Genomic DNA, 54,584 nt, shown 5'->3' on the forward strand with positions numbered 1-54,584 from the left:
CCCTGAGCTGAGATCTGTTGCTAAGCCTCCTCTTTTTGCTGAGGAAGATTAGCCCTGGGATAACATTAGTGCCCATCCTCCTCCACTCTATATATGGGTTGCTGCCACAGCATGACTTGCTAAGTGGTGCGCAGGTCTGCACCTGGGATCTGAACCCGTGAACCCTGGGCCGCCGAAGTGGAGCACGTGAACTTAAACCACCACACCACCGGGGCCAGCCCCCTTAGTCTTCTTCTTAATATTTTATATTTCTTTGTCCCTGCAGTGAATGGAACAGATTTTCCATTTCTAGAAGTTCGTTATTAGAATAGAAAAAATGATTGATTATTCTATAATCATCTTCCTTGCCAATCACCAGATTATTTTATTAATGCCAGTAGTTTTTACTAGAGACTCTTAGATTGTCCGGTTATCCAAGCACAGCATCCTCTAGAAGAGGTGGCTTTGTCATTCTTCTTTCCAGGGTTTATGCTAATTCCCTCATGTTCATCTATATTCATAAGTGGGAGGGCTATCTTTTCTGTACCATCTGTTATCAGCTGGGGGCTCTGGCCTGTCCCTCTGGGTGAAATAGTGAGTATTCAGAACCGTCTGTTCTCCAAAGGCAAGCAGAGGTCTGCTCCCCTGCATTCTCCCAGCACCTCTGCTCTGGGGCCCTGCAGGACAGACCAGCTGCTCCCCGCCCACTCCAGGCCCGTCCTCTGCTCATCAGGGGATGTTTTGATGACCAGTCCCTGCCCGCCTGGAGCCAGGGGTCCTGTGGGACTGCCCAGGCCCTTCAGCTGATGGCTCCCCTCAGCCTGGAGTGCAAGTGTGAGCCCCCAACTTGTAGGCCGGGGGGCCGAGAAGCCCAGAGCCTGCCACCCAATGGGGATCCTGGAGGAGCCACACCAGCTCTGCTACTCAGTGCACTGTCACATCAGGGTCACAGAGACTTCCCGGCCCAGCCCATCTGCAGGGGAGGTAGTGTATTACATCCACATAAGGCCAGGGCTTCGCAGGCAGGCACACAGGTGCTCAGTCCTGGAAGTGCCCCTCCCACCTGCCTGGAGCAGAGCCACCTTCCTCCACCCAAGGCCCCTGGGTAGGGGGTGGGGGGGAAGTCCTAGTCCATGCTCCCTCTTCTCAGCATCTGTACCCTCTCCACCAACCAACAGGCCCTTCACCACAGGCCCCCCATCTGGAGAAACAAATGAAGTGAAGCGAAATCCTGCCCCTCTGCCGACCTTTTGTCCCCTCACCCCCCACGCCAGGGAAAAGCTCCGCCCCCATGCCTGGGCTGGCTCTGTGATCAGCAGATACACACTGTGGGATTCCAGAAAACCCCGTCTCTCTTGAGCACCTGGCTTCTGAAAAGCAAGAGCACGCTGGCTTTGAGACTAGGGTCTCGGCCGTGGACTCGGGAACTCAGAAGAAAAGAAGGTGATGGCGCTCCCCGGGGTCCCTCTGAGAGCGCAGGGTGCATCTCAAAATGCGGTTCTGTGACCCTTCTCTTGTAGGAAAAGATAGCGACATTTGAAAACCTTCTCAACTGTCCCCATGTCCTGGGGACAGATTTCTGCCCCTCGTCGCCCATGGAATCTGGTCTCCCAGCTCCCCTACGCTCTTGGGCCCCCAGCCCTGCAGCCACCAGGCAGGGGCTGCTTCCGCCCAGCCAGGCCACCCTTCCTCAGCCCAGGCCGGTGCCTGGTATGTGGTGCCAAGTGACAGCCTCCCTCCCACAGGCTCCGTGCCACCGGACAAGGCCACATTCAGTCTTGCTGACGGCAGGGTGAGGAAACCAAGTCACAGGGAGCCCACAGGACTGGCTTCAAATCACCGGCTGGCGGGTGGGGCCAGGAGTCCTGTTCTCCCTCTTCCCGGCCACAACGGGATTCTGTCTGCACAGCGTCACCATCTGGAAGTCCATGCCCACTTTCTTTGGGGTGGCCGTCCTCAAGGATGCCTCTCTATGCCCAAACTCACTCACTTCCGGGGAGACGTTTCTGGCAGCCAGTTTGTCCAGTGGAAAGGTCTCCGTTGTTCCTAGTTTGGGAACCAACTCAGAGCAGAGTGGGCACAGAGGGGACAGTCAGTCACTTGTGCCTGGGAAGGTGGAGGGGCTGACCCAGCCACAGTGGAGTCAGGGGCCTGGGAGAGCTCGGCCCACTGGCCTCATCACCTCCTCACCCAGCCACACCCACGATCGGGTTTTACCAGCTGGTACAATAAAGTGTGACAACTGCGTGACAGCAGGGCACGTCCAGGGGCCGCAGGAGCAAACAGCAGGGACAGATTGAGGAGTGGGGGTCAGCAAGGCCTCCCAGGGGAAGAGACATTTAAGCTGGCACAAAAGGGGGTGTGGGACACAGCCCTTGAAGGGACGGAACAGCTATGGAACAGCATGTGCAAAAGCTCAGAGTTGGGAGAGTGGTGGCCTGGGGCTTAAGGACAGGCGATGAGGCCGGAGGGGAGGGGACGGCTCAGGTAGGCCACTTGACCCCGAGGGCCACGGGGAGCCAGTTTGTGTTTGGGGGTGGCCACTCTCTGCTGGGCGGAGACAGGACCCAGAGCACAGGGTGGGGATAAGGGGTGAAGGAGGCCAGGCCCCCACCATCTGCTTCCCCAGGGTCCCAGGATCTGGGGGAATAAGCTGGTGTCCTCTGGAATGGTCTCAAGGGAGGTGGCGGGCTCTGCCCTCAGATGAGGGGAGGCAGTGGGGTGTTCTGGAGAAAGCAGGGGCTCCTCCTTCTCCACCCCAGAACCCCCTCCCTCGGGAGCCCCTCCACGAATCAGGCCTGCGCAGACCCTGCTGTTCTCACCTTGCCTGCAGCCCTGCTGTGGCCGACCCCCGCCCCCACCTCCCTAGAGTGAGGACTCCCTGACACTGGGGACACTCCACATCTGCAGGGTGTCCCAGCAGCAGACCCTGAGATGAGAAAGGGGGTGAGTGAGATGTGGATGGAAGGCAGCCACGGTGGGCAATCAGAGCCTCATCTCTAGGGCAATTCTAGGGAGGAGCTAGAAGTCACCCCTCCTGGGGAGCGAGGGCGCCAGGGCACGGGCGCAGTGGCTCCTTCCAGGGTCTGGCTGAGGGCTGCTCCTCCGGGTGTCTTCTGAGGCTAAGCAGCTATTTAGACTTACCTATCGAGGTCTCCATTTCAGTTACTTTATTTCCAATTCTAGAATTTCCATCTGATTTTTTTCATAGATTCCAGACCTCTGGTAAAATTCTGTCTTGTCATTTATTTCTTGAATGATTTCATCATAATTATTTAAAAATCCATGTCTGATAGCCTTCATATCTGGATCACCTGTGAGTCTGTTTCTTTTATTTTCTCTGTTTTTTTCCGTTTTTGTCTTTTGCTCCTGTCTCCTGGCACGCCTGGTGATTTCTGAAGGAATATTGGACATTGTGTATGAAACACTGTCCAGGGTGGGGATGGCGTTTGTTTCTGGTTTGCTGGAGAGTCACATCCAGGCACCTCATTTCCAGGGCGCCTGCTCCTTGATGCCAGAACTCCAACGTCTCTCTCCAGCATCATCAGGCTGCTAAACACTCTGCTTAGATTTTTAGGTTTTTAGCTGCCACTTTCAGCTTGGCTTCTTACCCCAAACAGCTTAGAAATGGGCAAATACCTTGAGGAGAAAAGAGGCACAGAAGGTTGGGTGGCAGCCCCCAACACCAACATTTGTCTCCCCAGGCCTGAGACAATACTGATGAGAGCTCTGACCTGCCCCATTCCGCTCGGCCTCCAGGCCCAGCACCATCCACAGATCAGCAGATTTCCCCCAGGAGGAAACTGGCTGAGGACACCGGGCTCATCTGTGTGACTTCCTCCAGTCAGGAGCTTGGCCCCTCAAGTCCTGGCTGCCTCGGTTGATCGCCGATGCCTCCAACAGCTGTGTGTCTTTAAATCTAGCTTTTAGAGTTGCTTTTGTGCAAAGTTTTGTCTGATATTGCTATCTGTCATAGCCAGAAGCAGAAGTATGTTTTTACTTTACTTTTGTGTGTATGGAGTTTCATGATTATGATTAAAAATTAAAGGTCTAATAACCTATAATGAGAGCTATAGATTCGCTTGGTAAATATAATCTACCGGATGATTTAATCGATGTAAGAAATTACTTGAATTATACATGTGTGTTTTAAATTTTATAACAGAATAATGAGAGAAATCTGGTTGCATTTATTATAGTAAGAACCATATTAAGAAAGAAAACATATCACGATGAAGTATTAGTATTTGTTTTTCTTTTCTTCTCCTCTTCATAAAATTTGACCTGAGAGAAAGTAAGACCCTTACTCGAGCCTGCCTGATTCCCCTGGTGTGTGGTTTCTGGGTGGGAATCCTACACTCAGCGCAGCCCGAGTCTTGTTCCAGAAGAGTCTGAAAACCTCGGTTTACTTACCGCGAAGGGAAGCAGCGAGCTAGCCACACGCCACACAGTTCGCGTTGTTCTAATACGTGGGAGCTGGTTCATCCGGCCTGCCCTACACTTATCTGTACTTGGAAGAATTCTGATTTCTGCTGATTTGATTTGGGTCTAGTTTGAGACCATAAGAGCTCGCTACGTTTTGTTTAATGCTTCCCCATTCGAGCCACAGGACTGACACCAGAGAATGGCAACAAACAGCCCTGGTATATGAGAACTCAGGTAGGAAAGCTCCACTGCTCACAGTTTGCAAACCGGGGTGCATACTTCCAGTTTGCTCCCTAAGACTACGTCTCCAGGTTTGCAAACTGTATGAGCAATAAAGCTTTCCTGACTAAATTCTTGTATTCCAGGGATTTCTGTTGACAAGCCACAGAACCAGGAGAAACCAATCTGCATTGCATACGTGTTTCGTGTGCCACTGGCAGGGAAGGGCACTGTGACACGTGCTGAAATTGTAAAGCAAGGTGCCATCTGGGAGCGGGCAGCAGGCAGGGCTGGCGGGGGCCGCCTGGACGGGGGATGGAGTGGCCGCCAGGGCCCGTGTGCGGTGGGGCTCCAAGGTCAGTTCTGCCTAACAAGACCTAAAACGCTGTTGTAACACATTTAAAAAGTATGTTGACTTTTAGCAAAATTTCAACACTATTCAAAGAGCACACGTGCATGAGTTAAAATACACAAAGGAAATAGTGTGGAGTGTTAAAAAATAAAAAATCAATCCGAGACGTGAAACAAAAACTTCCATTCTATGATTCAAAGTCAAAAGGCATTTCGTTGCATAAAAAGTGGTATTTCAATACACCAAGAAGCCTTTAGGTTCACAGGGCTGTAGGACTTCTCTGCCACTCTTCATTCAAAGACCAGCTGTAGTCTCACTGGCTACAGAAGGGACCAGAACATCACCATGGAGCCCCAGCAGGCTACCACACGTATGTGTGCACGGTGCCACGTCTGTGGGTAGAAACGAGTCAGTTCTTTATGAGCCATTGGACAGAGTCACCCGTGGGTGTCACCGCTTCACCTTCCACCGGGGCCCCCATCTGCAGCCGCGGCTTGCCTCCAGCAGCGCTCGGTGACGTGTAGCCAAAGCCGTGCCCACAGCTCCAGGGGTGGCTTTGCACGGTCCCGCTTCCCATGCAGGAGGAGAATCCAAGTGACCACCAGGAAGGCCCCCGGGCTGCACAGGTTCCACCCCCTCTCAGGCCCCCTGATCGCTGGGCGTCCACTCGCTACCTGAGGTGACACCAGAGACCCGTGAGCAGGTCTCAGTCCGGGTAGGGGTGGGTGATACACCCCCGGGAGAAGAGCTTCCAGACGGACACGCCTGCTGTCACAGGGGCAGTGGGCACCATCGCGTCCTACACTACCACCCACCATGCGGGGTGCACACGGCACGTGCAAGGATTAACACCTGCCGTGGAGACCTGCCAAACAGTCTATCAAAGTGAGGGGGTGGGGATGCCGCCCCCACTTTCCCTCGCTGTGCTCTCAACGTCTCCATCCACAACTACCTCGATCACCAGCGGGATGTTCCCCACTCGAGGTCAGAGGGGCCGGCGGAGAGGACCGCTTCTGATGTGGATGTGCCTTTCCTCGGCCTTCCCTCTGTGGACACGCTCCAGGCCGTGAAGTGCACGGGGCTGACAGAACAGACGTCGCACGAAGGTTCTCGGGAGCTCAGCCCCCAGCCCGTGTTCTCAGGTCTTCCAGCACGGGGTTCATCCCAGAGGAGCCCTCAAGGAGCTTCTTCCCAAGTCGCCCATCCCTCAAGAGCAGAGACCTCATCGGTGGCTCCCGGGCGGTCACTGGGAACAAAGGCTCAGTGCTCAGTGGTCATCCCCGAGGGGGGCAGGGATAACACATTTTTATTTTAAAAAAGTACATATATCACTAAAATTGACTTTTCTTTCATAGAAACATTTACTACTAATATTCTAAGGAATAGTTTGGAGAAAGCGGATGTAAACATACTACGCTACATAAATGTTTGGGCTGCAAGTAACAGACCATTCAACTCAAAGGAGCTTAAACAACAGTGAGGGCTTTTTGTTTGTTTGACTTAATAAGAATAAGGCATTTATCGGTGCTGGGTCCAGTTCAGCAATGGCAGGGATCTGAATTGGTCTCTGTGCTCTGCTCCTGGTCTTCTCCTCTTGGTCATATGATGGCTGCTGTAGCTCCAAGCATCACATCCTCACCCAGCAAAGGCAGTGAGTGGAGAGCAGTGTCTTACCTCACCTCATCTCCCTTAACGGGAGGAAGAGCATTCCCAGAAGTACCCCACCCCATCTCGCTGCGGACAGCACACTTCTCCTCACATCTTGGCTGAAAATTGGGCCCGGCCCATCCTCCTGGAGACCAAGAACTCTCCACTGGCGGCTGAAGGAACCGGGCTCTGCTGGAAGGAACGCGGGGGAGGGGCGCTGGGGCAGCGGCCTTCAGTGCCCGCTGTGGTGGGGAGCTGAGGCCGTGAGCTGCAGGTCTTCTCTGATGAGCCTGAGCAAGGACCCCAGTGAGGCCGGGGGAGGCGACTCCCCAAGTGCTTCTTCACCTGCCTGTCCACCGCGGGAGCCACAGGGTTATGGCGGGTGGGGGCGGATAATGAGCCTGGACCTGAGCAGAGTGGGCTCTGCGCTCCAGCCTGAGGGTGCCAGAGATGACAACCAGCTTCCTGACGCGGGCCCTCTCCTTCTAGCTCATCACTGTCCCACTCTGTCCCCAAACAGAGCAGTCCTCCACAGCCCACGGCCAGCAGCAGGGGCCCATGAGTTGGGGGGCATGAATGGGGGCGGGGGGGCATGAATGTGGGGCAGTGGGGGCATGAATGTGGGAGAGTGGGGGCATGAATGTGGGGCGGGGGGGCATGAATGTGGGGGAGTGGGGGCATGAATGTGGGAGAGTGGGGGCATGAATGTGGGAGAGTGGGGGCATTAATGAGGGGGAAGTGGGGGCATGAATGTGGGGGAGTGGGGGCATGAATGTGGGAGAGTGGGGGCATGAATGAGGGTGCAGTGGGGGCATGAATGAGGGGGCAGTGGGGGCATGAGTGTGGGGGGGCAGTGGGGGCATGAATGGGGGCACATGGCCCCTGCCCTCCCCCTCTTAGATTCCCTGTGTAGGGGTGACTTCTGCGAGGGGGCAGCAGACACCACGCCCTTCAGGAGGGAGGCTCAGAGGGATTAGGGGTCACAGCCTGGCAGCCCTGCCCCCTCCCCTGCCCCTGGGGTCCAGCGGTCCTGGGGCTAACGACTGTCCTGCCGCTGTGCAGCTGGGTCTCAGCCGGGGCGAATAATTAAACACGGACACAACGCTGTTCAGGCTGTACAGACCCAGCCCTCCCGCTGTCTGTGGATAAGTACCCTGGCCGTCAGGCTGCGTCCAGAAGACTGGGTCTCAGACAGGGAGGCCAGCAGGCCTGGGAGAGCGGCCAGGGGACCCTCCCCGGCTCTGATGAGGAGCAAGGCCTGAGGGGAGGGCCCTGGCTGGGCCACCTGCCTCCCATCCCTGAGTGTGGCCCCTGCCCCAGGTGGCAGACAAGCCCCATTGAGGACTCTCCCAGCTGGAGGCTGGTGGGGGCTGGCGGGGGCCCGGGCCTGCCGATGATTCTTGTCCCCTCCTGGGCTGGACAGGTCTGCACAGACCCAGGCAGCCATGCAGACGACATATAAAATGCGTGGCCCCCCATCCAGGAGGCCCAGATCCTGGCTACAGTTGACCTTTGGCTTCTGGTGACCAGCAGGGGCGTGCAGGGCCCAGACAGACCAGGGGAAGGGAAGAGCCGGCCTCTGGGCCTGACTCTTGGAACCCATGCGTTTTCTCCGCCATGGTCTGTGTCTGTCGCCTTCAGGTCCTAAGTTACCTGCCTGCGCTGAGGCTTCCTTGTCCCACGAGCAGCAAATGCAGCCAGCTCTTAGGGCTCTGCTGGTGGCTTCCAGCCACCAGCAGAGCTAGTTGCACGTGCAACTAGCGACTAAATGCAAAAGGGACAGCCAGGGCCCCACAGCCCCTGCCAGAGCAGGACAGGGTGGCTGGGCTGACAGAGGCTCGCTTTATGCGAGTTCCACCAGAGACGCCAGCCCGAATCCTGGAGAGTGGTGTATGGGGTTCAGGAGGAGGCTGGAGGGAACATGGGCCGATGTCCTGAGGGTGGTCCCAGCCTCAGCCCCCCCGGGAGGCTGCTGAGTCCAGGGGCTTCAAAAGACCCCAGGGCCTGGGGGTTGGCGACAGGCTGGGAGGGGTGGGGAGGCCTCTGCCCTCACAAAACTCCTGCTTTTGTCTCTTCTACTCATCCCCTGGCTCCACTCCCACCCCCTGAAGTGGGTGTCTGCACACTCCACCTCAATCCCTGGCACCAGCTCAGGCTCCTGCCTGGCCCTGAAGCCACGCGTCCTTGGCCGCAAGCCCACCAGACCTGCTGGGTGCTCTCCTGACTCTCTGCCACATTCCGAGGGGGACCCCCACCACCTCTTGACTCTCTCTCCCCTAAAGAATACAGCAAATTTTGTAATCCTTAACACAGCTTCCTGGTTTAAAAATTCAGGCCGAACCAAGGGCAAACGTGGAAACAGGGTTTCCCCTGCCCCCAGTTCCCAGGTGCAGAGGCCACCGCCCCACCCAGCTTGCGGAGGAGCAGGGGGCTGTGGGTTTGCTTAGAATATCGAGGCGATGGCTCTGTGCCACGGGCCCAGGGAGCTGCCACGTGGCGCCCAAGGCTGCGTGGCGTCCGCCCTCACTCGCCGTGCCCTCGGATGGACACGCGTTCGGCTGCCTCCAGCTTTGCTGGAGAGCATGTGCACACATGTGAACATTCCCACAGGATGGACCCGGGAAGCGGGAAGGCTGGCTGGACACGGCCTCTGTAAAGTTGACAGGCACTGTCTCCCCGCCCCAAACCTCAGACTCACCCTCGGGCCATACCTGGGGGTGCCTGTCTCCCCACCCCACCCCTCCTGGCCCCTTTCTAACTTCCAGTCCACAGGTGAAAACTACTTTCTCTGGGTAGTGTGCATTTACGTTTCTCTGATTATGGGGGAAGCTAAGCATCTTTTGGCAAACAGCCATTCGAGCTTCCTTTCGCACACGTCCAGGCTGCCTGACCGACTACCTCTGGAGCTATGGGCCCTTCCTTACTAGTTTATGGGAGCGCTTGTGGGGGAAGTCGGCCCTTTGTTGGCCATACGAGTTATACACAGTTTTTCCCAGTCTGTCGCACACCCTTTGACTTAAAAGGTTACATCTGTGCAAAATGTCACAATTTGTAATTTAGTTAAATTTATCAAAAAAATTATTTATGGCTTCCGCTTTTGTGTCACGCTGAGAAACGCCTTCCTCATCCTGAGACTATAAAGCCGTCTCCTGTGGTTTTTCGAATGCTTCTGTGGTTTCGTTCTTTTGCATTTATATTTTTGGTCCATATGGAATTTATTTTGGAGTGAGACCAATGTCACTTTTTTCCCCCAGACAGCCACCTAGTTGTCCCCATACCCTTTATTAAATAATGCCATTTTCCTCATGGATTTAAATGCCAAAGAGTCATACGTTAAATAGACCTCTGATCAGTGTCTAGTCAACTGCCGATAACAAAACATTCTGGTCGGTTCTATGACAGCTTCTACCCTTGGGCAGGACTACAGCCTTCTTTTTCAGAATTTTACAGGCAATTCATTTTTTTTTTTTTTACTTTTTTTATTGTGATAAAATGTACATAAAATTTACCATTTTAACCATTTTTATTTTTATTTATTTATTTTTTTTGTGAGGAAGATCAGCCCTGTGCTAACATCTGCCAATCCTCCTCTTGTTTTGCTGAGAAAAACTGGCCCTGGGCTAACATCCGTGCCCATTTTCCTCCACTTTATATGGGATGCCACCACAGCATGGCCTGCCAAGTGGTGTGTCGGTGCACGCTCGGGATCTGAACCAGCGAACCCTGGGCCACCGCAGTGGAGCGCGCGCACTTAACCGCTTGCGCCACCGGGCTGGCCCTTTAACCATTTTTAAGGGTACCGTTCAGTGGCATTAAGTACATTCACATCATTGTGCAGCCATAACCACCATGCATTTCTTAAACTTTTCATCTTCCCCAACTGAAACTCTGTCCCCATTAAACACTAACTCCCTATTCCCCTCCACCCCAGACCCACCATTCCACTTTCTGTCTCTAGGAATTTGACTGGTCTAGGGACCACACACGAGTGGAATCATAAAGAATTTGTCCTTTTGTGATTGGCTTATTCCACTAAGAATAATGTCCTCAAGTTCACCCATGTTGTAGTGTGTGACAGAATTTCCTTCGTTTTTAAGGCTGAATAATACTCCAGCATATGGATTTTTTTGCTTATCCATTCATCCATCAATGGACATGGGGGTTGCTGCCACCTTTTGGCCATTGTGAATAATGCTGCTATGAACATAGGTGTACAACATCTGTTCACATCCTTGCTTTCAATCCTTTTGGGCATATACTCAGAAGTGGAATTCCTGGACCATGTGGTAATTCTATTTTTAAGTTTTTGAGGAACCACCATCCTATTTTCCATAGTGGCTGCATCATTTTACACTCCCATCAACAGTGCACAAAGGGTTCCAATTTCTCCACATCCTTGCCAACACTTATTATTTTCTATTTTTGGATTTTTTTTTGATAGTAGCCATCCTAGTGGGCGTCAGGTGGGATCTCCCTGTGGTTTTGATTTGCATTTCCCCTATGACTAATGCTGGTGAGCGTCTTTCCATATGCTTGTTGGTCATTTGTGTATCTTCTTTGGAGACATGTCCATTCAAGTCCTTCCAAGCTCTTTATTCTTGCACCTTTATTTTCCTCGTGGACTTTACAATGGGTTTATGTAGTTATAAAAAACATCCTGTAGCCACTTTTACTGGGTTACATTCAATGGATGGGTCAGTTTGGGGGGACTGTGGCCACACCCCTCCTTGGCTTTCCTTCGCTGTCTCCTCTTCGGGCTCCTGGCTAGGTCCACCTTGTTCTTTCTACCCCTCCCTGTGGTTCTGAGCAGCGACCACAACTGACGATGCCGAGAGCGGCTCCCCCAGCTCTGTCCTGAACTCCCAGATGCTACTGGATGGCTCACTCGAGCGTCCTCAGGTCTCTCCACCCCGCTGGGTCAAACTCTCAACTGCTGACCCCTACACACCTGCTCACCTTTCCCCAGTGACAGCAGGGGCCCAGGTGACCACTGGGCACCATGCCCGGCTCCCCCTTCCTCACCTTGGAGGAAGCCAGGGTCCTGGCAGGAGAAAGACGCAAAAAGAGAAAAGGACTTTTAGGAAGGGCCATTTACCAAGGTGGGGACAGGGGTGGGTGAAGCCAGCAGGGTGGTAAGGGCCCCTGGCAGGGGCTGGGCCTAGAGCCCTGAGAGGGTAGGAAAGGCCACAGGGAGAGGACAGGTCTGTGCCCAGCAGGGAGGGAGCTGGGGAAATTCCCCAACCTCTGGGCAGGAGGCCAAACTCATCCGGAAGCCCGTGGGGGATGGGGCTGTCCAGGAGCACAGGGCAGGGTGTGGAGGGAGGAGGGCAGGTCTGGGCAGCAAACTGGGAATACCCAGCCCACCCCTTCCCTATCCTCTGCCCCCACCTCTTCCAGCTCAGGGCCTCTGGTTGGACACCTGACTATTCCCCCATCCCCCCCATCCTGTTCCCCCATCTACACCCTTTGGCACCTGGAGCTCTGTGGAACCCTCATCTGAGCAGGTCTCAGACGGCATCATCAAACTCTCTTTCGGCGCCACACTGTCCTTGGCATGTAGTCCAAGCTCCTTGATCACCTGGCCACAAGTCCCCGGCCTGCCCCTCCCCCCCACCTCAACTCCTCTGGTCCCCCTGCAGTCTGCTCCCACCACGGGTCCTTCCTGTGAGCTTGCGCAGGTGGCGCCGCCCCCGCCTGGCACCCTCAGGCCTCTCCTAGCCCTCCCCACTGCAGGTGGGTGTCCACCTGCATAGCTGGTGCGAGGCCTCCTCCGCGCTTCCACGCCGGGTCAGGGCCTGATGACTGTGATGGCGTTTTGTGGAGTCCGCCGCGGAGCGGCAGCAGGCCAAGGTGCAGGGCAGGGTGGGACTGTCGCAGCGCGCGAATGCTGCCCGTGCCATAAAGCCCAGACTCCCGGCAGGGCGCCCTCCTCAACCCCGTCTCCCAGGACTTCCCTCCACTCCCGCTGCTCACCTCCACGCCCCAGCTCAAGGCCTTCCCCCACCTGGAAGGCAGGAATGCCTGCAAGGCGATCCCTCCACAGGGCGTCTCCCACGCCGCCCCCGCCCCCAACGTTCATCCTTCCCCTTCCCCGCTCCCGGGACACCGGATACCTCTATTGTAGCGGCCAGCACGGAGGGAGTAGCCCGTGAGAACTTACCCAGGAACGGTGAGCACCTCCGGAGCCCACAGCCACCCCCGCCCCTCGGCAGATTCTAGCGCACGGTCGGTGTCCAGGCGGGCCGGCGTCCCCGCCCCCGCCCCCCAGCCCAGCCTAGGACGCCCGGGGTCCGAGCGCGGAGGGCGCAGGAGGAAGGGTCCCGGCCGGGCGAGGAGGGCCTGTGGGACTCACCGCACCTCCTCCGCCCTCCCCCCCTCGCTTGGGCGGGCGGAGCCAAAGGTTGGGGATGGGGACGCAGCTGGAGCCTGGGCTCCCGGACCGAGGTTAAGCGTTAACCCGCGGGCCCAGGGCCAGAACTCGGGGTTGCTTTGGGCACCGGGTTCCGCCCGGCACGCAGGGGCGGGTCCCCACGCCGAGGCGGGGGGCGGGACGGAGACGGGGAGGTGAGGGGTCGGGGGGCGAGTGGGGAGGCTGGCTGGGCCCGGGTGGCTGAGGCGTGGGCTCGGGGGGCGGAGCCGCTGCGCCGCTGGGGACGGGGGCCGCGCTCACCTGGCGCGCTGGGCCCGCCCTAACCTGGATTTCCGGGGACGGGGGCGGGGCGGGGCCGGACCGGGGCGGGGCGGGGGTGGGGCCGGACCGGACCGGGGCGGGGCGGGGGCCCGCAGACGTCAGGGACCCGCCGCGCGAGGCCGCGGGCCGCCGCTCTGCGCGTGGGTTCGGCCGGGGCTGCCGCGAGCTTGCGGGCCGCGCCGGGCATGTCCTAGGCGGCGGCCCCGCCCAGCGCTCGGCGGGCCGGGCGGGAGGGCCGGGGCCGAGCCGGGACCCAGCCGGGATCGAGCCGCAGGTAAGACGCACCGCCCTGCGCCCGTGGCGCGGGGGCCTCCCTCGCCCGCACCTGCGCGCCTGCGAGGAGGAGGCAAGGGACAGGGGGCAGGGGAGCGGGGACCCCGCGGGGCCAGACAAAGGCTCTGGGGTGGGGGACCGCCGGCGCACCTGGCCAGGCCAGTCCCCGCCGGCGCGGAGGCAGCCCAGGTCTGCGCCAGGCCGGGAGGGGCCGCCCGGCGCGCGTCGCCGAGGCCTGGAGATGGGGGCGCAGGCCCGGGCGCCGGGGTCCCCGCCCAGGCACCGGCTCGGCCATGGCCGCCCCCGGCGAGCGCTGATTCAGGAGAAGGCGCCGCTCCCTCCCCCTCCGGGCCCGGCGCTCCCGCCCGGCCGCCTCCCGGCCTGGTCTCTCCTCCCGCGGTCCCTCCCTCCGTCTTCCTCCTCCTCCTCCCTCTCTCCTCATTTCCCTTCGCCGCCGCCGTCCCTGCCTCCCAGCCTGTCCCCGGCCTCCGTTCCGTCTGCTCCTTGCGGCCGCCCGCCGCTCCCAGCCCCTCGGCGACTCCACCTCCTCCCCTTCTCACCTCCAGCCGGGTGGCTCTTCTGGCTGGGGCGGCCGAGGGGACAAGTTTGGGGTGTTTATTATTCTCCCTCCTAGCAACGATGGCCAGCCCAGCCCCGAACCGACCGCAGGCCTTTTTGGAGCGTCCACAGCTCCCAGGCCTGGGCCTTTTCAGGATGGCCTGCGATGGCACAGGCTCAGGGGGCTCGGCTTCCCTTTGCCGAACGCAGAGGCTGTGGCCTCTTCTGGGTGGGGTCTCCGTGCCTGCTGCCCATGGGGAGCTGGTAGCAGGTGAAGGCAGAGTGCGGGGTGCCGGGTCTGTGCTGGGTGCTGGGAAACGCAGTAATGGGGCGGGGCTCCCCAAGAGAGAGCCTTGTCATCTCCCCCAGCTGCCCCACTGAGGGGTTTTCTAGGAGGTTGGGGTTGTGGAGGCCTCCCCAAGGCCGCGGAAGTCCCCGCCCCCTTGGCCTCCAGGGCCTGCCCCTCTGGCTGGACCCTAAGGAAGGGCAGGGGGCCTGGGGTGAGCTGGCTCTGCCCAGCGGGAGCTGCCTTCTCCTGGGGCGGATTTTTCCACCTCTTCCCCCATGCTTGCCTGAGGTGATGTGAGGGTACAGTGACATGAGGGTATGCCATGGGATACGTGGTCACTTGGGCCTTTACAGATGGGTGGGGCCTGGTGGCCTTGCCCACTCCCCCTCCCCACGCCCCCAGAAGCTGAGCCCTGGGCAAAGAGCCTCATGGCTGAGGCCTCTGGGTGTGGGCATTGCAGGGACAGGGTCTGGGGACACCCCTCTTCCTCACTCCCACCAGGATGCCAGCACCATCATCTCTCCCTGGTTATTGTCTCACCTCCGACTAGTCTCCTGCTCAACCTCCCATCTGTTCTCCATGCTGTGAGTCAGATCATAGACTCAGGGCCTCCAGGGCCGGCCTCATAGGCGTGTGACCAACACACTCGCTCAGACCCTGTGTTTGGTTTGATGCTCTGCTCTTGTTGCTTTGGAACTCTTCTTAATTTTTGAACAAGGTATTGTTCCTTTTCCTTCTGCACTGAGCCCCACAATGATGCAGCATGTCCTGGGCCTCCAGGGACTCCCCTCTCTCACTCCAGGACAAGCCACAGGACTCCCAGGGGCGTACAACCCAGCGTCTTTGCACTGGCTGCTGCCTCTGCCTGGAACGCGGTCCCCTAGATGTTCACATGCCCACTTCGCTCGCTCCCCACCTTGCTCAGATGTCACCTTCCCAGCGCGCCTTCCCACCCCTGCCCCAGCCCGTTTTTCTCTGTGTCCCTCGCGCATTCTCACGAGCCGCCATTTGCCTGCTTTGCCCCCTGCCTCCCTGGCCGGAGGGAAGCCCTGGGTTGTGGGGACGCTGTGTGTCTTGGTCATGGCTGTCTCAGAGCCCAGGAGACCGCCTGGCGCGTGGCAGTGCTCAGGATGCACTTTACCCAGCATGTGTGTGTGTCAGCGGTGTGAGTGTGTGTGCAGAGAGTGGCCAGGGCACCTGTGGGCGGTGCTCTGGTACATGTGGAGGCCGTGTGCACGCATGTGGCACAGGCGTGTCTGCACATTTGGCGCCTATGCACCTCTCCTGGGGTAGTGACACGGCTCTGCTCGCGTGCGCTGGGCGAGCAGGGCATCTGTGCAAGAGCGTGCACACTGGCCCCATTGGGGCCTGCGCTGTCCTAGAGCAGCAGGGCCTCAGGCTGCCCAGGGCCCGGTCTTGGGACGACATCCGCCCTTGTCATCACTCGAGTTGCCCCCACTGTGCCCCTCAAGCCACCATGCACTCCCCTGCCCACCCTGAGCACCCCAGCCCCTCAGACTCTTGTCTCGCCAAGGCCCCCAGGACCTTGGGCACCAAGGCACCACCTCCCTCTTGGGCACCGAGGGGCTACCTGATGCCCTCCTCACCCGGTACTGTTCTGGTCTGGGGGCCTCTGCAGGAGCATGAGGGAGGAGCAGATGATCTTCACTGGGGAGGGGTCCATGGGGCAGACACACTCAGGGAGGCAGTGGCCTATGTGGCTGGAGCCCAGCGTGTCCAGAAGCGGCTGCTGGGGTGGTGCCGTGAAGGGGCTTGAACCTCAGGGGCAGGGTCTGTGCTGGGCCTTCCGTGTGTCAGGGGGCCTGGGCCCTGGCAGGGGAGCCCCACTCTGATGACTCCTTCCCCCCAGGGCCAGACGGGCCTCACCAGTGCCAAGATGAGCGTCACCTCCTGGTTCCTGGTGAGCAGCAGCGGCACCCGCCACCGGCTTCCTCGAGAGCTCATCTTCGTGGGGCGTGATGAGTGTGAGCTCATGCTGCAGGTGAGTGGGGGCACCCTGGGGCCGAGGGGGGGCAGGGCTGGAGGCCAGGAAGGTGCCACCCTCCTTGCTGCTGGTGGACACCTGGTGAGGAGGCCTCGACGCAGCCCAGGCCCGGGCGTCTCCACCTGAGCCCTGGACCCACGGTGGGCTCTGGGGCCTTGGGTGGGCATGTGCAGGTGGGGTATGTCCTCACAGGCATGGGTCCCTGCCTCTGCGTGTCAGACCTTTTTAGACAGGAGGGCACTTAGGCTGCTAATTCTCGAGGCATCAGGGGCCCACCTTTGGAAGGTGCTGGAAAGCAGATCTGTCTGTATCTTTGTAGTCTGGGGACCTCACCTGGGCCATGAGTTGGGTGGGGAACCACGGGCTAGCTCTGACCATCAGACTGTCCAGGGGAAGGCTGGTGCCCCTTTGAGGTGCCCTGGGGGGCAGGGGGCCTTTCTCGGGCACGTGAGGCTGACAGGGCACCAGGCGCTGGGCAGTCAGGAATTTCTCTCTGCCCCAGGTTTCAGAGTCCAAGTTTGGCTTCCGTGGGGCTCACACGTCTGGCTGTTTGGGAACAAGAAGGGGTGATGGACTGACCCTGTAAGGTCTACCCAGCTCGGATTCCTTGTCCCTGCTCCTCATGGGTGGACTGAGTCAGGCTCCCTGCAGCCCTGACCCCTCCTCAGTGTGGCACAGGGGCCCCTGTCCCCGAGCTCCACGCCCCCACTGTGGGGCTCTCAGAAGGGAGCGGGTTTCCCGTGTGGGCTGGTCTGGCCAAGGGGCCCACTCAGGTGTCAGGTGAGGCCTCGCCCAGACCCTGGTTCCCTTGTGCAGCCCCAGGATGCGTGGGGCTTGGACTGCAGTGGGGGTCCCAGCCGTGTGCACGTCCACTTGGACAGCAAATGTTTGTCTCCAGATGTCCTCTGATTTGCTTGACCCAGACCCAGCAAGGCCTTCTGTTGCCTCTGGTTGTTCATCTCCTCAGGGTCTTAACAGTCTCTCCCCTTTTCCCCTTCTCTTCATCCTTTGGACGTTGGAGACCGAGTTGGGGGCTCTGTAGGGCAGTGGGCGCATGTTTTCTCTGAAGGCCTGGGTACATGTTGAGGCCTCACGGGCCACACGCCTCCATCACAGCTACTCAGCTTTGCCGTTGTCACGAAGAACCGGTCTTGACAGTAGTAAAGCAACGGGCGCGGCTGCGCCAGTAAAACTGTATTTACAGACACAGAAATGCCAATTTCATGTCATCTTCACGTGTCATAGAACAGTCTTTTGATTTTTTTTAAACCATTTCAAAGTGTACAGTCCTCGTGGAGCAGCCGGGGTGAGGTCTAGATGTGGGCACTGCTCCCCTAGGGTGTCGTATGATGTGACCCGAGTTCTCTCTCGACAGGAGGGAGATCTAAGGGGTCACCACATGGGCCCTGACCCCTGGCAGGTGCTTATGTTCCATGCTGTGCCTGTGTGGCCTGTCGATGGCCACCTGGGGTGGCCAGGAGAGCCTCTTGGAGGAGGTGGCGCTTGATGGGAGCCTGCAGGTGCCTGTGGGTGCTGGGGGGCGGTGGATTTTGGGGGCCTCCAGGTGCCGGGGGCCTTGGGGAGCTGGGGGCCCAGCGTGGGTGCCCCTCCTGCCCCAGCCTGGCTCTGTCCCCCTGCACCAGGCCTCATTCTGCTTGGTTCCTTTTCCAGGTATGGGGGGAGAAGCTCCTGGTGGGGGTCAGGGTGCTCAGAGTGAGTTTGGTGTCCTATTCCTAACTTCTGGCTAATTAGTGGTGGGGCGCTGAGCAGGGCAGGAGCAGGGGTGCTTCTCAGCCCTGCATTCGGGGCCGGCCTCTGGCCTGAGTGCACCTGTGTTCCTGCCCCTTGCTGACCTGGGCGGTTTCCACCACATGGAGAGAGTGAGGCAGGTGTAGAGTGAGTGTGGGATTGCTGTCCCCCCCGCACCCCCCTGCAGTCGGCCTACCGCCCTCCTGCCCCAGCCCACCTACCCCTTGCTCAGGGTACCCTCTCATCCTCGCAGGGACTGTGCTTTCCTGCCGGCCTCCGTCACCCCTCACTCTAGTGAGGAGTCCCCACTAGGGAATCCTCACCTCCCACCACTGCAGCCCGGCCCCAAGTCCACACCACCGCCACACAGCCCAAAGTCCATACCACTGCTGCCTGGCCTCATGTCCACACCACGGTGCAGCCCTGTCTCCACTGCACACAGCCCCGCCTCCCCTCCTCCCAGGATGGCAGCTCCAGCCTTCCTCTGGCCTCTCAGCTCTCCCTCTCTGCCCACTCACCTCTCCCTGGAGGTCCTGTCCACACCCCCAGCCTCAGTTTCCTCCTCTGCTCAGATGATTCACACGTTGTCTCCCGCCTCCTACATTCATCAGAGCACTCCGGCCGTTAGGCCCCCGCTGGGCCCCAGCCTCTCCCCACACCTGCCCTGGCACTCCGGATCCCCCTCACCCCATTTCAGCCCCTCCACTCGGGCGCCCTTGCCCGCCCTGTGCTCAGCAGCCAGCTCCTCTGCACCTCTCCCTGCTGCGTGCTCCCGGAGCCCCCTCTGTGGTGTCCTTGCATTCATTCCCGCGTTTGTCACTCAGTAGTCGCCGTCAGCTGTGCCTGGCGCTGGGAGAGCCACGCAGGACCCTGCCCTCCCTGGGTCTCCACTCCAGGGTAGGGCCGGCCACAAATGTGTAAGCAGGAACCCGATGATTCCCCAGGGGAGAACCCGAAGAAGGTGGCACTAGCGATGGGACAGCAGGGAAGTCTGAGGGGCTGACTGGAACCTGTGACTGTGTTGATGTTTTGCTGAGAGCTGAGGAGGAGGAGCAGGGGGCGGGGCAGAGGTGCTGTGTGGGGAGGGGCCTCCATTCAGGGGAGAGGGAGGGGGCTGTGTGGCGAGGGGGAGACAGGCCAGGGAGCAGGGGGCCGTTTGGGAGGCTGTAGGCAAGAGTGGCTGTGGCTTGGCGCTGGGGGCAGGGGAGGTAGGGGAGAGTTGTGTTCTGGAGGCAGAGCCGGCCCGCCTGGCCACATGCCGCCCCTTCTCCCCAGTGGCCTGCGTTTGCTCACCACGGTGTCCTGGCTCCCAGCGCAAGCCTGGCACAGAGCTGGTGCCCAGCGAGCATGTGTTAAATAACACAAACGTGAGCAGGGTTGCTGCCCAGGGCTGCCTGGTGTCAGAGCTGAGACTGCTGCCGTGGCTCCTGCCCCCGGGCGGCCCAGGGCTCTGGCGCACGGCCTGTGTGCATGTACACACGCAGCTGTGTATGCGCACACACGTGAGTGCACGTGCACGTGCAGATGTGTGTGCATGTTCATGCGTGTATGCATATGTGTATACGTGCACATATCATGTGTACACGCACACATGGATGTGTTGCACATGTGTGTGCACGTACATGTGCATGTTCGTGGCGAGGTATCCTCTCTGTTTGCACTGGTTCACCCTGGGGGAGTGTGTGACAGCCAGAATTCGTCTGCTCACATCCTTACCTGGAAACCGTGGCCCTGAGGGGGCGAGCTCGGGAGCCCCCTGCACACACAGCAGGCCGAGCCCGGCCCTGTGGCCTCTGTGGCCTCACTGGGTGACGCTGGCTGTGAGCTGGCAGGAGGGCGTGCCCAGAGCCCCGGGCTTTGGCACTGCCAGAATCAGCATGGCCGGGGTGGGGCTTTCACTCACAGAGGGCATCAGACACGAATTTTGGAAGCACATCTTTATTCTGTTTTAAAGTGAGTACGAACAGTTAGACCCTTTTCCAAAAATCCGTGTGTTTGGAGCTTCTTAAGGCTGTTTTATGCATCTGTTCCACACCCGCTCCTCTTCCTGTGTAGCGGCCGCTCTCCATAGGACCTGGCTTGTGTCATTTTAAGTCTCGAGTCCCGGGCCGAAGGGCTACCTCCACCTCTCATAGGAGGCTTCCAGCCTCTGAGCACTGGGGCTCAGCAGGGTTGGGGTCTGCTTCTGGCCTGGGGCATCGGGGCGAGGAGGGAGGGTTCTGGAGATGGGGCTCCTCCCTGCCGTTCCTGTGAATTCTGGTGCTCTCTGCAGTCTAGCAAGGGGCTGACAGGAGCTGTGCCTAGTGACAGAGCCCCAGCTGGGAGCAGAGTGTCAGTCGGGGGAGTGGGCGGGGCAGCCCTGGCTCTGGATGCAAATGGGGGGCGGGGGGGGGGGGCTGTGAATCCTGGTGTGGAGCTGGCGAGCGGCCCAGTGGCATGCCCTTTCCAGACCCACAGGCCCCGTGGAGGTCTGATGTCTGGCCACATTGAATCCTGGTGTGGAGCTGGCGAGCGGCCCGGTGGCATGCCCTTTCCAGACCCACAGGCCCCCTGGAGGTCTGATGTCCGGCCACAAGGAGGGCAGAGTCTGGCCCCCCTGCCTTGGGGCTCGCTTTCTGGAGACCGAGGGTCCCTTTGAGTGTCAGGGCTGAGGTGGGCAGCTGGCCTGTTCTCGAGCCCTGGGTTGAGCACGGGAGGGGGCACAGGAGGCGGTGAGCCCCCAGCCCCATCAGTGAGCCCGCATCCTCCCAGCTGCCAGGCTAGACTCTAAGGCATCGTGGTGCATGAGTCGCGGGCCGCCAAGGGGGCAGTTCACTGACTGGTGGGCGAGCCTGAGCACCAGGCACCTGCAGAGAGCTGCTCATTCTTGTCAGCCCCACCCCCTGGGTGGGTTCTGGGGAAGCCCCTTCAACGCGGGAGGACCTGTGTGTGTGCCAAGAGACTGAGTCCCAGAGAAGGGAGTGCCAGTGTCCCCCAGTGAACCCCGGCCCCCCACCCCCTGCCTGTGCCAGGTGGGGGAGGCCCAGGCCAGGGCCAGTGGGAGGGGCTGCAGTGGAGGGTCACCAGGGCCAGCTTCCGGGGGAGGTGAGCACTGGGTGGCCTGGGTCGGGGACAGGCTGGGGAGTCTGAGGGAGGAGATGGTGCCCGCGGTCCAGGGCAGAGGCTGCGTCCAGGAGCTGTCCAGCTATGGAGATGGGGGCAGAGGTGGAGCCTGGGGGTGGGGCAGTAGGTCTCAAGGTCAGACTCACCTTGCCAGAGACCCATGGATTTGGGAGGCAGGTGAGTTGGCACCAGGAGCCCCGCCAGGATCGGTCCTGGGGGCCTCTCAGGGAGGGACACCTGGAGCAGGCCCAGGGGGCAGCACTGGGGCAGGTGCTCAGGGGTGGCCCTGGCTGGCCCCCGCAGACTCTGCTCTGCCCTGTAAATTGCCCCTGCACCCCTTCCGGAGGACCAAAGGTTGGTGGCAGGATGAGGTGTGGGCCCTCCCTCCTCCCTCTTCATCTTACCCCTCCCCCCAGATCCCCCACTGCAGCGTCATCGTTGTGGGTCAGGCCGTCCACCTTGGGGCCTCTGAGTCCAGGAGAGGCTGGAGCATGGAGGCTGGTGCTCAGGTCGAGGGCTGTGTCCCCCACCAGCCCCACCGGCTGCCATGTCCTTCAGGGCCTGCCCTGGCGTCTCTGCTGAGCTGAGTGACCTTGGATGGGGGCAGGGCTGCCCCCAAGCCTATGTCCACCCCACCCTGAGCCTGATGTGCCCTCCTGTCTCTGGATGAGGAAGGAGGCCCTGCCTTGGAACCCACTGGTCACTCCAGGATGGTGCGGAGGGACTGGGCACGGGGGAGCATCAGAGAGAGAGTGGGCTCCGGGTTGGTGGCTGGCTGCCTGGCAGAGGGGGAGTCCCGGCAGTCACCTGTGAGAACCGAGACGCCTGGTGGTGTGGTGATGTGGGGACTTGGATCCTGGGCCACCCTCTGTGGGCCGTGACCCCCTCATTCCCCCTGGTGTCCCGGAGGCAGGCCTGGGTGTCTTGTAGGGCACCGCCTGGCAGGACCACAGGGCCACATACTGTCATCTGGGCCAGCACTGGACAGCACCCCTGGGTTGGCCGCTTCTGCTGGCCTCTCCTGGGCTGGGCCCCAGGCCTGTGGCTCCTCCGTGGTGGGGGACCTGTGAGGGAGCTGGGTGACTGTCCTCAGGGAGGGGGTTCCAGGGGCCTGGGAAGAGTTAGAAGTGCTTAGGGCAGAAGTACCCATGTGTGTGAGTGTGTGCACGTGTGCGAAGGAGCTGGGTGGCAGGGTGTGCTCAGGGTGTATGTGAGCCCTGTGTGTATGAGCGGACAGCGGTAGAGTCTGAGAAGTATCACACGTGAGCATGTGTGCACGGGTCCATCACTCTGAGAGGTCGTGTGTGCCCCTGTGGGGCTGGCTGGGCAGGGAGTGGGGGAGGCCTCTCCCTAAAGCCCCCCCCATCCCTTGATCCTCCCTCTGGGCTCTGCTGGACTTGCCTGGCTGCCCTCGCCTGCCCTTGGGAGTGCACAGCATGTCCCAGATGATCAGAGGGTTCCCAGCCACTCCCACGGATAGGAGCGGCACCGGCCTGTTGGTACTGGGGAGGGCTGGTCACACAGGGAGGGGCCGGGTGGTAGCCATGGGGCGAGAGGAACCGGCCCTGGGATCTTGGCAAGTCCCTGTGGCCTACTCCCATGGCTGAGAGGGCTGGCTGGGGGAATTGTGGGTGGGGCCTCACTGGCTCCAAGGCCCAGGGGTCTGGTGTTGGTATCGTGGTGGGGTGGGAGAGGATGGGGGGCTCCTGCCGGGGATGCCTCTGCCTCCTGGGCCTCGCCCAGCCAGGAAGGGCACCTGAAGCCGCCTGTGTCTTCCCAGTCTCGCAGCGTGGACAAGCAGCATGCTGTCATCAACTACGACCAGGAGAGGGACGAGCACTGGGTAAAGGACCTGGGCAGCCTGAATGGAGTGAGTACGCTGGCCCCTCTGTGTGGGCCCTGCCCCTCCCCTCTCCATGTCGCTCCCTTTGTGCCAGCCCTGCCCCTCTCCATGACCCACCCTCCATGCCAGCCCAGCCCCTCTCCATGCCCCTCCTTCCATGCTGGCCCCGCTCCTCCATGACACCTCCCTCTGCTGGCCCCGCCCCCTCCACGCCCCTCCCTCTGCCCGCCCTGCTCCTCTCCATGCCCCTCCCTCCATGATGGCCCCACCCCTCTCTGCACCCCACCCTCCATGATGGCCTTACCCCTCTCCATGACCCACTCTCCATGAGGGCCACACCTCTCTCCATGCCCCTCCCTCCATGACGGCCCCGCCCCTCTCCATGCTCCAACCTCCCTTATGGCCTCGCCCCTCTCACACCCCACCCTCCTTGATGTCCCTGCCCCTCTCTATGCCCCTCCCTCCATGATGACCCCACCCCTATCATGCCCTTCCCTCCGTGCTGGTCCCGCCTCTCTCCATGCCCCTCCCTCCATGATGGCCCTGCCCGTCTCACACCCCACCCTCCATGATGGCCCCGCCCCTCTCTATACCCCTCCCTCCATGATGGCCCCACCCCTCTCATGCCCCTCCCTCTGTGCTGGCCCCGCCCATCTCTATGCCCCTCCCTCCATGATGGCCCCACCCCTCTCATGCCCCTCCCTCTGTGCTGGCCCCGCCCCTCTCCATGCTCCACCCTCCATGATGGCCCCACCCCTCTCATGCCCCTCCCTCCATGCTGGTCCCACCCCTCTCCATGCCCCACCCTCCATGATGGCCCCGCCTCTCTCACGCCCCACCCTCAACGATGGCCCCGCCCCTGTCATGCCCCTCCCTCCGTGCTGGCCCCGGCCCCTCCATGCCCGTCCCTCCCTGCCATACCCGCCCCTCTCCATGCTCCTCCCTCCATAGTGGCCTCGCCCCTCTCCATGCTCCTCCATGTCTGCCTGGGTGTCCTGTTTCTTTCTGTTTGGTGGACAGGGGCCTACCCTGGGACAGTGTTTCATTAAGAAAGCAAAACCACCAGCCTCCATTCCCTTGTGCCAAAGAAGGGCTCTTCCTCCTGCCCCCTCCAGCCTGTGCAGTCTGCCCCCCAATCCTGAGCGGGAGTCCCACAGCAGCCTCAGGCTGGCCCTGCCTCCGCCTGCAAGCGTTCCAGCAAGTGCTGGGCACCACTCGCTGGCTCCCATTTCAAGGTGCTCCCGGCTGGGGTCTCACGCTCTGCCCCTCAGCCCCCTCCTTCCTCCACCCTCCTGTCAGATGAAGCAGCCCTACCCAAATGGGGCTGCAGGAGGAGCAGGCCTGCCCTCTGCCCGCGTGGGCTGCACCAAGGCACTGGCCCAGACCTCATGGGCTTCCAGAAGGTTCTGGGGCAGCTGGCCGGATTCATGCTCCTGGATCCCGCAGGGGCGCATTTCTCAGAGGCCTGTGATGTCCACAGACCTGGGCCAACTCCTGCCTGCCCGCGTGACACGAAGCTCAGCCAAGGACGCAGGCTGGCAGGGCTGGTCTTCAGAGCCTCGCAGCTGTCCCCACGCCAGGCCTGCTGGCATCGGCTCCTTGCTCGGAGCCCAAGGCCTCTTACTTTACATACAGCGTATCCGAAACCGAGCTTGCACAGTTCCAGCCCGCGCCTGGGCCCAGTGTGCTCCACGGTTCTAGTCACGTTTGCTGCGCTCCCACCTCTGCAGGGGCAGACCCCCAGCCTGGGCCACCTCTTTGGGGAGCCACCCTCCTGCTCAGACCCTCAGACCCTCCCCATGTTTCTTGTTTCTTCTACTGGACTCTGGCACAGTTGCCATGCCTGAGCCACATCTGTCTTCCTGCTGTCACCCTGGCCTGCCCCAGAGGCCCTCCGAGTGCTAGGGTCTCTCGTTCATCCCACCACAGCATGGTGGCCCATGGCTGGCTGATTAGAAGCCCTTGTTGGAGGGAAGAGAGTTTCTAGGGACTGGCGCTTCCACGCCCTTTCAAGCAGGTGGCCTGCATGGGGGGGTGTCGTCAGACAGCCTTGCACCGCCTGACCCTCCTTGCCCTGGGGCCATCCTGTGGGCATGCCTCGGCCGCTCCAGGGGACATTGTGTGGTCTGGGTGGGGGACTGGGGCCAACACGAGCTCTGCGTGGATGAGAGAAATGGTCTGTTCACAAAGACATCCGAGGGTTTTGCTTGAAGGGCTCTGTCAGGGGCCCTGGGCACTGGGTGAGGCCTGGCGCCTTAGTCCCCCTTGGCCAGTCTTTTAGCAGCTGTCTGTCCTGTGGTCCCTTCGGGGTGCAGGGCTGGGCACACATGTGCTGGAGGGACAGTGCTGGGCCCAGAGCAGCATGGAGAGAGGGCCCGGGTTGTCCAGTTGCCAGGGACCCCGGAGTCGGTGCCCTGCCCACTGTTGGCTCAGCTCCACCACCCGTGTCCTCCCCAGACGTTCGTGAACGACGTGCGCATCCCGGACCAGAAGTACGTCACGCTGAAGCTCAATGACGTCATCCGATTCGGCTATGATATCCTTTCCCAGCCGCTCCCCCTCTTCTCGGCCTCTCCCTCGGTCCCCCAGCCACAGTGCTGTTATCCTGGAAGTGGATGGTGGCCTTGGAGGTCACCACTGGGCCCGCGGGGGTCGGAGGGCGGTGAGGGTGAGCCCGGGGCTGGGCTCCAGCCTGAGCCCCAGCCCCTGCCGCCCTTCTGCTAAGTTGAGGTCTCAGCCACTGGCGCCTACTGCCTGCCTGGCCTGAGCTCCCACAGGGCCCAAGGAACAAGTGACCGCTCCCTGGGACCCAGAGTCCCGGCCCAGAAGATAGTGGGTGGGGGCCATGGCTCCGTCCTGGAGCCCAGGGGCCCATACGCACAGCAGGAGCGCATCCTCTCCTCCTCCACCTCGGCGCCACTCCCGTTGGCACACCCACCCATGGGCCCTCCCCACCCCTGTAACCTTGGGAGGCCAGGGACTGAGGGGTGGTCTGGGGTGGGAACCGAGAGCTAGATGTGTAGCATGGCCTCTTGGGCCCCACCTGGCTCCTGGGCACATTGCCTGCCGTGTTTTGGGCCATGAGTAGGGGGGTGGAGGGCGTGCTGGTGGCCTGAGCGCATGTGCACGCTGTGACCTGGAGTGGCCTCTGTCCTGCCGCTCTGAGTGGGGGCAGCATGACCTGCAGGCCACTCCTGCAGTCTGGACACTTGCCTGGCGCTCAGAGACCCAGGGCCTGCAGGGGGCAGGTGGTGGCGTGGGTGTGGAGGGTTGTGCTTGCAGGTGTCCACACTGGGGGGCAGCACAGCCCCCTCCCCCGTTCCCCCTTGATCCGCCTCCCTGGGAGTGGTCCTTTCGTCTCCTTGGCCAAGGATGCCTGCACTGCGAGGCCTGAGGCCCCGCCCGGCTCTCCCTGCTCCCTGTTCTCCTTAACGCGCTGCCACATTCCAACATGTACGTGCTGGAACGCGTGCAGCACCGCGTCCCCGAGGAGGCGCTCAGGGTCAGTGCTGGCCCCTGGCCCCGGGGCCCCACATGCCCGCAGCCCTCCACTTCCCACGGGCCCATGCCATCCCGCCCTGGCCCACACTCCGGGCCTCTTGGCTGCCCTAGCCAGGCTGTGGCTGCGGTGCCGTAAGTCGGCCTGGCCCAGCCTGCTCTGCCGGACGGCCCGGTCTGGCAGGTGGGGAAGTAGTCATTCCCGCCCCCCAGGAGGATACACCCACGCATGGTGGGCATGGCTGCAGCCCCAGCAGAGGCTGCTGTACCCAGCAGGATGGGGTGGCCGAGAGGGCCCACCCCGTGTCTTGGGTACTGGGGAAGACCCCGGTCAGGCCACCTGGATGGGATGGCCAGGAGCAGGCAGGAGGTGGTATCTGGAGGCTGGTGGGGGCAGCCTTTGGGGACAGGCTCGTGGGAGGTCCTCAGTGATGGACGCCCCTGCGTACTCTTCCCCCTTGGGTCCTGGGTGGGGTATCTTCCCTTGCTCATTTGGGGGTGTCATGGAGCACAGATTTGGGGGACCCTGCCTAGAGCTTTACCCAGGAGCCCCATGTCAGATGGACTGGCCTTAGCCCCATTTTACAAATGAACCTCGGGCAGCACAGGGAGTGTGGGTGGCCTGCCCAGAGTCACACGGCCGGTCAGGGGCAGGGCCAGTGTGAGCCAGACTCTGATGACTGCAGCGCTTGGCCAGCTAGGGCCCACAGCTGTTGCTGTGCCCGGCACACATGCACACATACATACACACGTACCCACATGTGCACACACACATACATGCATGAATGCACACACACACATAGGGGCACTCTGCTCAGACAGGCTGCTGCTCCCCACCCCCCAGCCCCTGAGCCGCTGACCTCCTCTCTCTGGGGGCCTGGGATGGCAGTCTTCCCTCTGATGATTGCTGCCCACTCCCTCTGCCCCCAAACAAGCCCCAGCTCCCTCCTGGAGGCTTCGTGGTCCTGAGGATCCCCCAGGCTTGGGCGTAGACCCCTAGCTTTGAGCTGCTGACCTGGGCAGGTGTCCGCCTGTCCGCTCTGTGGGTGTCCTGAGGGGCCAGCGCTGGGCCCACTCTGGATGGAGAGGAGAGGTGGTCACCTGTCCCTCACCCCCACTCCATGCCCGCAGCACGAGAAGTACACCAGCCAGCTGCAGGTGAGCGTCAAGGGCCCGGCGCCCAAGAGGGGCGAGGCGCTGCCGGAGCACACGCCATACTGCGAGTCCTCTACCCCCAGGCCGGAGAGGGGCGACCGGAGACCAGGACCAGGTAGGACAGCATTCCAGGTGGGCTGGGAGGGAGCGGGCAGGGAGTGTGCATGCAGGCCTGCTCCCCACCCCTCTCCCCACTTCTCAGGGTCTCCTGGGCTCACACCCCCCACAGCAGCCTGAGCACAAACCTGCTCGTGTGTGAGCTCAGGGACCCGTGCACGCCTGTACCTCCACACCCCTGTGGACACACTCACCTGTGCACCCCTGTAGACACACCCAGCCATGCACACCCATACCCCTGCACTCTGTGTGGTCCAGTCAGACTGTGGTGGTACTCAGCCCCAGGGACACCCATGTGTGGCCTGAACCATTTACAGAGCCTTGGAGAGGGGCCAGCCCTGGGTGTGGGCTCACCACTGGCCTCCTGCCCCTCCGTTGGGCAGGCTCTGGGGGTAAGGACAGGGCTGAAGGGATTGCCTGCCCCAGGTTGGGGGCGCTGAGGACAGTGCCACCCCAGGAACAGGCAACCTGCGGGGAGGCCCAGGCGGGGACGGGGGAGGCGAGTGTCCACGGGACTCACTGCAGTTGTATGCCCCATATCGATGCAAAAATGGGGCTCAGAGTGGTTGGTGGCTGACCAGGGCCCTGGGTAGCTGTAAGTTGCAGCTGGGAGGTGATGCCAGGCCTCCTCCAGAGCCCAGCATCCCCTCCAGCTCCAGGTCTCCCCTCCTGTCTGTGTTAGGGCCACGGCCACCCAGAGTTGAACTCTCTCTCCCTCTGCAGAATCGGCGGCCTACCGCACACCCCTGTACGGGCAGCCCTCCTGGTGGGGCGAGGACGATGGTGGCACCTCGCCTGAGGACCGGCGCCAGGAGGAGCCTTACCCCGGTAGGTCCCAGAGGCCAGCCCGTGAGACCCCTGAAGTCCCTGAGGGTGGCCTGGCAGTGCTGGCTCTGGCCCATTGTCCCGGCAGGGGTGGGTGGGGTGAGGGTGCTGCCCTGCAGCGGCCTGAACATGTCACCCATCCCAGAGCGGCCCAAGGAGCTGGCACAGCAGGACGGGGAGCTCCCCGGGGCATTAGCCGGCTTCCGGGCTGCCACGGAGCCTCAGGGTTACTCGTTCCGGCGGGAGCCCAGCTACTTCGAGATCCCCACGAAGGAGGCCCCGCAGCCACCGAGGACCCCCGAGGTGCTGGCACACGAGGTGCCCACGAAGGACGTGGAGCCAGGCGGGGGCGGGGCGGCCCCCGTGGTGCAGAGCCACGCGTCTTTCACCATCGAGTTTGACGACTGCAGCCCGGGCAAGGTGAAGATCAAGGACCACGTCACCAAGTTCTCCCTGCGCCAGCGGCGGCCCCCCAGCAAGGAAGCCACGCCTGTCGAGGTGGTGTCTGCAGAGACCAAGGTGGCTGACTGGCTGGTGCAAAACGACCCCAGCCTGCTGCGCCGGGCCGGCCCCGGAGACGACCGCCACAGCACCAAGAGTGACCTGCCCGTCCACACCCGCACCCTGAAGGGTGAGTGCCCGGGCCACTGGCCCACCAGGCGGCAGTGACCACACGTCAGCCCGGGTCTGCCCACTTGCCTCGCCGGGGGGGGGCCCTAATCAGCTTGAGCGATTTCTATCTTTTAATCAATTGCCCGAGAACCGCGTGTGCAAGTGGGGCAGTTCGGCTGTGCCCGTTGCTCGTCTCCGCCTTGTGTGCTGCGTCCCCAACCGCATGTGACAGCTGTGGTTGTGTGTGCCAACCTCCTCGGGGGCGGGGTGAGGAGGCCCCCCAGGATTGCTGTTTCCTTTCCCTCGGCCTCACGAGTTGGGGTCCCCCCGCCCCCAGGCCACAAGCACGAGGACGGCACGCAGAGTGACTCGGAGGACCCCATGGCCAAGGCAGCCGGGGAGAGCAGCGGGGAGCAGGTGCGGCTGCAGAGGCAGATCAAGCGGGAGCCCCAGGAGCTGCTGCACAACCAGCAGGCCTTCGTCATCGAGTTCTTCGACGAGGACACGCCCCGCAAGAAGCGCTCCCAGTCCTTCACACACACCCCACCTGGGGACCCCAAGGCCGACAAGCGCCGAGGCCCTGGGCCAGCCGACAGGGACCGCCCAGGTGCACCGGTCCCGGCCCGGGCGGCGGGCAGCAGCTCGGGGCCACAGCGGGCCAGCTCGCTGAAGCGGGAGAAGACGGAGGAGCGGCTGGGCGGCTCCTCGCCCGCCGCCCGGGCCCCTGTCCGTCCCTTCGGCAGCGTGGGGCGCCGCTCCCGGCTGGCCCAGGACTTCATGGCCCAGTGCCTGCGGGAGGGCTCCCCGGCCACCCGGCCTGCCCCCGAGAAGGTGCCCCCTGCACTGCCCGCCCCCTTGACACCCCGTGGGGCCAGCCCTGTGGTCCCCTCAACTCCGCCACCACCCCCCGCCGACCCCCAGCTGAGCAAAGCGCGCAAACAGGAGGAGGATGACAGCCTCAGTGACGCAGGGACCTACACCATCGAGACAGAGACACAGGACCAGGAGGTGGAGGAGGCCCGCAAGATGATCGACCAGGTGCCCATGTCGGTGGGGTCTGCCTGGGAACCCGGCTTGCTTTCCCAGGGCTGGGGCTGTTTTCCTACCTAACACGTGAGCTGGACAGCCGGGCTGTGTGTCTCAGCCACTGGCCAGTCTGGCCAGCCAGGCCCCCTGCTCTTCTGGTGTCTGGAGATGGGGCCTATGTCTGAGTCGGGGGTGGTGTCTGGGCGCTCTGACCTGTGGTGCCTGGCTGTCCCTCCTGGCAGGTCTTCGGGGTACTCGAGTCCCCTGAACTCTCCAGGGTATCCTCTGCCACCTTCCGTCCAGTCATCAGAGGGGACAGAGACGAGTCTGGTGACGGAGTGGCCCAGCGGATGGCACTGCTACAGGAGTTTGCCTCCCGGCCAGTGGGCACGGCCCCCCAGGGGGAGCTCCAGGTGGGCGAGACTGAGCCCAGAGACCGCCCTGAGGAGGGCTCGGGCAGGGAGCGGACAGCGTCGGGGCTGGGGCCCCGGTCATTGGGTCCTGTGTACACTGGAAGGCTCTGGTTCTGCCTTGAGAACCCTGGAGGTGGACTCTGGATGAGGCTGGGCTGGACCTTTTCCTAAGGGGCACGCCCACCTGCCATGCCCCGTGTCAGGATGGGGGCCTGGGTGTGTGCTAAGTCCGAGGGGCCAGGCAGAACCACAGCTGCTGACCTCCGAGCCACCGAACCAGGCTCAGCTGGGGTCCCACAAGCCCAGGCGAGGCGACAGGGGGCCTCCTGGCTGTTTCTGCAGGGGGAGCCTGTGGCAGGTGTGGGTCCGGATGTGAGGGTGGGCTGCCTTTGACGCCCCCTCCTCCCCCTGCACTTCCCGAAGGGGCTGTGCCACAGACACCTTCCTGCTCTTCTTCTCTCTGCAGGGCCTCCCAGTGCCGGGCTCCCCCGGGGGTCAGAAGTGGGTGTCCCGCTGGGCCAGCCTGGCCGACAGCTACTCGGACCCGGGCCTGGCAGGTAAATGGCTCCAGTGCTGGAGCGGGGTGGCCAGGGTGGCCTCAGGCCACCGGACTGGGGACGCGGGTGTGAGCACGTGCCAGCCAGGCCTGGAGGAGGGTCATGTGCATGGAGGGCCTGCAGGCCAGCGGCCAACCTTACCAGGCTGCCCTTGTCTTCACAGAGGACGGCCCTGGGCGCAGAGCTGGGGAGCTTGAGGGGGCCCTTCCTGTGCGCCAGCGGCGACTCCTCCCACAGCTGCCCAGTGACAGGGCAGACAGCCCAGCCGGCCCCGAGGCTGCCAGGAGGAGCGGGCCTGGGCCACTGGAGCCGGGCAGTGAGCAGGCCAGCCACCTCTTGGGCCAGGAGGACCTGGAACCCGACAGCCTCAGTGATGCCAGTGGGTCAGACGGGGGCCGGGGCCCTGAGCCGGGCGGGAGCTCACAGGAGGAGAGACGCAGGAGCCCCCAGGAGGGTCTGGCATGGACGAGGGGCCGGCGCTCGCCAAGGGCCCCCGGGGAGCTGGCCCCCACCTCTTTCTTCATCGGGGACCAAAACGGGGAGGCCACTTTCCCCCAGAAACCATCTATGGCTCCAGGGGAGGTGGAGGGCCCAGGGCAGGCAGCCCAGCCCAGCCTCCCGGCGAGGGACGGTGTCTACGTCAGCTCCAGCGGGAGAATGGTCGTCCAGCTGCGGCCAGGGTGGTCCCCAGAGCCCGAGGGCCCCACTCCGGCCCCGCCCAAGGAGGCTCTGGCCTTTGTCCGGCAGGAGAGCTTCACCAAGGAGCCAGCCAGCGGCCCCCCAGCCCCTGGCCAGCTCCCGCACATCTCTAGCCACCCCCTCCTGCAGGACCTAGCCTCAGCCCGGGCCTCGCGAATGGACCTCCACTCCCAGGACACCCACCTGATCTTGAAGGAGACTGAGACGGCCCTGGCGGCCCTGGAGGCCCACCTGCTCTCCAAGTCCACAGAGGAGGTGGAGGGCGAGGGGGTCAGTGCCCCTGGGCCACCGGAGGACTCCCTGTCCGGAGACTCCGACTTGGACACGGCAAGCACCATCAGCCTGCTCAGTGGCAAGAATGGGCCCAGCCCGACCAGCCCCCAGCCCACAGGGCTGCAGAAGGAGAAGCTGCCATCCCCACCAGCAGCACAGGAGCCGGGGAGTGCCGCCCTGAGCAGCGCCCGGGAGCGGCTCTCGGAGAAGCAGCGTCGCCTGCCAGGCCCGATGGACATGGGCCGCGGGGAGCCAGCTCGGCGCCTGGCCGTGCGGCGTGGCTACGGGCCCCGGGGGTCCCTGGACTGGCCCGACGAGGAACGAGGCTCCAGCCTTGCCCACCCACCCAGCTCAGACATGGTCACCTCCGACCACGAGACCCCTGCGGCTACCGGGGCAGGTCGGCCAGCACCTCGCCGAAAACCTACCGCGCCACCGCCGTCCCCGGCTGCCCAGGAAGAACAGAGCCGCAGCTCAGCTGGCGCCCAGAAAGCACAGCAGGCGCTGACCCGCTCCAACAGCCTGTCCACCCCTCGGCCCACGCGGGCCTCCCGGCTGAGGCGGGCCCGGCTGGGGGACGCCTCGGACACAGAGGCCCCAGATGGCGAACGGGGGCCCCTGGCCAACCCCGAGCCAGCGGGGCGGCCAGCCCCCGAGCAGGGCAAGAAGCTGTCGCGCCTGGACATCCTGGCCATGCCCCGGAAGCGGGCCGGCTCCTTCACGGGGCCCAGTGACTCAGAGGCGGGCCCCACCCGCACCGGCTTCTCCGGCCGCAGCGTCGAGTTGTACTGCATGGGCCGCAAGCCCACCGTGGCCGAGGCTCGGGCTGCCGCCAGGAAGGCCGCCACCACCACCACGGCCCCCCGCCAGCCCTTCAGCAGGGCCCGCCCGGGCAGTGCCCGATACTCCTCGCCCAGTGAGTGCTGGGGGCGGGCGGGCAGCCCTGGGCCCAGTCACCCCGGGCAGGGGGTCTGCAGCTTCCTGTGTGTCAGCCTGGTGTCAGGCTGTGGGGCTCCCAGTCCTGTCCCTAGAGGAGCCCCTGTTCCCAAGAGCAGGCATGTTGCCACAGACACACACAAGGACACCGAGTGTGTGTGTGCGTGGCAGCGGCACGCCCCTAGGCTGTCCTAGGCAAGGGCCCTCACTGTGTCCAGTATGGAGGGGCTGGCCCCATCTTCCGGCTGGGCCTGCCTGCTCTTCCCTGGAGTTCCAGCCTTCAGGCTGGGAGCCTGATGGCTTGTGAGGCACATGTGGAGGCCTGAGCCGTCCACTGTGAGGCAGTGGGCCTGGGGAGGGAGCCCCACCCCGGGCTGCTGTGGTCATGCATCTCTGTTAGGGGCACCCTGTGAGCCCAGATCCGTGGCCAGGAGAGGGCTGTCAGCGTCCCCCATCCCCCATGAACAGCAACCCCGTGCAGACTGCGGTCCGTGCGCACAGCGAAGGGGAGCTGTGGCCGCCAGAGCTGGTGTCCTTCTAGGGTGGTGGATATCCACGTTCACTCAGTGGGCTCACCCTGCTAGGGAGCCGACCCGTCCTCTGGGTGAACTTGGCCTGGCTCCTTGATGCTGCTGCTGCTGCTGCCTGATGCCCCTGCAGGGCCAGTCCCCTCCCACTGGGTTTGCTGGGGGGTGAGGAGCGCTGAGGGACGGCGTCCACTGGAGGAAGGGGCAGAGTGGGGTAGGATGGCTATGGGCTGAGGATTGCGCTTGCTTGGCAGGAGCGCTGCTCCCTGCTCCTCATTTGCAGCCGCTGTGGGGGCTCAGAGCAGGGGTCAGGTCTGAGAAGGCCAGGCAGCCACAGGGAGGGGGTTGCGAAGGCCGAGCTCGGGCTCTGACCACAGGCTGTGCTAGACCACCCTGTACAGGCCGGTCCAGAGCCAGGGCCAATCCACATGGGTTGGGGGGGTTTACTCCCACTTGGGGTGTCTAAGGGCACCACTTCCCTGCCACCAAGGGTGCTGGTTCCTGTCTAATGGACATGGCCCCAAACCACTGGCCCACCAGCCACAACTCTGGGCTGCTCTCCAAGGGGCTGTGGAAACGCCAGGCTGCCCGTCCCTGCATGTGCGTCTAGGCTGGTGGTGGCCTTGTGGTCCCCAGAGCTCAGCAGCTGCTGGCGTTTCAGCTGAAGGGCTCCTGGGTGCAGGGGCGCCAGCTGCCATGCCGCCTGTCCTGCAGTACTGGGCCTTTGCCTGAGGACCCTGCATGTAGCTGCCTCAGGGTGCTGAGCGCCGTTCTGTTCTGTTCTTGCTTCTGGAACCAATTCATTCACCCCAGGCACACGTCGCCGGCAGCAGGGCTCAGATTGCACGTCCACCTCTGAGGAGGAGTATGGCTCCCACCATGGCTCCCCCAAACACACACGCTCCCACGCCTCTACAGCCACTCAGACCCCACGGGCTGGCAGCTCTGGCCGGGCCCGGCCCCGGGACACAGACGATGAGGAAGAAGAGCCTGATCCCTATGGTTTCATTGTGCAGACGGCCGAGATTGCTGAGATTGCCAGGTGAGTGGCACCTGTTCACAGCACAAGCCATTGATCTGCTGGGTACCTCCCCTTGGGTCCAAGAGTACCCTGAGGGCAGGGACTAGACTGGGGCTCTCTTCCTGAATGGGCTTGGCAAATGTTTGTCAGATGGATGGATGGTTGGATGGATAGATGGATGATGGATGGATGGATGGGTGGATGATGGGTGGATGGATGGTTGGGTGGATGGAGGGTGGATGCTGGATAGATGGGTGGTTGGGTGGATGATGGATGGATGGATAGATGGTTGGGAGGACAGAGGATGGATAGATGGATGGTTGGGTGAATGGATGATGGACGGATGATTGGATGGATGGGTGGCTGGGAGGATGGAATGTTGGGTGCATGGACGGACAGATGGACAGATGGATGAGTGGGTGAATGGACAGACGATGGGTGGATGAATGGATGGGTAGATGGATGGTTGGATGGATGGATGGGCAGGCAGACGATGGATGGACGGATGGATGGAAGGGTGGATGAATGAATGAATGCAGATCTGTCCAAGAGGGTGGAGGATCTCTGGTATGAGGAAGGCCTCTACCAAGATTTTTATTAAGGATGAACTCTCTCACATGGTCAGTCAGTGGAGGAAGAGTCATTTCCAGGCCAGGTGTCAGGGAGGATGGTGCAGAGAGGTGGGCAGGAGGAGTCCTGGGGCTGGGTGGATGGCGAGTGTTTGGTATTGAGGATGCTGAGCTTGAGTCCGTGAGGCACCTGGAAAGAGGTGACTAGAGGCAGGTGGCTCCTAGGAGAGTGGCCTGTGGGAGATGGAGACATGGGCATCATTAGCACAAAGATGGTGACTGAGGCCGTGGGTCACCAGGCCCAGGGTTGTGCAGAGAGGATGTGGAGAGCGTGAAGGGAAGAGGGCCAGGGACCGAGCTCGGGATGCCCGAGGGGTGATTGGAGGGAAGTCACCTGTGAGAGCGGTGGTGAGGAGGGGGTGAGGGGCTGGCTGAGAAGGCAGGGTATGGGGTTCTGGAAGGAGGCACTGCACTGGGTGAGAGAGGCGAAGGGGGTGGAGGGCCCCGTAGACTTCCTGAGGTCCCTGCTTCCGGAGTGGGCAAGCTTGAGCCTACCAACCTGCTGGGCACAGGAGGCAGAGGGAGCAAAGGGCCAGGACCAGAGAGGGAGGACCAAAGGGCCTGGGCAGGTGGAGGGCGGGCGCTGAGGCAGGGGCACATGTCATTACGGCATCACCAAGAGTTTGAGGGACATCCTCTGTGTCCTTTTGATGTAGGAAGGGTGGGACGCGGTTGGGGAGCCCCCATCTTGAGGGGCTGAGGGCAGCTCCGATGGGGGGCAGAGCTCGGGTGGCTATGCCAGGTAGAGGCTGGAGTTGCCGCTGGGAGTGGGTGGGCCCTGAGGGCCAGCTGGGAGGCACCTGGGCAGAGCTGGGACAGCTGAGGGCAGAGACCTGGTCCTCAGTGGGTCCCAGGCCCCTGTCGCTTGGGTGACCGCAGGGGTATAAGTGCCAAGGAAGCCTGAGGGTGAGGGGGCCAGGCTGCTGCTGGGGGCTCAGCCTCCCTTGGCCTCTCTTCCCTGTGGGGAGGTCCCCAGCCTCCCTGGGTCTGCTTGTTTCACCCTCTGGCCTCTTCTGACCCTTGTCTATGACCCCACCTCTCCCCTGCCTCAGTTTCCCTGCTTGCAGAGCAGGGCTTATGTGGCCCACAGGTTCTCTGGCAGCCCTGATGTCCAGTCCTGGTAGCTAGAGGAGGAGGAGGTGATGTGGCCTGCGTGGGAGACTGTGGGTGTCTCCGCCACCCCTCTCTGCCCCCAGCCCCACCCCTACCAACCCCCTTGGGGCATCGGGGACTTGAGCCTCTCTATGGGGCCCTGTTGGTCATGGCATTACCAGTGGCCAGTTGGGAGCAGTTTGGGCCAGGCTGGAGGCTGCGTACCCCATCCCCTGCCCCGCACCCAGCAGCTACCTCCTGGGAGGGACTCCCGCCCCCACCTGGGAGGGGGTGTCTGCCTTGGGAAAGGGAACGTTGAGTCCCATCTGCTCCTGCTCCCCAACCTCCCCTGCGCTGGGGCCCAGCCTAGGAGGACCCCACAGGATCTGCCTTCTTTCCTGCTGGCTGCAGGCTGAGCCAGACGCTGGTGAAGGACGTGGCCATCCTGGCCCAGGAGATCCACGACGTGGCTGGGGACGGCGACTCGCTGGGCTCGCTGGGGTCTGCCCGCAGCCCCTCCCTCAACAACGTGCCCAGTACCCCCGCCTCCACCATCTCCGCCCGAGAGGAAGTGAGCTCGGCCCCTGCCCTGCTGAACTCCGGGCCGTGTCTGGCCTCCCTGACCCTCAGGCAGCCCTGCACTCCTTGGCAGAGAGCGGTCGTGGCCGTGAGCCCTCACCAAGGCTCCATGTGCTCAGCTCCCGCAACAGACACCCCGAGAGCACGGGGCCAGGACCTGCCTCCATTGGGGGTGGGGGTGTCCAGGGACCCTGAGGGGACGGGACTTGGGGTCTGCTCTGTCCACCTGCTGTTGTAGCGGGGGAGGTGCAGCTCTCTCCACCTCCTGGTGGACGCCCCCACCAGCTGGGCCAACGCCGCCCCCCTCCCGCCCACAGCTGGTGCAGCGCATCCCCGAGGCCAGCCTCAACTTCCAGAAGGTGCCGCCCGGCTCCCTGAACTCTCGGGACTTGGACCAGAACATGAACGACCGCCGTGAGGTCCCCATGGCCAACAAGACACGGCCTCGGAACCGCGAGGAGGCAGGCACCCCACCCACTCCCCGAGCCGGCCTGGCCGGGTGCTGGGGTGGCCGAGGGAGCAGGGTCTCCGTGCTGATGCCTGCCTCCTCGCAGGTGATCTTTGATAACCTGATGCTGAACCCCGTGTCCCAGCTGTCCCATGCCATCCGAGAGAACACGGAGCACCTGGCCGAGAAGATGAAGTGAGTCGGGTGCCCGCAGGCCCTGCGGCCAGTGGGAGCCCGGGGGGGCGGGGGAGCCCGGAGCCCACCACTGCTCCGTGGACGCCCAGCCAGACTCCCTTCAGACACAGATATGAACATGTGTGCAAGCCAGGACTGTGCTGGGGCTGACGTCCTCCGAGGGCACACTGCCCGATGAGTGCACGTCTGAGCACACACTCACGTGTAGCTGAGCCGTGTACGCCTTGTGTGCACACACAAGGCGTACACGGCTCCCGGCAACCAGACCCTGAGCCTGGGGGAGTCCTCTCTGTTCCCCAGCCCTCCCATGTTGGGCAGAGAGACAGGGACTCTGATACTTGCCAGTCCGGGTCCTGCTCCGGGCCTGTTTCCCCTGGGGCACAGGAGGGGGTGATGTGAGCTTCACCACGGCGGGCGGAGTGGTCTGGGAGGGTGCCGTGCCTGGGTTCCGTTGTCACCATCCTCTGCCTGCTGCCCCCACCCCCCACCCTCTCGGCGGGCAGGATCCTCTTTCAGAACACAGGGCGAGCGTGGGAGGAGCTGGAGGCCAGGATCAACGCTGAGAACGAGGTGCCCATCCTGAAGACCTCCAACAAGGTGTGGGCCGGGACATGGGGGCCGGGACATGCTAGGACAGGACGGGCCCTGCCTTGTCCCCTCAGCCCGTCTGGCCGCAGGGAGGGAGTGGCGGTGCTGGCCCGAGCCTGGGACCCGACGGCTGCCCCCAGAGCCCCCGGGAGAGATGACCCCTTGGTGGTCCTGCTCCATCTGCCCTCCTTCCTGGCCCCCTTCCAGGAAATCAGCTCCATCCTGAAGGAACTGAGGCGTGTGCAGAAGCAGCTGGAAGGTGGGTGTGGCTCAGACTTCGGGGGTTGCACTGGGGCTCTAGCGCGGGGCAGTCAGAGGGGGCCGGTGGGGACCTCAGTGGAAGACCTGACTCACCCTGGGTGGGCACGGGAGGCCAGGCAGGACCCTCTGGCCGGCCTGACCCTCCCCACCCCACCAGTCATCAATGCCATCGTGGACCCCAGCGGGAACCTGGACCTGCTGACCGGAAACAGGGGCTCCGGGGGCTTGGCCCAGCTCGGGAAAGGCCGGCCTGCCGCCCAGAGCCCGTCCTCTCCCCCCTCGGCCCTGCCCCTGAGGAGCTTCCCGCCACGGGCCAACTGCGGGTCCCCCAGCCTCCCAGACCCCGCCTTCCTCCCCGACTTCCTCCCAGACGCCGAGAGGTTCCTGATCTAGGCAGCGGGCCGGGCGGCCTCCCTGTGCGCGCCCAGTGCCTCCCGCTCACCCCGTCCATCCATCTGCCGTGGCGGCCCCTCCTGGCTGCGGAGGGCTCACTGCAACACCCCGACATGTGCCATAACCCCGTGGGCGAGCGCCTCCACGCCACCCTCCTCAGTTCCCGGCCAGCACCCCAACCAGACTGTCTAGCCCCTGTGGCCGCCTCGCTGGCCTCCTGGCCCAGCTCCTGCTACGGCCCCTGCCAGGGCCAGTGTCGCGGGCGTGTGCCACCTCCTCTCCGTCGCTGTTCTTGTCTTTTGCTTTCGAGGAAAGAGTACTTTGTGCCGTTGCAGCAGTCTCCCTGGCCTGGAAGGGCCCCCACCCCACCCTGCCTCGTGGGCTGGGGCAGCTGTTCCGGGAGGCCCCATGTGCTTACCTGTCCTGTCCCCGTGTGCTGGCCGGGGCCAGGCGGAGGAAGAGGGGCTGGGCCGTGGGGTCATTCAGTGCCAAACACAGAGCCAGGGGGCTGGTGACGACCCAGGACTTGAGATGCAGGCAGGGGGCAGGCTGGGCAGGGCGCTTGCAGCTGCCCCAGAGTACGGTGGCCCAGGACAGGGACGTGGCCTGTGGAGATGGTGGGGTAGGAGCCCTACTGCTTCGAGCCTTTGGTGCCAACACAACTGCCAAACCCCTTGAGCGTGCAGGCTGCTGTGAGGGGGCCTGAGTGTGGGGGACCGGCCACGCACAGGTGTACCGCATGCCAGACACGCCCATGCTCACCGCCAGCCCGGCACATGTCCACGCTGTGGGGTGTGTCCCAGCGAGGGGGGCTGGGCCTCTGCACTTGGCCTTGGTGGTTCTAGGCTGGCAGAGGTGAGCGCTAGACCAAAGTGGCCGGAAACCAGGCTTCCGGAAGCTCGCTAGACAATGCACCCTCCGCTGTGACCTCAGCCCTGGCCTCCCGGATGCTGTGGGCATTAATTGGGCATCTGCAACCGGCTCGGGCCGCATAGGCCCCTTCGCTCCTGGTCCCGTGGGGGGCAGGGATAGGCCCCGGGAACAGTCTTGTTTTCTCAGGATTCTTTCAGCTGGGAAGGTGCCAGGTGAGCTGAGCGCGGCCCCGCCTGGGGGCTGATGTTTCTGGAGCTAAGCCAAAGAGCCCGGTGGCTGTGGCCGGTGGGGTGGGCTCTGCACCCCCCTGGCATTTGTGCGAGTGTCGACGGCTGGCAGCGCCCGCTGGAGGACCCCGAGGCTGGCGTGCGAGCCCGGGCTGCAGTGGCTGCCGTGTCTCCGTGTTTACATTGAGCTGACTTGGAGCCAAGTGCTCAGGTCCTGTGTCCCCACCTGGCGTTTACGTGTGTGTGTGTGTGTGTGGCGGGGGCCCCGCCCGGCCCCGCCCCGAGAGCCTGCTGTGTCTACATGGAGGGGGTGCTAGTCCTGGTCCGCCCTGCATGCCGCTCACTTGCCCTCAGCACTGCCCCCCCGACCCCCGGAACAGCTCTGGCCCGTCCTGTCGTCCCCGACCTCCACCCACACCCCTCGGCGATTGCTGTACGGTTTTTTTTATCCACAAGTTCGTGTTCCTCCCTCCAGTCTTCGACGTGGGATCGGTAACTTATTGTCTGGCTTCTCGGAGGCACCTCTGTGTGTTTGTCCTCCGGTGGTCTTATGGAGGTCTCAGAAAATGGTTATTTTATATGATTTGTCATGGAACTTGTTCTAATAAATCATTCTTTTATCACGTGGCAACATCCGGCATCTGTCACCTTGTCCTCCTTTCTCCACCAGTGGGGTTTAGGGGGTGGGGGGATGCTTGGCCCGAGGGGTCTCCCTTCCTGGGCTGGAAAATCTGATTTGACCCCTAAGAGCAGAGGACCCTGCAGTGCCGTGCACTGCCACCAGGTGGCAGCCTAGGTGAGAAAGCAAAGCGGGGAAAAGTCCAGATGTTTACTCCTCAAAGAGAAAAGGTGTTTTATTGAAGCCCTTCAAGGAGGCACATCCAGAGCACTCTTTAAAAGTAGGCCGTGCTGCATACACGCGGCAGCAGGAGGGCACAGCCCTGTGCGGAGACCTGGCTATTCACAATTTTTCCCCCTTTGCATGGCCTCCGAGGGGTCTCTGACCTCACCCATCGGCGGGCACTTCACACCACCGAGTGCCCACAGCCCTGTGTCTTCACACCCGGCAGTCATGGCCCCAGCTCCGGCTACAGGGAGGACCCAGAGGCAAGATGGACATGTCCAGAGGGAGCAAGTGTCCAGTGTGCGAGCAGTCCACAAGGCTGGCCGCCACCAGAGCCTGCACACTAGGTCCCTCCACCAGCAGCACAGGAGTCACTCGTGTCCCAGCTGTTCCCCAACGCTAGCTCTGTTCCCCACACCAACTCTGTTCTGCACGCCAGCTCTGTTCCGCACACCAGCTCTGTTCCCCACACCGGCTCTGTTCCTCTTGCCAGCTCTGTTCCCCACACCAGCTCTGTTCCACACGCCGGATCCGTTCACCACGCCAGCTCTGTTCCCCACACTGGCTCTGTTCTGCACACTGGCTCCGTCCCCAGACTGGCTCTGTTCCCCACACTGGCTGGCTCTGTTCCCCATGCCAGCTCTGTTCCCCACGCCGGCTCTATTCCCCACACTGGCTCTGTTCCCAATGCCGGCTCTGTTCCTCACGCCGGCTCTGTTCCTCACAATGGCTCTGTTCCCCACACAGCAGCTCTGTTCCCCTCACTACTCCGGGCAGGCTGGGCTCTCCCTCTACCCTGTGGAGACCTTCAGGAGGCTCCCTCTCTACTCCCTGTTCAGTCACCTCTCCGGCCATGGCAGCCCCCCGGACACAGGTGGAAGGTGAGGAGGAGGTGGGCTGGTGAGCAGCACCCTCACACAGCCCCTCGGCCAGCAAGTCTTCCTGAAGACCTACTGTGCGCCTGGCCGGGCCCGGCTCCAGCTGTGGAAACTCACTTGAACAGATGTTCCCAGTTCCTGGAGGCTGCGGCAGGTTGAGGTGAATGACCACCTGAGGGGCTGGTGGGGCAGGTGAGGTCCCTGGCAGGCAGAGGGGTGGCAGGGCTAGGAGGGCAGGCAGGGCCTCTGATTTGCAGGTGGAGCCTGGGACGGAAGGGTAGAGATGCGAGGGGCCAGGGCGAGGGGCTTGACATTCCGGGCCTTTCCCTAGGGAGCGTGGGCTTCTTCTCTTCTTCTGGTTGGATCCGAGCAAGGAAGGTCTTGGGGTGGCTGAGGTCTTAGGGGCAGCCGTGGAGAGAGCACTCGGGGATGGGGACGGTGTGGAGGGGGCATTGCACGGTGCTAGGAGGGAAGCAGGGAGAGGAGACCAGGACCTGGACCAGAACGCGGTGGAGTGGAGGGGACCAGGCCACCCAGACAACATTAGGGAGGGCGAGAGGGACAGCCGGTTTCTGGGCTAATGACCCAAGGGTGGGGACAGCAGAGCGGTGGCGGGCTGTGTGGGTGGGAGGCGGGCCAGGAGGACGGCTCGGGTCCGGAGCTCCCTCCTGGGGACAGGGATCTGGGAATCACCTGGGCGGGGGATGGCAGCTCGGCGTCTGGGCCTCCTTGGGGTCTTGGGTCATTTGCAGAAACTAATAAAAGCACATAAATGTGTAGATACGTGGATTCATCTCCAACTGATTTGGTTGTAGCAAATGTAAACCCAATCTTCAAAAAGAATTAAGTTCTCACATTTTCCATGCAAAAATGAACCGCTTTCTTTTCTCAGGGAAACTTCTCAGAAAAAAATATTCAAAGAAATAATGGCCAAACATTCAAATTACAGATGCGCACACACGAAGCAGACTTCAATTCTGCTTGGCATCAAGTTTTCATGAGAAGGCGTCGTTATTTAGTATGAGGAAGGGCCTGAGACGAGAGGCGGGCAACTTCTGTTCCGGCCGTGAGGGAGCGACAGGGTAAGAGGGACGACCGACCCTCTCACCTTCAACAGTGGGAAAATTGGACAAAACGTGCGAAACAGCAGTTTTCAGACACTGGACCGCAGGCGGTGCGGGACCGACAGCTGCCCCATGAGTGACGGGGACAGCGTCCAGAGTCATCCGTGTCGCTGAGCTGAGACAGGAGCAGAGAGGGGGTGCGGGGGAAGACAGGTAGAATTTGCAGAGCAAATAGCAGAGAGACGAGGGCTCCTGGCAGTGGGGCTCCAGCCTGGTCACCTCCACACACGCAGAGGAAGGAACAACACAGCCAGAAGATGCCAGAACACTGGAGGCAAGTGAGTGTTGGTGTCGATCTGGGCTTGGGATCTGGGCTCTGGTTCCCACCAGCCAGATGGGAAAGACCTCGTGATGCTGAGGACAGACAGAGGCTCAGAAGGGACTTGCCACATGTGTGGGGCTAAACTCGCCCTACATCGAAGGCTGGCCTGCCCCCTGCAAGTCTCAAAACAAAAAAGTGACTTTGCCAAACAACATCCGACATTACTTACAGAATACAGAAAAATCCAGCACCCAAGAGCGTAACGTCCAGTTGAAAAAGACCAGGCGTGTGAAGAAGCAGGATGCTGTTTAGAGATAAAACCCAGTCTCTGAAATGAAAACACGCTGATGGCAGCAGCAGCAGAGAGGCACCAAGGGAGAGAAGATGAGCAAACCTGAAGACGCGACAGGAGAAGCTAGTGAGCTACAAGAAAAGGACTGTTTGACCACGTGAGCAGAGCGTTCCTGGTGCTGATCAATCGCCCACATACGTGCAGCTGGAGGCCCAGAGAAAGAAAAATCTTCAAAGAAATAATGCGAAAGATTTCCCAAATTTGATGAAAAACTATAAACCCATGGATCTGATAACTCAAGAACCTCCAAGAAAAATACAAATAATGAGGGGCCGGCCCGGTGGTGCAAGTGGGTATGTGTGCACGCTCCACTGTGGCGACCCAGAGTTCACCGGTTCGGATCCCGGGCGCGCACCAACGCACCGCTTGGCAAGCCATGCTGTGGCGGCGTCGCATATAGAGTGGAGGAAGATGGGCACGGATGTTAGCCCAGGGCCAGTGTCCTCAGAAAAAAAAAGAGGAGGATTGGCAGATGTTAGCTCAGGGCTGATCTTCCTCACACATACACAAAAAACACATATAATGATAATCACTGAAACCCATCATAAGTCAATTGCTGAAATTCAGTGATAGAGAAAAACTGAAAACCAGGCACTGATAGCAAGATTTATTCTGGAAAAGGCAAAACTCTGGAGACAGTAAAAGGATCAGGGGACCAGGGGTCGGTGGGGAGGGATGAAGGGGCATAGCACAGAGGGTTTTCAGGGCAGTGGAACTACTCTGTATGATACTGCAATGGTGGGTACACGTGATTGTATGTTTGTCTAGACCCATAGAATGCACAGCACCAAGGGTGAGCCCTGGTGTAAACTATGGACGCTGGGTGACCATGATGTATCAACGTAGGGTCATCGATTGTAACAAATTGTAACAAATGACCCACTGTGGTGGGGTGTTGATCATGGGGGAGGCTGTGCATGTGGCAGGGCAGGGGGTGTATGGGCAATTGCTGTACCTTCCTCTCAATTTTGCTGTGAAACTAAAACCGCTCTAAAAAAGTAAAGTCTTAATTTAAAAAATTAAATTTAAATTTAAAAAGATTTATTACATACAGAGGAACAAAGATAATGGCAGCAGACTTCTAATCCAAATGTGAAAGATACAATAAAATGGTGAAATAGAATTACACTCTCATGACTTTGGAGTAACAAAGATTTCTTAACTAGGACACAAGAAGCGTTAGCCGTAGGAATTTTTTCATAAATTGGGCTACCTTAACTAGGGCCCTCTGTTCATCAAAAGACACCTTTAAGAAAGTGTAAAGGAAAGATTTTAGCTATACTTGGATCCAACAGGTAATTTGTATCCAAAATATATATAACTACTACAAATCAGAGAGAACAAGGCAGACAACGCAACCTCAAATGATCAGAAGCCGTGAGCGGACACCGTCCAGGAGGACAGCCATGTGGTCAGGTAACTGTGAGCAAAGATGCCCCACATCATCTGTCATCAGAGATGCACAAATTAAAACCACAATGAGACACCCCAACACCCACCAGAGTAGCTAAAACTGGATCCTTGTCAAGGCTGGTGAGAGGGTAACAGTCTGACTATTTTGGAAAAACTGGCAGAATTTACTACAGCTATACATATGCCTACCTATGACCCCGCCATCTACTCTAGGTACACACCCAAGAGGAGGACGTGCACGTGATCATCAAAAGACACGTGCAAAGATGATCATGGTGGCTTTATTCGAAGTCGCCACGGGAGGCAACCTCCATGGCCATCAATAACAGAACGGATAAACGACTCCGGTATGTTCATGTACTGAATAGTATACAGGAATTTGAAAACCCTACTAAATCTCCAAAATATATGAAGAACGCACACAACTCAAAAACAAAAAAAAACAAACAACTCAATCAAAAAATGGGCAAAGGATGTGAACAGACGTTTTTCTAAAGAAGATATACAGATGGCCTACAGGCACATAAAAAGATGTTCAACATCACTAATCATTAGGGAAATGCAAATCAAAACTACACTAAGATATCACCTTACACCAATCAGAATGGCTACAATTAACAAGACAAGAAATAACAAGTGTTGGAGAGGATGTGGAGAAAAACCCTCACACACTGCTGATGGGAATGGAAACTGGTGCAGTCACTATGGAAAACACTATGGAGATTCCTCAAAAAATTAAGGATAGAACTACCATACGATCCAGCTATTCCACTGCTGGGTATTTATCCAAAGAACTTGAAAACACCAATGCGTAAAGATACATGCACCCCTGTGTTCATTGCAGCATTATTCACAATAGCCAAGACTTGGAAGCAACCCAAGTGCCCATCGACTGATGAAGGGATAAAGAAGATGTGGTCTATATATACAACGGAATACTACTCAGCCATAAAAAAAAAAAGACAAAATCGTCCCATTTGCAACAACACGGATGGACCTAGAGGGTATTATGTTAAGCGAAATAAGCCAAAGAAAGAAAGACAAACACCGCACGATCTCACTCATATGTGGAAGATAAACAAACACTTGGACAAAAAGAACAGATTAGTGGTTTCCAGAGGGGAAGGGGGTTGGGGGTGGGCATAAGGGGTAAAGGGACACATATATATGGTGACTCACAAATAATATTGTATAACTGAAATTTCACAATGTTATAAACTATTATGACCTCAATAAAAAAAAAAAGTCCTGCTAGTTCACACATTATGATGAATCTACAGACACAACCATGAGAAAAGATACCAGATGACAAATCCACATGCTGTGCAATAACTAGTCTGTGACGATAGAAGTCACAATTTGGGCTACCTCTCGGAGGAAGGTACTGACAGAGAAGTATGTCGAGGGAATGTCCTCCATCTCATCTAGAGGATGCTTACACAGCTGCACATATTTGTAGAAATTCATCAAGCTGTACATTTGAAAATCTGTGCCCTCTGCATGTGTACGTTATACTGCAAGAAAAATTTGAAACAGTAATATAGAATAGAAAATGAATTTATTAGCATAAAATAGGTCATAATATCCTCTTGTTATCTTTTAACTACTTGTAGGATCTGTTTCTATGCCTTCATGCTCACTCCCGATGTTGTGATTTGTACCTTCTCTCTCTTGTTCAGTCTTCTGAGGTTTACCAATTTTATTATTCTTCTCATAGAACTAACTTTTTGGTTTTGTTGATTTTCTTTATTATACATTTGTTTTCTGTTTCATTAGTTTCTGCCCTTATTTTTTATTTTATTTTCATTTGTTAGCTTTTTTCCTTTCTTCCCTGTTTTAGGGTTTCTTTCTTCCCTTCTTCCTTTCTTTAATTACCAAGATGGACAATCACTGATTTTCAGCATTTCTTCTTTTCTGATATATGGATTTAAAGCTATAAATTTCCTTCTAAAGATAACTGCAGCTGATCCATAAAGTTTGATATATTGTATTTTCATTATCGTTCAGAGAAAACAATTTCTAGAGTCCATTATGATTTCTTCCTTTGCCCATGAGTTAGTTGATGTGTGTTGCTAAATTACCAAACATTTGAGGATTTTCCAGTTATTCTTCTGTTATTCATTTCTAGCCCATTTCTACTGTGGTCAGAATATATACTTAAAATTATTTAAATCATTTGGAAGGTATAGAGTATGCTTTATGGCCCAGGATATGGACAATTTTGATAAATGTTTCATGTGCCCTTGAAAAGAATATGTATACCTCCATTTTTTGAAAATATTCTCTTTTGTCAATTTGATCAGCTTTATTGTGTTTAAATTTTCAAATATATCCATATTAATTTTTCGTGTACTTGTTCTACCAATTACTGAGAGGGCTGTTAAACTGTTAACTGTTCACGTCTGCCACTATGATTGCGGATTTATGTATTTCTCCTTTCAATTCTGTTAGTTTTCCTTTATGTATTTTGAAGCTACGTTATTAGGTGCATAAAATTTAGAATCATTATATTTCTGGCTGATGGGCCCTTTTATCATTATAAAGTCTTCTTTATCTCTAGTCATTTTCTTACCTTAAAGTCTACTTTACATTAGTAGAAGTATGCCCGCTTCTTTCTGGTTAGAGTTATCATAACTTATCCTTTTCCATCCTTTTACTTAAATTTTTGTGGGTTTTGTTTTTAAAAATTCAGTCTGACAATATTTGTCTTTTAATTGGAGTATTTTTAGTACATTTAATTATAGTTATCAACATATTTAGGTTTAAATCTGCTATATTATGTCTGTTATTTGTTTCGTTTTTCTTCCTTTTTGTCTTTCTTGGGATTAATTGCATTTTTTTTATTGTTCCATGTCCTCCACTTGCTTGTTAGTAATGCTTACTTCCATTATACTCTTAGTAGTTACAACTATAAAATTTATCCTTTACTTCTTATGGTCGCATGTAAATTGTTCTTTTTACTACTTCCTGACAATTATAAAACAATTCACAATCAAAACATTCATCCTCTGGGGCTGGCCCACTGGTTACGTTTGTGCACTCCGCCTCGGCAGCCCGGGGTTTGCAGGTTCGGATTCTGGGCGCAGACCTATGAGCCACTTCTCAAGCCATGCTGTGGCGGCGTCCCACATGTAAAGTAGAGGAAGATGGGCAGGGATGTTAGCCCAGGGCCAATCTTCCTCAGCAAAAAAAAAAAAAAATCATCCTTTACTTATTAGGGCCTAATGTAAATTTGTACTCTTACCACTTGGTGGGCTGTGCAAAGACCTTCCAACACTTCAAATCCGTCTGCCTCTCCCACCTCTTGTGCTGTCATGAGCAGGCATTTTAATTCCTCACATATTGTAAACCCCAAAATAAATTATTTTGTTAATTTCTACAGCCCAGATGCACTTAAACTCATCAGCCTCTCTGGTCCTCTTCTGTCCCTCCTGCATTTCCATTTGGGATCGTTTTCCAAAAGATCTCTGTTGGTGGTTTTTGTTTTTAGTGTAGATTTGCTGTGACGAACTCTCTCCATTTCTTGGGTCGGGGGGTGTTTGAAAATGTTTTTATGTTGCCTTTTCCTTTCATTTGATGTAGCATTCTGAGTTGGCAGGTGTCTTCTTTGGCCCTTAAACAATAGCGTTCCACTGTCCTCTGCAGTTCATCGCTCATGTGGAGAAGTCAAAAGCATTGTTGCCCCTTCGAGATGGGGTCTTTTTTTTCTGTCTTAGATTTTCTTTGTTAGTTTGTCAATGGTTTGCCTGCGCTGTGCCTCGGAGTCTCTGTATTTATCTGGGTTGAATTTCTGGCGCTTCTTGAATTTGGGGCTCGCTATGTCTTTCATCAGTTTTGGAAAAGTCTCACCCCTTTTCTCTTCAGATACTGTTCTGCCTCATTTCCAATCTCCCCTTTCTTTGGCTCAATTTTTATATATGTTTTTTCTTTATACCATGTCCTATATGTCTCTTATGCTCTTTTCTATTTCTCTACACATTTTCTCTCTGTGCTTCTGTCCTTTATTCTCTACTGACCTAAATGACAGTTTATGGTCCTCCCTCTAGTTCTGTCCAATTGTCCGTTAACCCATCCATTGCACTCCTCACTTTGGTTATTTTATTTTTAGTTCTAGAATTTCTATTTGATTTTTAAAAATATTCCATTTCTCTACATGAACATTTCCATCTTGTCATTCATTGTTCTGAACATACTGATCACAGTTGTTTCAAAGCTTGGGTTTGCTACCTGGACCCCCTACTTTTACACTTGATTCTATTTTTTTGACATGTCTGGTGACTCTTGATTTAAAATGACAGACATTGTGAGTGAAAAAAGAGCAGATTCTCTGGATGATGTTCTATTTCATCAGAGAGGACCGCCCTGCCCTCTGCCACAGAGCAGGGACAGATCCTTCAATCCACTCAGGGACTGGGCTGGCCTGAACCTGGTTTAGACACGATAGGCTTGTTCTACTTTTGTTTCCTTCTGGGGCTCAGCCCTCCTGGGGTCCCGAATGTGGTCAGGTGAGCTTACCAGCACCCTCCTCCTTTGAAAGACATCCTGAACTCACTGTTGTCTCCCCAAAACCATAATATTCTCGATCTTTGCCCAACTTTTCAGCCACTTTATGCTCAGCCTCTCGGTCTTGTGTGGCGCGAGTCAGCAAAAGCCCAGAGGGAAACCGGCACCGAGTCCAGCTCTCTCCTCTGCTCCTCCTTCTCTTAAGAATCTTGACCCCCCCAAACCATGATGGCCTTGGCAGGCCTGGACTCTTGTGTTCCCCCCGCTGTGTGAGTCTGCCAGAACGTGTCCTGTCTTTTCCGCCTCCTCACAGCCTCTCTACATCACTGCTTCATCTCTACCAACTGGAACAGCTAGAGTTGTTGGCTAAAAGTCACCTCAAAACTAGACACAAAGCTGAGATTATAGGAAGTAAAGGGAAATCCCCATGTACCAGAAACTACGTGGAAACTGAAAGCCAGAACGGTCAAGGAGCTGACCCTGCGGCATCGCTGGGGGCAGTTATGGGCCCAGAAAAATCCCTCTTGGCTAAGCACTTGAGATTTCCTATCCGCACAGAGTTAGGAGATAAGGATCTGTGCCTGGTAAGAGGAGAGCTGAAATCAAGAAGCCTGCTCAGTGCTGGGCATTCAAAATGCAGTGCACACAGGGAATGGGGCCAGAAAAACTCTGCCCGTGGCCCCAGTGAGTGGGCAAAGAAGCTGGTCTGTTCCCAGGCTCTGGGAGAAAGGAAAAGTCTGCAGTAAGAAATTGAAACCTCAGGGAAAGTTGACGAGCTGCTAACAGAGCTGAAGAAACAACTAGTGTTTGGGAAGGCTGACCACTGGAAATCAGCCAGATGCAGAAGATGATATGAAGACACATAACGTGTGAAAGGAGATGATGAGGCACAGAAGATAGAATGAAAAGGCTCGGCATATATTTAATTTGAGATTCACAATGTGAAGATAAAGAAAATGGGTAGAGTCAATATTCAAAGAGATAATGACTGAGAACTTTCTAGAAATGGTCAAAGGCATAAATCCTCAAATTTAAGATGCACAGAACCCAAGAAGGATATATAAGAATAAACTTAACCTGGACACATCAGGTTGAAACTTCAGAACATTAAAGACACAGAGAAAACCTTAAAACCAAGCAGAGAGGTAAGAGAAATTGCCTTCAAGGGAAGAACAATTAGATGGATGCATTTGTCTCCATGGCAACATCAGAGTTCAGAAGTCAAGATCTGCAAACTATTGAAAGAAAAGAATGATCAACCAATAAATTTGTACCCAGCTCAAGAGTGAGGGAGAAATAGCCATTTTCAGACAATAAAACCTGAAGATTTATTGCTCTTAGAGCCACAATGAATAAATTACTTAAGGATAAACTTAGGAAGAAAAAAACCCTGTATTCAGAAGAAAGATGGGACATACAAGAAGAAATAGTAAGAAATTAGTAAATATGTGGTATATCTAAGTAATCACTGAGTGTTAAAAAATTACAGTGTAGGGGCTGGCCCCATGGCACAATGGTTAAGTTTGGTGTGCTCCACTTTGGCAGCCTGGGTTTGTGGGTTTGGATCCTGGGCGTGGACCTACACCACTCATCAGCCATGCTGTGGCAGCAACCCACACACAAAATAGAGGAAGGCTGGCACAGATGTTAGCTCAGGGCTAATCTTCCTCAGCAAAAAAAGGAAAAATTATAGTGACTATGAAGGGTTACCCAAAAAAGGGGAAACTAAAACACTAGAAAATAAACAAAATGGAATCCTTGAGGAAGTAGTTGGAAGCAGAAAATTCCAAGCACCTTGTGTTGTTCAAAAGGGTGGAGAACTCAGTTAAGTCTAGACTTTAAAGTCAAGCATTGTGCTGAAAACGTAAAGGCAGCCACTAAAAGGATAGAGAGATAACAGAGTTTTTCTTTCAGCTACATGGTGGATTAAGAACTGTAAAAGGTAAGACATTGGATAAATGACAACAAAGATAGTTTACATCTTTGCTGAACTCCCGAGAACGTACCCCGGCTGGACTTGGCCCATGGCTGTAGTGTGATGACCTCTGTCCTAGGCCATAGGTCCACCCAAACTGGGGAGCCTGCACAAAGCTGGGACAGTCACAGGGGCTATGCTCTGTGTCGGGAGAGAAAGACAAAAATCCACCTGCCAGCAAATGAAATTGAAGAACTTGTTTCTGTCCCAGCTTTGGATGAAAAACAAAACCAAACTCTCTTGTGTAAAGGGCTGGCCAGAAGGCACTAAGCCCCCTGTGGCAGACATGGAAACAGTGATAATGGGTTGAACACCCCCAGTGAAGGCATCGTGAGTGCCCCCGTTCCCCAGGCTCCGCAGACCCGTGAGATGCAAGCCAGGGGCGAGGGGCCACAGCTGGACGGGGTGCACCAGAGAAGGGGCCTGGGAGGGCACTGGCCACACTTTTACTTTCTGTAAATTGATGCTTCGTCATTCCCCTATGGGCATATTAACTCCTCCCAAGCAAATTGAGACTCCCCTGTAGATACTTTTAAACTATACGCTCTTACAGTCACATGAACAAGAACTTTGGGGCAGGGGGCACTTTTAAACATAACTGGCCAACGCTAAGCCTGCTCGCCCTGCCTCCCCGCTCCTTCCTGCAGAAGCCACAGTGAAGGCACTTGCTCACGGTCCCCTCTGCCTTGTGACCCACCTGGTCCTGCCCTGTGTGGCCCCGTGGGGCATGCTGAGTTCTTCCCAGGGAACTGTGAGTACAATAAAATCTTTAAACTTTTCCAGTCCCTCTCGATCTGCATCTGGTCCTGCCAGCCCTCACCCGAGGTGACAGGATTAAAACAGGGAGATGGACCACATCTCTCAAGAGCTTTCTGCTCTCAAACGGAGAGGAGCAGGGCCAGCCAGGCACCTCTCAGAGTGATGCCTCCTGGCTGGTGATGGCCTCATATAAAGGAGCTTCTGGGTCTCAGGACTTGGTGTCAGCTTGTTCTTTCATTAATATAACTGGGAACGGTCAAGCCAGCATCTTCCTAAGCCCCAGAAAGAAAGAAGAAATAGAGCCATGAGGGCCACCTGGGGTGTCTCTCCTTAGTCTCTCCATGTTTCATGTGGGCTTCGGGTTCAAATTTACATTACCCCAGATAGGCAGAGAATCTCTGGGGTGAGAGAAGTAGTCAAAGTGGTTCCAGGTTGATAGCGATCCTGGTTCCTGCAGAACAGAGGCAGATCGTCTCTAGAGAAAGGCGTCTTCAACCCAGACCCTGAGCATCCCCACAGATTACATCAGCTGAGTGTGAACTCATTCTCAAAAGTGATAAAACATACCTTGGTGACACCAGCCCAAAACAACAAATAAAAATGCTGTTGAAAAGATGAGAAAAGAGCAACATAAAATAAAATACAGCTGGTCAGGAAAAGCATCACATTGAAAACTATAATGGCTGAAAATAAAGTTTTTTTAAAACCTCAGAAAGAGAGTTAAACAGCAGATTAGACACAGCTAAAACAAGAATTAGTCAACATAAGAAAGAAAAGAGGAAATCATCCAGAATGCAATACATAGGAACATGGAAATAGAAAATGTGAAAGAGAGGTTAATAGGCATAGAGGATTGAGTGACAAAAGATAACACACCTCTACGTGGGCTTCCTGAATAAGGGAATAGGAGGAATGGGGAGAGGAAATATTCAAGAGACAATCACTGAGAATTTTCCTGAACTTGGAAAGACATGTGCTATGGGTTGAATTGTGTCCCCCCAAAAGATGTTGAAGTCCTAATGCCCAGAACCTGTGAATGGGACTTTATTTGGAAATAGGGTCTTTACAGATAATCACGTTAAGATGAGGTCATTACAGTGGACCCCAACCCAATATTACTGGTGTCCTGATAAAAAGGGGGAATTTGGACACAGACAGACATGTACAGAGGAAGAGGACATGAAGACACAGGGACAGTGCCATCTACAAGCCAAGGAATGCCCAAGGCTGCCAGAAATTAGAAGAGAAGCCTGGAACAGACCCTCCATCATGGCCTCAGAAGAAACCAACCCTGCCGACACCTTGATTCAGGTCTTCCAGCCTCTAGAACTGAGACAATAAATCTCTTTTGTTTAAGTTGTCCAGTTTGTGGTACTTTGTTACAACAGCCCCAGCCAACGTGTATCCACAGACAGAGGAAGCATAATGTACGCCAAACAGGATAAAAAAGAAAACTCCACCTAAATACATTACAGTAACACTGAAGAATGCCACAGACAAAGAGAATTAGTTAAAAATGACCACGGAGTAAAGAAAGATTCCTTACGAAGAAATGACAGCAGATTTCTCAACAACAATAGTGGAACCCTAAAACCCTCAGGTTTCCAGATGGAATAACTGTCATCAAGAATTCTGTACCTGGAAAACTTGTCCTGCAGTAAGGAAGGAACGTTAGAGACATTTCTGTGTGACTGAAAACTGATCATTTACCAACACACCCCCACTCAAGGAAAATAACTGACCACCAAGAATTTTATCCCCAGCTAAATCATTGTTCCAGTCAATTCTAAAGGATGTATTTTAGGAAGATGGACAGCGATCTCAGAGGGCAGGTCTGAAACACAAGGAGGAAGGATGAGCAGATAAATTGGTAAAAGTAGATAATTCAAAACACACCCTGACTGGATAAAATAATGATAACATGTACAATTTGTGGAGTTTAAAATAATAATAATAATAGTGTTACAAGATAGAACAAAACTAACAGACAATAGCTGAACATACGGTGGAGATCACTGGAGTTAAATATCAGAGGTCTTGTGTTACTCAGGACGAGGGAAAGATGGCAATTATGCTTAAGCTTTCTTATGTATGCAAGGCAAAAATTTAAAGGTAAGCCAAGTAATGTGGTAACACGCCACCTCCGAATGCCAGCGAATCTACACAACAAAAGAATATTGATTGCTGATGTGAAGTCGGCTGTGGGTCGGAGTGAATTTTGGGGGAAATCGTCCTTCAGGTGGGAAGCCGGTGACCAGGCTGAAGGAGTCCCTCCCGTCTGGGCTGCATCATCGGAGCCTAGGACACAACAGGAGGCAGTGACGGTACTCCTTCCACCACGGATGAACGGCTTTTTAGAAGAGAAGTGGCACATGCCATTTTCACTCACAACACACTG

The 54,584-nt window shown here is 58.1% G+C and overlaps 1 protein-coding gene across 5 annotated transcripts; it reads left to right on the plus strand.

The window, feature by feature from the left end:
* The first annotated feature begins 13,011 nt into the window (after positions 1–13,011).
* On the plus strand, positions 13,012–40,714 carry CEP170B (centrosomal protein 170B). 5 transcript variants are annotated; one of them, XM_058567858.1, is made up of 19 exons: positions 13,043–13,066; positions 16,304–16,435; positions 23,070–23,159; positions 25,590–25,668; positions 26,576–26,634; positions 27,762–27,900; positions 28,626–28,730; positions 28,873–29,358; positions 29,677–30,377; positions 30,608–30,778; positions 31,245–31,335; positions 31,499–33,223; positions 34,584–34,812; positions 36,924–37,083; positions 37,409–37,552; positions 37,646–37,734; positions 38,238–38,331; positions 38,530–38,581; positions 38,741–40,714. In XM_058567858.1, the coding sequence occupies exons 2-19, from the start codon at positions 16,331–16,333 to the stop codon at positions 38,974–38,976; spliced, it is 4,755 nt and encodes a 1,584-aa protein (XP_058423841.1). In that variant the 5' UTR covers positions 13,043–13,066; positions 16,304–16,330; the 3' UTR covers positions 38,977–40,714. The 5 variants fall into 5 exon arrangements, with proteins under 5 accessions (XP_058423844.1, XP_058423841.1, XP_058423843.1 ...); XM_058567860.1 differs by having other exon boundaries at positions 34,689–34,812; XM_058567859.1 differs by lacking the exon at positions 13,043–13,066 and adding an exon at positions 13,528–13,587.
* The last annotated feature ends 13,870 nt before the right edge of the window (positions 40,715–54,584 follow it).

The sequence above is a fragment of the Diceros bicornis genome, chromosome 24 (assembly GCF_020826845.1).
Source record: "Diceros bicornis minor isolate mBicDic1 chromosome 24, mDicBic1.mat.cur, whole genome shotgun sequence".
Taxonomy (NCBI): Eukaryota; Metazoa; Chordata; class Mammalia; order Perissodactyla; family Rhinocerotidae; genus Diceros; species Diceros bicornis.

Bases quoted from the DNA above. Each gene is read 5' to 3' on its own strand.
- CEP170B (XM_058567861.1), top strand. From the start codon at position 16,331: ATGAGCGTCACCTCCTGGTTCCTGGTGAGCAGCAGCGGCACCCGCCAC. The intron at 29,359-29,676 runs GTGAGTGCCCGG...CCCCGCCCCCAG, and splicing joins CCACACCCGCACCCTGAAGG to GCCACAAGCACGAGGACGGC. The intron at 33,224-34,583 runs GTGAGTGCTGGG...CATTCACCCCAG, and splicing joins TGCCCGATACTCCTCGCCCA to GCACACGTCGCCGGCAGCAG.